Consider the following 72,089-nt stretch of genomic DNA (forward strand, 5'->3'; position numbering starts at 1 on the left):
ACTATCACAAAATCATTGTGACGATAATTTATAAGCTTTCTAGAATAGAATTTTAGTCCTTCCAGGTTTAAATTGTATTTTTGCTTATTGTCACTTTAGTCTTAGTACTATTTCTAGTTTCTTTGCATATTTAGTCCTTAATTCTGTAGTGGGAGAGGACATGTGTATTTAGGGAATTAGCTAGATTCTGGGTAATATATACCCATAATATTGAATGGAGCTCATCATGAATTAAAGAAATAGCTGCTTTCCCTCTATCTTCTTTCTCTTCTCTTCTTTCCTTTTCTCTAATTTCTCCATTGATGAGCTCACCGGATCTCTTCATATCGTTACAAATGAACAAGAGTCCTTCTCTCTTGTTACATGAACCCCCCAGCCATTACTTGGCTCGGCCCCTGATTAATGTAGTTTAATGTGTGATAGTAGGTTAATATCGCTTTACCAGGTTATTAATATTTATCATAAAAATTTAATTATAAACCAATACGTATAAATAATAAACAATTATTAGTAGCTCCAAATTCCAATACGTATAAACCAACTAGTAATATTATTTGTACCTAAAAGCCTCAATTTTCAGGAACTGAATGACAAATAAATAATTATGGAAAAATGGCACCATCAATTAAATTAATTATGGCAAGTCATTTGCTGCTAAGATTCAGAAATTGTCTCAAGTCTTTTTAAATTTCTTTTTATGAATCCTAACAAAAAAAATTCTCTTTTTTTTTTCAATCCTATTTGGAATAGTTAAAAGTTTTTTTATTTTTTTATTTTTTAAAAACATACTCCCTCAGTTCACTTTTACTTGTCCACTATTCTTAAAAGTAAAAACTGGACAAGTAAAGTGAGAGGAGAGAGTAGAAAATCACACATATAAAAACACCTAATGGATCAATTTTTCTATAGTGCGTCACAAGTGAATTCGTCTACAGATCGCGACTCCCTGTTCGAATTCTTTTGAGTCCGGCAAAAAAAATTGAGCTTTTTTCTTTGATTGTTTTTTTTTTTTTTTTTTTCATTTTGTTTATGTATTTTTAAAGTTGTAAGCCTAAAACCGTCTCATAGGAATAATTACTTAGCATAGCTACTTCTAAGAGGTAGTTATTGATAATAACTATCTTTTAATTTATTCATATTTAGCAGCTACAGTGATTTTGTAAATTATCATTTATAGCTATACCAAAATACACCAAGCTTCTGTGGCTGGAGTGGTTATTCGGTGTGGCTCTGCCTCTGCCAGCCCAGGTTTGAATCTAGCTAACCACATTATTTTTCTTATATATTTTTTCTAGCTTCTTCTCCTTGTATTTTGAGTGTATCTGAGTATATTTCGTCATATGTATTTGGCTCATATTGTATCTCATATGTATTTGGCCTGAGTGTATTTCGTCATATATATTTGCCTCATATTGTATTTGATATGTATTTGGCCTGAGTGTCTTTGTATCTGAACGTATATGAAGCCAAATACTGTGAGAACACTATCAAATACATGCGAATACACAAAAATAATACACGCGAATACACAAAAAAATGCACGCGAATACACAAAATGTAGCTATGAATGGTAAGAAGGGACAGTAAGATAGTTATTTATGTAAGTTTACCTTTCTCATATGCGCAAGACCTTCTTTTGTTCTAGCCCATTTACTAACTCAATAATAGAAGAGAGGACTTTTCACCACCAATATGGTACAAAGTGCATTTCACACGAGACAAGAATGAGTAAATAAAAAGGGACCCACAAAAATTCCTTGGCTTTGCATTATTTAGAACAAGAGAATAGTGGCAAGTAGTAATAACTCCAACAATCTTTAGGCTAGAGTCAGGGAACAAAATCATGGCGAATCACTGGTAAACTTGCCTTAACAGCAAGTTATGGTAATCGTCACGGTTTTTGGCCAAATCCTAGTGAACACTATAACTCATTAATTAAGAACCACAAGATTTAAAAGTTTTTCTCACTTTCTTAAACTTTGTGTCAAATCAAAAGCAAACAAATCATTTTGAAACGGACAGAGTACTTTTTTATATTTTCGCTTCCAATAATAAATAATTGTAGCAAAATGGCATGCAACGCCAATAAATAATCATGTCAAGTGATTTATCCCTAGGAATCCAGAAATTGGTCTATTTTAGGAATGTTTTTAGTTTTTTCCAAGTTCTTTTTAAGAATCCTGTTTGTACGAATCCTACTTGGAATAGTTAAAAGAATTTCTTCTAAACTAATTCTCTTTTTTACGAATCCTAATTGGAATAGTTAAAAGAAATTAGTTATTAGAAACATAGAAAATCACACATATAAAAACACTTCATGGACCAATTTTTCAGTAGTCACAAATGAATTCGTCTCCAGATTGCTACCTCTTGTTTGAGCCCAGTAAAAAAAATTACTTCTTACCTCCTAACCATCTACTGCTCTTGGTGTTACGTACTTATGCAGAATATAATACCTGCATAACTCACCCCCAAACAAGCTACTAAACCACCCCTGGTCTAATGGAACTCCAACTAACTAATTTATCCATGTTAGAGTTGTATAATTACCACGTTCGGTGCAAGGGGTGAAAAGAGAAGGGGTAACAACTATTAGGAAAAGAAAAGCTAAAGTTGCTCTCTAATCTCCTATGAAGACTGACTGGTCAGAAATAGATTATACATGAAGGTTCAATGAGTGAATGTCGTTTCACACCTGATAAAATTGAAACAACTAATCTAATGACATGTCATAGTGAATAGAAAATGCATTTAATACATGCGTTAAAAGTCTTCGATTGAACTCAAAAAAGTGTTTTTGTGTATCATTAGCTTAGGGTGTCCTCCTCTAATTGAACAACTTTCAAGTCAATTTTTTTTTGCTTTTAAGCGCTTTTTTCTCTACCATTATGTCAGTTAGAAATCAGTGGCGGAGCCAGAATTTTCAGTAAGGGAGTTCAAAAATATAAAAAGCTAAATATACAAGAAGCTAAGGGGGTTCAACACCTACCATATATATATAAAAAAATAATTTTAGCCTTCAATATACACTGTAATTTTTTACCGAGGGGATTCGGATGAACCCCCTCAACTACACTTGGCTCCGCCCCCGTTAGAAACCATGGAAATAATAATAATAATCATATATATACTTTATTTGATTTATTAAAGTTGTTATAATACTACTTTGCCACGATTCAATTTCTTGAAAAAGATATTGAAACTATCTTTAAAAGAATTAGACCCACAAGGGTTCGCCGAGCTAGTTGGGTGAATCACTCCCACATGAGAGACTTGGGATCGATTTCCCTCACCATCAATCTTCTCAGTCAGAGCTTGTCACACCGAGCTTGTCAAGTGCGGTTCCCATAGTGATTTGCGAGCTACTGCACAGTGAACAGATTACCCAGTATGCACTGAAGGATAGCGGCCGCATGTTTCTTATTAAGTGATATTCCTATTTTAATACTACCAAAGTAGTTAATAAAAAGATTATGGATGCCCAACTACTCGATTGTCCCATATTATCAGATTTAAATTTACCAGCCTACATAATTTGTTCACTTCCAAAAATCTTTATAAATAAATAAGGCGTGTTATTTAAATATTCATAAAAATCATAGCAATCTTCAATTTAAAAAATATATTATGTCGATACTTAAAATTGTGCTCATAACAAATATCTGGAAAAATGTTACGGGATTGACCATCCACGTGTCATTAATAGTTTTATACTCTCTACTAGTTCCTATTAGGATATCATCCAATACAGGGACAAATTTGATCATCATCTAAGATGGGGTTGAATCAAACCTTAATCAATCGAACCAATTTCATATGGTTAACAAAAAATAATTTTGATCATATCATTGAGGGTTGTGATGGAATAGATATCATATTTGCATCTTTAGTCAGATATCTCAAATTGAGTCTTGAGTATGAAAATAAATTTTTGTTAGGAGTACTTTTCCCTTAAATCAGATTTATATGGCGCTAACTTGAGTTAATTATGATCCCAATATGAATGTTGGACATCACTAGCATCCAAAGGATGTGACCTACTGATCAATAAAGTGGATTGAGTGTCATGAAGTATCAGGTTTAGTTCCCAGTAGAGATAAATATTAGATGATTTTTTTCCATTTGTTTTAGCTTTGCTGAACAGAGTTACTTGATGTACCTGTTGCCGGTAGGAGGCGACTAAGGATCCATTGAAATTAGTCGCAAAAAATATCGGACATCACTACGAAACCAAAAAAGAAAGAGAAAAGTTACACAAATGGTCATTCAGTCAAAAATATTTACAACTTCTAGTCAATAATATATATACATATGTGTATATTATAGATCTACCAGATACTCACTCTGTCCCAATTTGAGAAGGTTTTTTAAACTTGTGGTCTAAAATAAGCTATAGATATTTATGTTGCCGTATATCATTTCATTAAGGCTAAAGGAGAAATTTTAAATATAGGAATCTATCATTCTTTTTTAGACTAAAAGTAAAAGTATATCATATAAATTGAGACAGAAGGAGTATTTAAGTTAATTTCTCAAATCAAAAAAAGAAAAAGGAAAGAAGTTTGACCTTTTTGCCGGTTAAAATTGTGCATTTTCGTCCACGACAGTTAAAATTGTTAAACAGTAGGTGATCCTTCAGCTTGCACTTATCCTTTTCTTGTGTATAGAAACTTAGAGAAACTATATATATCTACCTAAAATTGATGCAAAAAAAGTCATATTCAATTATAACCTGGTTGGCCTAGCTTTGAAACAAAATAAGTGTTTTTTGACAGAATAGAAGTTGTTTTTCAAAAGCTAAAAAAAATAAATACTTAACTTATCTCCAAAAGTTTTTTTATTTTTTATAATCACTTTTGAGAAATACATTTAGAAATATCTTTTGGAAGCTTAGTCAAACAATATTTAAGTAGTTTTAAAATTAATTAGGCAAATACAAATTTTTTCTCACCAAAAATATCTTATAAAAAAATACTTTTGAAAAAAAAATATTTCAAAATAAGTTGATTTTAGAAGTTTTGGCCAAACAAGTTATAAAATAAATTTTAGAAAGAAATGAAAAAAAAGGAGAAGGAACAAAATTGAAATATGTCAATAATTAAAGGACCAATAGTGTTACACATAAAAAAACTCATACGTGACATACTTGTTTCCGAATTCTACCTTTGGAGCCACTAGACATAAGAGCGGATTTAAAAATAAAATCGGATTATTTTAAAAAAATTCCTAAAATGAGTATATATTTGAAACCTTTAATCACGGAAAGTATATTTTTGACCCAAATTTATAACGAATGATATTTTTAACCATTTTCTCAAAGTAGAGGGGCATTTTTGTCCCTTTACCTTTAAAAGATTGACTTTTTTCCCGGTTAAAGCTATTAGCAACAGTAAACTACTTCTTTTCTTCTTTACAAAGAAAAATAACATACTAAAAAAAATCGATCAAAACAAACCAAATTTTCTATTCAAATTCACAGAGAAACATACACAAATTATATATATAACTATCTAAAAATTGATGCAATAAACATATATATATATATATATATATATGTCAATTAAAAGGAATTAAATTAAGAATCTCTGTTTTTTTTTTTCAGTAAGTATTAAAAATGGCGTTGTTTAGGAAATTGTTTTATCGGAAACCACCTGAAGGAGTATTGGAAATTAGCGAGAGAATTTACGGTTCGTTTTTTTTTTTTTTTTATGTTTTGCAATTTTTTTTATATTTACTGTTTGCTTGTTGCGATCGAGCTAGATAAATGCTACTTGAATTACTAAATTTTGATTTATTTGGATATATTAATTGCTAACTTTGCTTTATTTGTTCAGATTTTTAATTGAATGTCTAATTTTACTTTTTTTTTTGTTTGCATTTTTTTGTATTAACTGTTTGCTTGTTGTGATTAGCTAGATAAATACTATTACAATTGCTAAATTTGATTTAATTTAGAGATATTAATTGCTAATTTTGCTTTATTTGTTCGGATTTTGACTTGAATGTCTAATTTTTCATTCTTTTTAATTGTTTGCATTTTTTTTTTCTGTTTACTCTTTGCTTGTTGTGATCGAGCTAGATAATTGCTAAATTTGATTTATTTGGAGATATAAATTGTTAATTTTGCTTTATTTGTTTGGATTTTGAGTTGAATGCCTAAATTTTGATATATTTGGAGATATTAATTGCTAATCTCTTGTTTACTGTTTGCTTGTAGCGATTGAGCTAGATAAATAGTTAAATACTACTTCAATTGATAAGATTAATTTATTTGGAGATGGTAATTGTTAGTTTTGCTGTATTTGTTCGGATTTTAACTTGAATGTCTAATTTTACTACTCTTTTTTTTTTCCTCTGTTTGCATTTTTTTTTTTTTTGTATTAACTATTTGCTTGTTGTGATTGAGCTAGATAATTAGTAAATACTACTCCAATTGCTAAGTTTGATTTACTTTAGAGAAGGCTCGGCTCCAAGTTGTTCAAGAATAGTGGCGTTGAGTTTCTCGTTCCTTTGACTTAGGATTAGTCAGTTCTATTTCTCGATGGGGCGGGGAAGGGATATAACTCAGCGGTAGAGTGTCACCTGGAAGTCATCAGTTATTAATTGCTAATTTTGCTGTATTTGTTCGGATTTTGCTACGTCTCCTTTTTTTTTTTTTTTTTGGTTTAATGTTAGCTTGTAGCGAGTGAGCTAGATAAATACTAATCCAATTGCTAAATTTGATTTAGTTGGGGATATAAATTGCTAATTTTGCTTTATGTGATCGGATTTTAACTTGATTTTTTTTTTTCTTTCTCTGTTTACTGTTTGATTGTTGCGATCGAGCTAGATAAATAGTTAAATGCTGCTCCAATTGCTAAATTTGATTTCTTTGGAGATATTAATTGCTAATTTTGCTGTAAATGTGATCATCTTTTAGGTCCTTTTTCTTCTATTAACTGTTTGCTTGTTGAGATCAAGCTAGATAACTGCTACTTCTCCAATTGATTAATTTGGAGATAGAAATTGCTAATTTTGCTTTATTTGTTGAGAGTTTAACTTGAATGTCTGATTTTGCTGTATTTGTTTGGTTTTTAACTTGAATGTCTAATTTTGCTGAATTTGTTCGGATTTTACTTGAATGTCTAATTTTTTTTGTCTCTGTTTGCATTTTTTTTCCTATTAACTGTTTGCTTGTTGTGTGGAGATAAATAATTACTAATTTTGCTATATCTATGGAAATGGAAACTGTAAAGGTGATCATCTGTTAGGTCTTTTTTTGGTGCGCTTAAATGGTAGGATATGAAGGAACTCATTCGGTTCAAGTTCACTTTTTTTTCCTGTTGTATAGTGGTAAATTACATGGAAGAACTTTTAGTGTATGAAAGACAATTTTTGAATTGTCCAAAGCTCCACATTTGAGAAATTGATCTTTTACCTTGAGTAGAAAGCATTCTAATTATAAGTTGCTAATGTGGCTATATATGTGCATATTTTAACTTGATTGTCTAATTCACTATGGAAATGTGGAAACTGTAAAAGTGATCATTTGTTAGGTTCTTTTTTGCGCGCTCAGATGGTAGGATATGAGGGAACTCATTCGGATATGAAATTAGATGATTATAAAATATTTGCCTGCTGCATAATAGTTTAGTTAATAATTGCTGCATCTGTTGTTATTTGCAGTATTTGATAGATGCTTCACTACTGATGTTTGGGAGGAAAAAAATTACAAAGGTTATGTAGCTGGTGTAATTAGCCAACTTAAGGATCATTACCCTGACGTGTCAATTTTGGCTTTCAATTTTCGGGAAGGTGAGTCACAAAGCCGGATTGCAAACGATCTATCTGAGCATTATGTGACCATAATGGACTACCCTCGACACTACAAAGGATGCCCGTTGGTCTCAATGGAGATGATAAACCATTTCCTTAGATCCAGTGAAAGTTGGCTTTCCCTTGGGCAGCAAAATGTGCTCTTAATGCACTGTGAATGGGGTGGTTGGCCAGTTTTGGCGTTTATGTTGGCTGCATTATTGATATATAGACGACATTTCACCGGGGAACAGAAGACCTTAGACATGATTTATAAGCAGGCTCCTCGTGAGCTTTTGTACTTGTTGCAACCACTAAATCCAATTCCTTCTCAACTAAGATATTTACAGTATGTAGCAAGGAGGAATGCGAACATGCAATGGCCTCCCATGGATAGAGCACTCACTTTGGATTGCATCATTATTAGGATGATACCTAACTTTGATGGCGAGGGTGGTTGCCGGCCTATGTTCCGTATTTATGGGAAGGGTCCATTAATAGTTGCTGATCAATCTCCGAAAAATTTGTTCTCAACACCAAAGAAAAATAATGTTGTTCGTCATTACAAGCAGGTTAGATATTTTTATTTCCTTCAGAAATCTCAATTATTCTTTGCAATCTCAGGATTTTTTCTATCCTTGTGAAAGAAGGGGTGTCTTTATAAATTCCTTTTAACCGGACATGCTTCAAATTGTCCAGAAACTTCAGCCTAACCAAAACAAAGTTTTCCCCCCAAACTTCACTTGAAAAATCATGCTTGCTCTGATGATGGGCTTGTCAAACTCTTTGGATAAAATTCATATAAAGTGAGGAGATGTGGGATGTGCTGTCTTTGATAGGATGACTATGATACGGGTGTTATGTAAGATTTAGAGTGGATCGAGATCGACTATCTAACGATTTGATTTACTGAAGCTTCTGACATCTTCCTTTGACTAGTAATTGATTTCACTCTATTCCTTGAGCGACATCTGGTTACAGATTATCATGGTATTTAATGGAATAGGGATATTTGATTTAGAGTGAATTGGACCATTTGAGTATTTAATTTACATACAATTCCTTCTATGGGCTTTTTTGAGTGGAAATTGGTTTTCTTTGGTACTGTAATATGTGAAATGCTTGAGCATGCATTTTACAGAATCCATATGGACTTTCTATCCTACTCTTTTCCATCTTTTATGGTGTATGACCTCTATAAAAAAAGGGTTTTTCAAGAAAAGAACACAAGATATCTTTAATTTTTCCATCATAAAGTAATCGAAACAAATTAAAATTTCAAAACAGAAAACATCACCAATTTGGAGTCCAGCTTAACTATTGACAAGGCATTTATCATGTTGTTGCAGGCAGAATGTGAATTGGTCAAGATTGATATCAATTGCCATATACAAGGTGATGTTGTCTTGGAATGTATCAACTTGCACGATGACCGGGAAGAAATGATGTTTCGGACCATGTTTAACACATCTTTTATTAAGTCAAACATTCTGATACTTAACCGTGATGAAATTGACACACTGTGGGATGCTAAGGATCAATTTCCAAAAGACTTCAGACTGGAGGTATCACTATTCTCCTTAGATGCACTTTTCTTATCTTTATGTTCACTAAATCAAGAAGTGTAACAGTTTACGATTATGTACCGGATGAAGGTTCTTTTTTTGGAGATGGATGCTGCTGCTTCTGTAGTCCCTGTTGATTTGTCTTCTTTTGATAAGAAGGATGGCCTTCCAGTGGAGGCATTTGCTAAAGTTCAGGAAATCCTTAACAGTGCCGATTGGCTAAATCAAAACGGTGATGCTCCTGGGAATGTGCTTCAGCTTGTTGAAACCGAAGGTGAGATGATTCCTACTTGCAAGAATCAATCGCTCTTTCAAAATCTTCTCCTATTGGCTCTAGTGGAGAATCTAGTGCTCAATTACTAATTGTTGGAAAAAACACTGAGATGAAAATATCAGAGTTGCAGCCATCAATCTCTTTTCCAATGCTTACTTCTACTGGTTTTAGTGTAGGATCTAGTGCTTCTTCTACATCATCGCCGGTGTCACCTCATGAACGTACAACAGTGGAACATCCTTCACTTCATGAAAGAGAATGTGGTAAGCAGAAAGAAGTTTCCGCTCTACCTGAAATCAAGACTGGACCGCTCAAGATGGATGTTCTCACTTCGCCTTCGTCTTCGCCTCCACCTTTACCTGCAAATGATCAAGTTATTGTCACTGTACCTTCTCCATCCCAGCCTACAGTATCTCAGCCTGACACATCTCCGCTTCCTCTTGAGATTCCTTCAACTCCATTTGAGAATGACAAAATCGCCAAAATGGAACCTGTTCTGCCAACTTGCCCTTCTGGAAGTTCTTCTCCAACAATCCCCATATCCAATATCAAACATTTAGAAGAAAAGTTAATTAATAAGAGTGGGATGTTGCCGTCATCACCACCTCTACCACATTCAGCCCCTATATCGGAGGAGAATTCTGCTTCTGTTTCCACTCCTCAAACTCCAGCCCCTCCTACACCACCTTTGAAGCAAAATTTAACTTTCAGCAGTGGGTCATCACCATCACCGCCACCGCCACCGCCACCGCCACCACCTCCAGCACCTACTTCTTCTCCATGCCTGTTACTTACAACCGCTGTGTTGAGCAAGAATTGTTCCTCAATAAGTGGACCACCTCCACCTCCACCTTTGAAGGAAAAATTAGATTCCAAAGGTGGAATTCTACCGCCTCCGCCTCCGCCTCCGCCACTTCCTGGGCAGCCCGTGAAGGAGAATTCTTCTTTAACTGGAGGACCCTGTCCACCTCCACCACCTCCTTTGCCTTCTTCACAGGCTTCTAAGCCTACAGAATTATATTCAGTACCACCAGTACCTCCGCCTCCTCCCTTGGTTTCATCTCTCAAGGATAATAACAATCTCCCAAAGAGTGTTCCTTCCGTTCCTCCTCCTCCGGTTTCTTTTCCTAAGGTGAATAATGTGCCTGCTTCTCCATCTCCACCCCCTCCTATTGCTCCTCCACCTAACAAAAATTACCGACAGCTGTTGTCTAGCACTATGACTTCAAGAAGCAATTCAACAAAGAAGCTGAAGCCATTGCATTGGTTAAAGATAAGTAGAGCAGTCCAAGGAACCTTTTGGGCTGAAATTGAAAAATGTAGCTATGCCTCCAAGTAGGTTTTTGATATTGTTAATGCAGCTATGTGTTCAACTCTTTTTTTCAAACTACAATGTCTCATTTACTTCTGTGGGTTTTTGTTTTATAGGTCATCAGTGATTGATATGCCAGAACTTGTACATCTCTTCTCAGTTCAAAATTTAGACCAAGTCGGTTCAGGAAGGAATGGGAATTCGAGGACCAAATTTGGACAGAAAACTCAGAAAGTGCAGCTGGTGACTTTTCTGTTATCTGAATTTGTTATTTAATGCACACAATGTTTTCCTGAAATTTGTTTTACAAATCGCTTTGCAACATTCCATGGTTTGATATAAACATTAAAAGCTTAAATTTTGGTTTGTTTTGATAAGCTAAAAGCTTGAAGTTCTTGACCAGTTTAATACTAATATATACTCTTCATGAACAAAATCACTTAATCTCTTCTACTTGGTTGTCTTCCTAAGGCATCTCGCTCGTTCCATCCCCGTGTGATGCACTATTTCATGTTTTCCTTAAAATGTTTTCCATTTCAGAGAGGTTTTAGCTTAAGATATTGTGATTATATATAAGGGGCTGTGGAAGTATAATTTGTAAATGAGGTTTCATCAAGTCTAACCGCTAACCAAATGTTGTCTTTTCCAAAAAGGAACAGACTGACTTATCATATTCGTATAGATTCCATAGCTATATGTTTTTAGTTCCACTTAGTATATAAGGTTTTATGTGTCGTGTACTAGTATTTAACGCAGTTTTTATCTCTAGTTGATATAAATCCCTCTTATGTTAGTATATAAGAACATTCTCATTCACTTAACGTATTGCAGGATATCACACTTATATTAACTAACAATTTGCTGATCCTTTAAGTTACTATGCTCGACCAATAAATAAAATATCTTGTTGTTTCGTATTAGAGATTTTCTTTTAATGATGTGTTGCTGTTTAGAGAAATTATATTTTATAATTTTGCTTCCTAACGTTTTTAAACAACCGATCTAAATGCAATCTTGTTACATAATTTGTAACATTTCATAAATTCCTCTTACGTGATGCTTGTATAATACGGCTGGAGGCTACTGGCAGGAATAGCTGGGAAGAGAAGACAGAACTGTGATAAAGTTTTTAAGAGTGATAATTTACCTAAATCCTTTTTTTTTTTTTTTTGGGTAGATTGATCATAGACGGGCATATAACTGTGAAATTATGCTTTCTAAGGTGAAGATACCGCTGCATGACATGCTGGTAAGCAAAATTCATCCACATATATTGGACTTATTTTTTGGCATAACTTAGTGTAGGGGTGTATTCTCTGAGTACAGCGACAGAAACAACATACCCAATGTAATCCCACAAGTGGGGTCTGGGGAGGGTGGTGTGTACGCAGCCTTACCCCTACCTTGTGAAGATAGAGAGGCTATTTCCAATACACCCTCGGCTAAAGTAAAGCATATCAAATCAGGTCTGAGTACAGCTGGATGAACCATATATTCATAATCATCTCTGCCATGTTTTCCTGAATAATCGTTATTTCCTTCTTCGTGGTTTCAATAAGTTTGGCGATGTCAGCGCAATATGAAATGTGTTAATGGTGTCAAATGAAAGAATGTAATAGGTGCTTAAAATATTGTTACTTCCCTATTGTCTCTCTTTACCAGGGAAAAAAAAAAAGGATACTTCTAACCTCCATTGACATTGACATATAATGACAAAATTCAAAATTCATGTTCCAGTACCAAGTGGTCCCAGTGTCATAAAAAATGGTAGCGGTCCACTACAATATTCATAACTATGTAACCTGTTGAAAACTGAGTGATGTCTCTGTTGTTGGAAAACTGGCTTATTCCACTTTGATATTTTCGATAGACTTCGGTGCTTGCTTTGGAAGATTCAGCATTAGATATCGATCAAGTGGAGAACCTGATTAAGTTTTGCCCAACGAAGGAGGAAGTGGAAGCGCTCAAGGTAAGAAATGCAATAAGATATATTACTCATTGCATATCGAAATGTGTGGACGAACTTATTTATCCAATGTTTCTGTTGCAGGGTTATAAAGGAGAAAAAGAGAAGTTGGGTAGATGCGAACAGGTCTCCCGTTCTGATCTAATCTTATCTTGGTGTACTACATCAGTTTCTCTTTCAGGGACTTTCCTGTATACTTGACATATTTCTGTGACTATTTTCTGTAACAGTTTATGTTGGAACTGATACAAGTCCCACGAATAGAGTCCAAGCTACGGGTTTTCTCATATGTGATTCAGTTTCAATCCCAGGTGAGAGGACAGTGCATCTGCTGCCCGCTTTTAGAAATTGGTGTTTCGTCTTGCTGAAGGTGTATTTTTCTTTTTCAAATTTTTTCAGATTTCTGACCTAAGGAACAATCTGAATATTGTGAATTCAGTAACTGATCAGGCAAATATCTTACTTCTGTTTTATTTCTTCCTTCTTCATTAATCTTTTATTACTCGCAAATGCTTTCTTGATATTTCTGTTGATTCATCTGCTTTCATGTCCTAATTCAGATCAGAGGTTCATCGAAACTGAAAGGGATCCTACAGACAATTCTGTATTTGGGAAATGCTCTCAACCAGGGAACTGCAAGAGGTCGGTTAACATTTGTTTTTGTAGAAGCTTATTTTGTTCACCGTATTTTCCTGATCACATGCTATTGCTTTCTTATTTTGGTTTGCGGAGTGGGTTGAAGTGTTTCTTTTGCAAAAACCTGGACTTGTTTGGTTTATAAGTAACAAAGTATATCACACGAGGGAAACAGCGGGACAACGGCATTGAGAGTATCTACTGTTTAATAATCCACTTTCATCCTCATTCCGGGCGTTCGTTCTTTGCGTTAGCACCATGTAGGTTGTACCAATCAGGTTTCTAGCTTACTAGAAAAGATAAGCCGGTGTTGCTCCAGCTAACTCTGTGTATACCTTAAGGTTCTTTGTTAGGAAAATTCTGAGATCTAAGAGTAAGATGACATTTGTTGACCCGGGAATATTGTATCGAGTATTTGAGAACTCGTCTCCATTAAGAGATCAACAGATTGAAAACGTCCTTGTTGGTAGAACTATATGGGGCTAAAGACTATTGATTTCTCAGCTATTCTCATCTATATTTGCATTTCCGCTCTTAAAATTTTCGTAGCGTCTTTGCTTCATGGACGTGGTACCTGGAGTTTTAATATATTTTTGATGTTCTGTTTGAGCAATTATCATTGTTTTGTAATCACATGCTTGTCTTGATGCTATTGTTATAGGGTCTGCTGCAGGTTTCAAGTTGGATAGCCTCCTTAAACTAACTGACACACGTTCATGGAACAAAAATATGACTCTCATGCATTATCTTTGCAAGGTAAAGATCTTCACTCTATAATGTAAATAGCTTGATGAGAGCAGAATGATGACATCTACAAATTCTCCATGCGTTTTCTGTGGAGTGCAAATGCACTGTTCATGCTCTAGAAGACACCTTGTGTGTTATACTGCCAGATTTTTCATCTTGTTGATATTGTTTTTCCTCTAACACTTGATCTTAGCAAGCAAATCCTTTGAGGTTTCTTTATGTGGCTATGAGTATGATAATTTAAGGTCTTAACTACCTACCATAGGAGGAAAAAAAAAAAAAAAGGAAAAAAACTTAAAAGCTTTTAAAGACTTATCCTGGCAAAATGCATTTGAATTAACTGTGCTTGTAATAATTATCTTTTACAAAATGCTTTATGATTTTTTTTGTGCTAGATCCTTGCTGACAAAATGCCTGAACTACTCGATTTTTCTAAAGATCTTTCCAGCTTGGAACCCGCAGTGAAGGTATCTTTACTTGAACTGACTACTGATATTGTTAATTATTAGAGATATGGATGGCACTTACTGACTTAATCGCAATTTTCTTCAGATTCAACTGAAATATTTGGCAGAGGAAATGCAAGCGATTAGCAAAGGAATGGAGAAAGTTGTAAAAGAGCTGTCCATGTCAGAAAATGATGGACTTATGTCTGAGAATTTCTGTAAGGTAATCCACCTGCTTAATTAATCCACAAATATACTGATTCTGTGCAAGCTGACAAACTCTTTAATATTTTCTTCTGGGCACCTGCAATACGAATAAATGCTTCTTTCTGTTGAACCACTCAACTTAAAACTGAAATTTTGCCTCATTATGGAGGCTCATTAATGAAAACTCGAGATGGAACAGATGGTTTTTTTCCCGAATGTGGGTAGAAACCGACATGCTTGACACTGACCTGCTCTCTATTCGACTTCCCTCTTTAGTCACTGCCCTCTCCCCTTTCTCACCCGCACTCAACCTCTTGCACACCCGACCCTTTATCCCCCTCTCATGAGAGACAAGTATTAGACTTTTACTATTGCAACCGAGTAGGAGACAATGTCGAGGGAGGCTACTGCCCCTGAGTACAGGTGCAATAGAAGGTCCTCATTGATTTGGGAATTTCAATATCCAAATCATGATAAGCTTGTTTTGTTTCACGCATACTGTTGCTTCCTTGTGAATATAAGATTATTGCTTGGTTCTGAGACGAAACGTTGGGACCTCTTGCAAATCACCCAAGTATATGCATAATAATTTGATAATTTTTTTCATGTTCCCTTATTAGCTGCACATATTTTGTCGGGATAACTAAAGAAAAAATATTGTAGAACACCTGTGTTCCCATAATTGGTGTATCTTCTACTTGCCAGGCTCTGAAGGAGTTTCTGAGCCCTGCCGAAGGCGAAGTCAGTTCCTTGGCTCAACTTTTTTCTGCTGTGGTATGTCTGACCTTTTATGACACTGGTTCTTTTGGTCTTATAGTATTTCGACGATATTGATTTATTGCTGGCCTGGTACCTTTTCTGCTGCATGTAACAGGGCAAAAACGTGGATTCATTGATTATTTATTTTGGAGAAGACCCAGCCCGTTGTCCATTTGAACAAGGTAATATTCAATTTAGGCAATCAGCCACTTAATGAATTTTATTCTTCAGTTAGTGAGAGCAGCTTCTTTACAATTGTACTCCTGTGTCAATTGTAGACGTTGATTGGTTCTACTACAAGATGTCTCATAGCTTGTTGGCCAAGCTTCTGGGAAACCGAAGTGCTTATTTTTTTCAGAGAGTTGAGGTGTTTGGCCAATGCTTTTATGAAAAATTTAAGTACTTTTGAGTAGTAGCAGAAATCTACTTATTTTTCAGAAGTTGAAAAAAGTAGCTTTTCCTCATAAACTCTTTCGAAACCTTAGCCAAGCATAAATTGCTGCATAATATTGGCATAAGTGTTTTTAAGATTGATTAGTTAGACACAACCTGTTACTCTTCAAAAATACTTTTCCGAAAAACACTTGTGACAAGAAACACTTTTCAAAATAAGCAGTTTTTAGAAACTTGGCCAAACAAGCTATTAGTCATAAGAAAAACTTGGTCTTCTTCCTTTCTATACTTGTTCTGCGCACTTGATTCAGATGTTTGACACATTAATACATCTATCTGATGCTTTTATTGTTTATATCAATATTCACAATTGTTAGAAAAAATTCATGCATGTCAATACAATAGCTGTTAAGAATTTCATATGGCTATATCTGGTCATACTAACATTCTCTAAGTTGTGGTTATTAAAACAATTCTTCTTCTGAATGAGATGATCTTCAGCTTACCTCGATCTTCAGCTTACTTCTATTGTACTTTTTTCCCGCTAGTTGTCTCGACATTAATGAGCTTCCAAAGAATGTTCAATCAAGCCTTAGAGGATAATCGCAAGCAGCTGGAGTTTGAGAGAAAGAAAGCAGAGAAGGAGAAGCAGAGGACAAGTGCTTCAAATAAGAAAACTTGAAACTTTGAGCGTTCAGGTAGTGCAAATCAATGTAGTTATATATCAGCCCTGGGCTTTGGTTCAACGGTAAAGCTAGTACAACACGAGATGTGTGGTAGGCATATATCACAAGTTCGAGTCCTGCTGGGGAGCCAAGTCTAGTATTTAACTTGAGAAGATTAGAGGGACAGGCCCGTCAGCCAACAAGTCCCAGAGCTGGAGATAGCGGATTTCTCAGTTATTGAAAAGAAAAATATATTCATAAATCATATCAATCAGCATATGCTCTTGGAAACCGACATCATTGATACGTTTCAATGGACTGAAGCAAGCTCCGGGAGCTTTTTCACTCATTTCAGCATAAGGAAGTTGCTCTATATCGTAGTGAAGCTTCACCATGATTGAAGATTTGGGGAGTGAGATATCAGTTCTTGATGATGAATGGGTAGATGATAGACATTTTTGTTAGTTTGTCGGCATTGGTCAGCTAACTTTTGAGGTTGAGTTAGGCCCAAAGTTTATTTCTTAACAGTTCCAAAGCGAAAGTATTGGAAATTGTTCTATATAGCATGTCGCATGTATAGCTCCCCCTTCGATCTTGGGAGTGAGAAGTCAGTTCTAAATGTGAAATGGAAAAGTGGACATTCTTTTTTATGGAAAAGTTGGCGATGTATACTGTACAGTTCTCTAACAGGTAACATTTTCTGATGGTGCTCTATTTTTTTTGTTTTGAATGGCCTTTGTCTAACACCTGTTTGTTGGAGTAATTGTTTTCAATGTTTCTGCAGAATGTCTCGGAAATTGTCAAGTGGGATAACTTCTGAGCAGTGGTGGAGGCAGTCATCTACTATATATACATAAATGAAATTTGACTTTATCTATACGATATAATTTTTCCAACGAGGGGGGTTCGGATGAGCCCATTCCTCCTATTTCTGCGCTTGCTTCAGGTGTGTCAATCGTAAGTATTCACTAGAGAAGTCATATACACTTCTCTTGGAGGAGTTTGTTTTCTGATATACTTATTTTTTTACCATTTGCATAGGTTTTCATACGATTCAATTAATTAATTTAATATTTTCTTTGCCACCAGGCATGTCTTTGTAAATATAATTTGCAGTTTAGATCATGTTCCTTTTCTAGCAATCCATATTTGTCGGAGTGGCGGAGCTACTTTTGTCCAAGGTGAGTTAATTGACACCCCTTCATGTGAAAATTACAATGTATAGATAGGGTAAAATTCTCTTATGTACATAAATATAGAGTCCGGAGCCTAAAGGGCATAAAAATACACGGTATAAACTAAAAGGGGGCTGCCTTTTAATTATATACCAAAATGGGTATAACGTGGACTCCTCCACGTTATACCCCCAAATTTTTTTTTGCATTGTCAGAGAATCCCAGCAAAAATAATATATATATATATATATATATATATTTAATGGTATAACGTGGACTGGTCCACGTTATACAACATATATCTGTAAAACATGGCACTGTCCACGACTCATAAAATTGTTGCCCTAATTTTTCTCCTTTCTCCTCCACCTCTTCCTCCATCCTTTTGAAGTTACAAAATTTCTTCTTCGTCTCCGTCTCCTTCTCCTTCTCCTCCATTTATTTTCTTTTTAAACCCTGCGTTACAGTCTAATTTTTGGAGCAACTTCTTCATCAAATTTTTTTTGTAGCTATCTAAATTAAGGTATTTTTTTTAACTCATATAATATTGTATATTTATAGTAGATGTACGATATCTGTTTGTCTTACATATCTTGATTGTTATTTTTTATTTGTGTTATTTTAATACCTATAAGATATCTGTTTGTCTTATTTGTGTTATTTTAATTTGAACTTAAGATACGATTGTTAGAAGCATTATTATATAAAAGATCCGATTTGTTTAGTAGCACTTTTGAAGAAATTTGTTGTTATGTTATTATTTTTGTGGATTGTTATATAAAAGATCTGAATAACTAATTGTTTTTCATTGTACCTTTAATGTGATATTTATATAGCCAGAAAAGTAAAACGTAATTGATGCCTCATTAGCCCAAAAAAAAGATACTTGAATATCATGATGATGCTTTATTATATGAGACCTAAGTCTAAGTGGGTGGACAATTATTTTGTCTATACCTTATAGGTATTAATGTGGTCCACTATCAGTGGTTTCTAAATAAGGCGTATGGAAGTTGGCTTTATCTAGCCAGTGCATATATGTTCTGCTAAAATTGGAATAATATTTTTTTTTAATAGTAAGTTACTCCAAATAGCTTGATCTGGACTTCAATTTTTTTTTCTAAGGTATGTAGCTTCCACAGGTATCCCTACATCCAGGGCCAGAAGTGTACGATGTGTTAATACTCCAGGAGAAGCATCGATCACAAGCTGTGTGGGATGGTGCCTTGAGAGGACCGACCGGATGCCTGTTTTCACGCCGCGCGGATACCGAATTTTGGAAGCACGAGAGGCGTCATCCTTTTCATCCTCGCATCATTGACTACTTTGGCCTGTGTGGATTTAGGGGAGTAGTAGAGGTAGGATGTGTATCATATAATTGGGCAGTCAGTACTGCACTTATAGAGAGATAGCGTCCTGAGACGCACACCTTTTATCTGCGTACGGGTGAGGCGACCATCACATTATAAGATATTGAGCTCATGTTTGGCATGGTTGTTGATGGTAATCCCTTGAATGATTAATTCTAGAAATATAAGTATTGTTGGGTGACAACAATTAATCCATGAGTTTACTGGTTGGGCACCCGGTCTGGATTGTTTTAATGGTGTTAGTAGGTTAGAAGTAAATAAATTAATTGAATATATTAGAGGCTTAGATGACATTACAGATCAGACCCCAGAAATTGATGTGCAACAGCGGGTTAGGTTGTACTTGCTATGGCTTTGTGGCGGCACGGTATTTCCGGATAAGTCTGGTGACTTACTTAATTTAGACTATTTGCTTGACATGCGTGACCTTAGAGCAATGAGTAGACAAGCTTGGGGAGCGGCTGCATTGTCATATTTGTATACTTGTTTATGTCGCGCTTCATTGAAGAAAGCCAAGAATGTGTGTGGATTCATTTCCTTATTGCAGGTACGTGACTTTTAAAATTATATAATTTTATTTGGTTGTCCTATTTGATAGTTATAAGCTTTTTATTTATTTATTTTAAATTTTTAATATAGGTTTGGGCTTGGGAGCGAATTATACCGATGCAGCCACCACCTAGGGCCCTTCAGCCACACACGGCTCTTGCACGAAAGTGGACTCATCGTAAAACTCGCGAAAATGAGGCACGTGTTGTGCTACCCATATGTAGGGATGTATTGGACAACCTAACAGATGGTCAGGTATTTTATCATAATTATGGTTGTTAATGGCGTTTTGATATAATAATTACGCTTATGTGTAAGTTATTTATTTTATTATCATGTAATTTTATATTCTTTCTGTCGTAGTTTGTGTGGCAGCCTTATTCAGAGGCCATCATTAATGGACTCCCTTAGTAGTGTCGGCGTGACCGAGCTATTTGGATGGCGCAGGGTCCCTTATTTGTGGGATCTATCGAGAGTGGCACATGGTAGACCGCGTTCTAAGACAGTTTGGTAGGAAACAACATAATCTGGGACCATGTGCTGAGATTGATCCTTTTCATTACAAGCGTGACAAGCGGTATACTATAACAGTGGAGGATCAACAAAATTTTATACAAACGGACTTTTTTTAGGAAAATCGTCGACAAAGGGTAAATCTGGCCGAGTATGAAACTCAAGACCCAGAGTCATTATCAGAGTATTTTTGTTGGTATCGACGTCACTTGCGCACTTTCATAGGAAATCCTGCGCATAATGTGGATAGAGGATACCAACACATGGCAGGCAGGCATGAGGCACTGGTACGCACATTACATTCCATTAGATGTTTGATGTCTTTATATGTGTCCTAAAGCCTAAAAAAAAGACATCAAACATCTAATGAAATGTAATGTACGTACCAGTGCTTCATGCCTGCTTGCCATGTGTTGGTATCCTCTATTCACATTATGTGCAAGATTTCCTATGAAAGTGCGCGTGTGACGTCGATACCAACAAAAATACTTTGATAATGACTCTGGGTCTTGAGTTTCATACTCGGCCAGAATTACCCTTTGTCGACGATTTTCCCAAAGAAAGTCTGTTTGTATAAAATTTTGTTGATCCTCCACTGTTATAGCATACCGCTTGTCACGCTTGTAATGAAAAGGATCAATCTCAGCACATGGTCCCGGATTATGTTGCTTCCTACCAAACTGTCTTAGAATGCGGTCTACCATGTGCCACTCTCGATAGATCCCACAAATAAGGGGACCCTGCGTCATTCAAATAGCACGGCCACGCCGACACTACTCAGGAAGTCCATTAATGATGGCCTCTGAATAAGGCTGTCACACAAATTACGATAGAAAGAATATAAAATTACATGATAATAAAATAAATAAATTACACGTAAGCGTAACTATTATATCAAAACGCCATTAACAACCATAATTATGATAAAATACCTGACCATATGTTAGGTTGTCCAATACATCCCTACATATGGGTAGCACAACACGTGCCTCATTTTTTAGAGCTTTACGATGAGTCCACTTTCGTGCAAGAGCCGTGTGTGGCTGAAGGGCCCTGGGTGGTGGCGGTATAATTCGCTCCCAACCGCAAACCTATATTAAAAATTTAAAATAAATAAATAAAAAGCTTATAACTATCAAATAGGACAACCAAATAAAATTATATAATTTTAAAGGTCACGTATCTGCAGTAAGGAAATGAATCCACACACATCCTTGGCTTTCTTCAATGAAGCGCGACATAAATAAGTATACAAATTTGACAATGCGGCCGCTCTCCAAGCTTGTCTACTCATTGCTCTAAGGTCACGCATGTCAAGCAAATAGTCTAAATTAAGTAAGTCACCGGACTTATCCGGAAATATTGTGTCACCACAAAGCCATAGCAAGTATAACCTCACCCGCTGTTGAACATCAATTTCTGGGGTCTGATCTATAATGTCATCTAAGCCTCTAATATATTCAATTAATTTATTTACTTCTAACCTACTAACACCATTAAAATAATCCAGACCGGGTGCCTAACCAATAAACTCATGGATTAATTGTTGCCACCCAACAATACTTATATTTCTAGAATTAACATCATTCAAGGAATTACCATCAACAACCATGCCAAACATGAGCTCAATATCTTGTAATGTGATGGTCGCCTCACCCGTACGCAGATGAAAGGTGTGCGTCTCAGGACGCCATCTCTCTATAAGTGCAGTGATGACTGCCCAATCATATGATACACATCCTACCTCTACTACTCCCCTAAATCCACACAGGCCAAAGTAATCAAGGATGCGAGGATGACGCCTCACGTGCTTCCAAAATTCGGTATCCGCGCGGCGTGAAAATAGGCATCCGGTCGGTCCTCTCAAGGCACCATCCCACACAGCTTGTGATCGATGCTTCTCCTGAAATGTTAACACATCGTACACTTCTGGCCCCGGATGTAGGGATACCTGTGGAAGCTACATACCTTAGAAAAAAAATTGAAGTCCAGATCAAGCTATTTGGAGTAACTTAATATTAAAAAAAATATATTATTCCAATTTTAGCAGAACAAATATGCACTGGCTAGATAAAGCCAACTTCCATACGTCTTATTTAGAAACCACTGATAGTGGGCCACATTAATACCTATAAGGTATAGACAAAATAATTGTCCACCCACTTAGACTTAGGTCCCATATAATAAAGCATTATCATGACAGTTTAAGTTTTTTTTTTTTTTTTTTGGCTAGTGAGGCATCAATTAAGTTTTACTTTTCTGGCTATATAAATATCACATTAAAGGTACAATGAAAAACAATTAGTTATTCAGATCTTTTATATAACAATTCACAAAAATAATAACATAACAACAAATTTCTTCAAAAGTGTTACTAAACAAATCGGACCTTTTATATAATAATGCTTCTAACAATCGTATTTTAAGTTCAAATTAAAATAACACAAATAAGACAAACAGATATCTTATAGGTATTAAAATAACACAAATAAAAAATAACAATCAAGATATGTAAGACAAACAGATATCCTGCATCTACTATAAATATACAATATTATATGAGTTAAAAAAATACTTTAATTTTGATAGCTACAAAAAAATTTTGATAAAGAAGTTGCTTCAAAAATTAGACTGTAACGTAGGGTTTAAAAAGAAAATAAATGGAGGAGAAGGAGACAGAGACGAAGAAGAAATTTTGTAACTTCAAAAGGATGGAGGAAGAGGCGGAGGAGAAAGGAGAAAAATTAGGGCAACAATTTTATGAGTCGTGGACAGTGCCACGTTTTACAGATATATGTTGTAAAACGTGGATTGATCCACGTAATACAACGTGGATCAGTCCATGTTTTACAACATATATTTGTAAAGCGTGGACTGATCCACGTTATACAAAATTATTTGTATAACGTGGATCAGTCCACGTTATACCATTAAATATATTTTTTATTTTTATTTTTGCTGTGATTCTCTGACAATGCAAAAAAATTTGGGGTATAACGTGAAGGAGTCCACGTTATACCCGTTTTAGTGTATAATTAAAAGGTAGCCACCTTTTGGTTTATACCGTGTATTTTTATGCTCTTTAGGCTCCGGACTCATAAATATACTATATGTTGAATTCTCTTAAAAAGTAGTATAAATTATATTTTTCACTCCCCTTTAATAAAAATCTTGCCTCCACCATTAAAATTTGTTGTACGTATCACTTGCCATGAGGCACATTCGTACATGATAGTTTGAAAACGTTAATTTACGTCCATCATTTTGGAAAATAAAAGAGAGGGGCAATAGGGGAATAAACGAATCATATTGACATAAAATTTATAGTTTCCTTATAATTATATTTATTTTAACTTTTTATCTACTTGAAAGTTGATGGTGCAACTCGATCTGTTCGAGTAACTGTTTCATATAATTTTATATTTGTAAATAGCCCCTGGTTCTTAGATAAGTAACCAGATATGTTTATGACTCGATAACAACGAGCGTAATTCTCAACCTAGTCTCTCAGAGATCGGCACGTTGTAAATTAATAATTTAAAATTCGAGTTATGTCAGAATTCAAAAATGCTTAGGGAAACTTGCTTTGGTTTCACGAGAGTTTAAGCTTTTGCAGAGCACGATGATAGAGTTAACCAGATCGGTTATTTTATTTAACTAGTTTTGGACATTGCGTTGCATGTGGGCGCCTATCAATAAGGACAAAATTTTAGAACTTACAAATAACACTAAAAATTATACTTAGAGTTATTAAATAAAAATTATCTGAAAAGTAAAAATTTCGAAAAAGAATGATTTTTATCCTCTTTAGCAAATTCAAAAAAAGGAAGAAGCCATAACAAAAAAGGATATAGAGTATTACTTTTTCCAATCTCTAAGTAGAGAGATCTATTAAAACTAAAATATACTTTGCATTTATATATGACAGACTTTTTTCCTACATCAAATTTTGAAAATATAAAATTAGTTTATTTCGCTGCAAACAGGGATGAAGATAGCCAAATATAGAGAAATTATATTGTAGAAGTTGTAGAAGTTAACGATTAAAAAAAAAAATACAAGTTTCTCTTAGTTAACAAATCCCAAACAAATTAGTTACTATATGGAATAACTAGCTAATACTATCAAAATTTTCAATTAAGATGTACAATAACTCAGTATAACCAAAAGAAAATTATGAAGGCACATAGAAAAGAATCTGGAGTTGATTTTGGAAGAAGACAGAAAGAACTCGTTCATGGTTCACTTCTCTAAATCTTCAACCATTCCTCCTTCATGAAAGCTCCAGCAAACAAATTAAGACATTATCAATGTTAATTAACTTCCAGCTACTATGTAAATATAATTACATATTACTAACCCCAAGTTTAGGGGCGGATCCACCATTACAGTACCGGGTACATATGAATTCAATTTTTTCGACGCGTAGCATAAATTTATTTGTAAAATACATTAAAATCTCAATAAATAATAGATATGAACATATAACTTTAAAGATATAATAGGTCCATATCCAGAACCTTAAAAGTTATACCCATTTAAACTCTGGATTCGCTTTTGCTCAAGTTGCTAACCACAAAGTTTCAATCATTGGAAAAAAAAAAAAAGGGGGCAAATGTTGCATCGTATAGACTTCAAAAATATATCCATGAGGTAAAAAACAAGAGTTGTCCATAGAATAGTCATATTATAGTCTTTTCCAATGCAATAAAGTTACGTAGTGTCCATTTGAGGGTTGAGGGTGAGTGTACTGAGCACAATTCCTGTATCCCTTCACGTTCTTTGCTATCTCTAAAGCCTATATATACACATCTATTCTGCATCCTTTGCTAAAGATTCATTGAATTTTTGGATGATAATAACTAAGAGATAATGTAGACAATTTTATTTACAAAAAGGTCTTTTGGCCACACTATTTTGGCCACAATGGCCCAAATGGAATAAATTCATATGACTATTTAATAATTTATGTTTACTTAATGTCATTTCTATCTTTTTTTCTCAAAGTTTATCTTAATTTAAAATTATATAATAGAGGTTATGGTGATTTTTACATAAATGTAGCTAAATTTGGATCAAATTGGTGTGGCCATTTGGCAACTCTCTTTTATTTAATTCCTAAACGTTCAATCTTTTGGTTGGAAGTAATTAAATTGCACGACCTTCCCAATTAAAGATGGATTAAGTTTGTTGTACTTGGATAGTATTACTTATATGGATTAGATATCAAGAGAGAAAGAAAGAAAGAGAGAACCATTCGCCACAGTCCTTTTCTTTCCTTCGTAGAGGTTCTATAAAATCATGAGATTTTGAAGACATCCGACTCATGTGAAACAAACCTTAGGAAAAAAAAATAAAAAATCAACTAATATACAATCAAATGAAAATTGAAAAGTCAGTACCTTCAATATAAGGCTTCACATTTTGTGGTCGTTGAGACCTTACAACAGACAGAGAAGGTGCCTCAAGGGCAAGCACCCATGTACTCTTGTTAATGTTCTCTCCCATATTTTTTTTCCTTTTCAACAAAGCCGGCTGAATTGATTGTGTTTTCAACAAGATTTGTAATTTTTATAGGGGCAGGCAATCCTGTTACTAGATTACAAATTGGAAAAGTAGTAAATGCTGTCTATTTGTTTCTCAACTTTAATTGATTTTCCTAACTAAGCACATAATTCAAATAAGCCCCAATAATTGAAAAATCCTTGATTATTTCTTTTTATAGACATAATCCTACTCACAGGCATTAATAAAATGCAATTCGATCTTTATTATTCAATGGATCGTATTTGATCAACATAGTGTACCCAAACTGGAAGGTCGACTCCCCTCGCGATCTGTCCCAACCCACAAACAAGAGAAAATAAAACAAGAAAGATGCACCTATTCAAGGACTATAGTGACATCTTCATAAGGTTTATGACTACATTGTTGAAACATCAAGAGCAGTTCTAATACACATGACATTAGCCGACAATGAGAACACAACTAAATTACCAAATACAGTCAGTTATGAATAAGTCAAAATAATGGAAATAACATGTGATACAAGAGATTACCAAAATCCAAAAATAGAACTAATATAATAAACACTCTAAATTCTGAACAAAAACACCTATGTCAATATATATAAATAAATAACCATAATAGCTCTAAGTGGGAACCGGTTATTACCTTTCAATGTTTTCCCTAATTATAGAACTTGCCTTGATTTTCATAAGTATCTCAACAACTGAACAATACCCAATATAAATGTTATTAAACAACAACAAACGATACAGTCTATTCAAACATTGTTTTCATTTATACAGTATAATACAATACAACACCATACTGTATCATCCCATACTGTACATTAATGAACCACGGGAAACAACCATCCAAACAGAGGGTAAGTATCTCAACAACTGAACAATACCCAATTATCTTTGCTTCATTCGGCCAGGGAAAGAAAAGAGAGGTCATTCAGAGAGCCTTTTAATTTACCTGAAGAACCACTAATTTCCGTCCAAAATTAAAATAAAAAAGTACTTGAGGAAGAATCAAGATTTTTTATTTATTTATTTATTTATTTCCAATGTTCTTATAAATCGAAAACAATTCTTATTACACTACATAATGAGGCGAAACGAAAAAGTAAAACTGACAAATAGGGGCTTTAAAAAGAAATAATCAAGGATTTTTCAAATAGGGGTTTATTTGATTATGTGCTTAGTTAGGAAAACCAATTAAAGTTGGGAAACAAATAGACTGTATTTACTACTTTTCCAATTTGTAACTGGTAATAGGATTGCCTGCCCCTATAAAAATTACAGATCTTGTTGAGAACACAATCAATTCAGCCGGCCTTGGTGAAAAGAAAAACAAATGGGAGAGAACATTAACAAGAGTACATGGGTGCTTGCCCTTGAGGCACCCTCTCTATTTGTTGTAAGGCCTCAAAGACCACAAAATGTGAAGCCTCATATTGAGAGCCCGTTTGGATTGACTTATAAGTTGCTTATAAGCTGTTTTCAGCTTTTCTGAGTGTTTGGCTAACCAACTTAAAGTCATTTTGTGCTTAAAATAAGCTTAAAAAAATAATTGGGCTCATTTGACTTAGTTTATTTAAAGCAGCTTATAAGCTGTTTAAAATAAGCCCATCCAAACAGGCTCTGAATCTACTGACTTTCCAATTTTCATTTGATTGTATATTAGTTGATTTTGATTTTTTTTTTTCCTGAGATTTGTTTCGCATGAGTCGGATGTCTTCAAATTTCATAATTTTATAGAACCTCTGCGAAGGAAAGAAAAGGACTATGACGAATGGTTCTTTCTTTCTGTCTCTCTCTTGATATCTTGAGATCAATCCCTTATCTTAACCAGTGAATGCTATCTCAAAAGCCTATATATATATATACACATCTATTCTGCATACTTTGCTAAAGATTCATTGAACTTTGGGATGATAATAACTAAGAGATAATGTTAGACAATTTTATTTTAATTCCTAAACGTTAAATCTTTTGGTTGGAAGTAATTAAATTGCACGACTTTCCCAACTCAAGATAGATTAAGTTTGTTGTACTTGGATGGTCTTACTTAGAATTATATAATTAATTAGCAATTTATTTATGTCTTAACCAGTATAGACATAAATGCTTATAGAAGGCGTGGGACTCTTTTGCGTAGGTGGAGGAATCTGGCTAAATCCTTTGTAATTGATACGTTCAGTGAAGAGTTTTGGGCTAAAAACATCCCTGAACTATGGGCCTGCCTCTAGGAATCCTTAATAAAACTTTGGTATCACAAAAAATATGATGGTTTAGAAGAGTTGAAGTATATGGTTTCTCTTCCCAAATTCTAGCCTATTCAGAATGAAAAAAAAGTCCAGTTTATGAAGTTATAGCTCCACTTAAGCCTGAAGAAGATCAGTGGGATTTTTTTTTTTTTTGGGGGGGGGGGGGGGGGGGGGTACTTGCAACACGTTTTGGTTGTAGCTCTGTTAGTTTCTTGACAGAAAACTAATGGAAGGATGAATATTACAACTTCTGTGATACATGAGGGATGTTTTTTGCTCATTATTATAGCACAAGGATGTAACTTAAGTTAGGTTGGGATGTTTTTAGCCCAAAACTCTTCACTGAACCCATAACTTAGGGTCAAAAATACCTCTCTATTTTGGAAAAAGGGGCTAAAAATATCCTCCTAACTTATTTGGGGATTGGGGGAATAAAGGGATCTTATGGGTTATTATTTAGTTGAGTCGGGTTTAAATAATGGAGCGGGTTTAAAAAAGGATTTTGGGTTATTTGGGGGGATAATTTCCGTCAAGACAGGGGTATATTTGAAAACTTTAAGGATGAGAGAGGTATTTTTGACCCAAAATAAGTTCGGAGGATATTTTTAGCTTTTTTTCCAAAGTAGAGGGATATTTTGACCCTTTTCCCTCTAATATTTAAAATCTAACTTATTCAAATAAATTTATTACTATTATTTAATAGGAGGTAATTTTATTTCTAGATAGAGGGTAAATATGTTGTTAAAGCTCTTATAAGGTGGGTCAAAATGGTCATTTAACTTTTAAGGGATATTTTCGTAATTCAACTTTCTCTTAATAATATATGATGATGATGATGATGATATGATGAACCAACTATATTTAATCACTAGATGGGCTATGCCCGTGCTGCGCACGGGTCTAACACTTTGGATTATAGTATATTTATATATATGTAGTTGTATTTAGATAATGATAATATATATATATATATATATATATACTATGTTCAAAACACGATTAATATAACATTATAGTTTGTGCTCCGTATCTAAAACTTTATTATATACGTGTTTGCTACGAATATAAAGTAGGCAAAAATTTATTAATACTTTTTAAAAGAGAAGACTTGTTTAAAAAGGAAACTATTTTTCTTTCTTTGAGATAAAACAATAGCAATATTTAAGCACCAGTTGATACTTTCAATTTTAATTCAATTAATTTAGAGGTGTAAAATTCTTATTATTTTTTATCAAATTTTGATTTGGATAATTCTAATTCAAATTATTAAATTAATTTTACATCTTTAAAATGAAACAAAGTAGAAATTAATTTTCTATTTAAACGAAAAAATATTATTTTTTAATTTTTGGTAAATAATCTCGGTTTAGCTCATTTTATTTGTCATGTTGTTTTTTGCATGGTTTTTAAGGAAACTTCAATTAGAATTATAATTTGACTAATTTATCTTATTCATTATTTGATCTTCATTTGATATTAATCTCTTTTCACATTTATTAGAGTAAGAATAAAAATGAAAAAGTAATTAAATTCTATCTTATTTTAAAATATAAATATTTTAAGTATATTTATTTTAGTAAACATAACAAATAAATGACATGGCAAAATAGCAAATACAACAGTTAAATATCTAGATTAGATATCAGGCTAATATAAGAAAAGAAAGGAAATTGTATGTATTTGGCTACTTAACCTTTTGAAGAAAAACAATAATATGGGGTCCATATTTTTTGCTGTGCAATAATTTTATTTGCTCCCACTAATGGGTTGATACGCATGTAACAATGAATCCACTATTATTGACTTGATGGGGATACTTTGGGAATTACATGAATATTGTTTGATTTTTTAATATACGGGGTGCACATTTTTTTTTAATATTGGGTTTACTTTTTTTTTTTAATGAGTTTGGAGAGGGTGGGGTCCATTTTTTTTAATGAGTTTGAAGAGGGCGGGGTCCACTTTTAAAAAAAAATATTGCTTGGTGTTTTTAGTATGAGATCCACCTTATTTTTTATTTTTTTAAGAGACTGAAGACGAAGCATGGGTAAACCGATGCTTCTATATAGTAGAAAAATAGAAATATAATATAGTATTTCTATCTACTTTTTAGAAGAATTGGTAATATAAAGTATAAAATGTATTTTTTGCCCTTAAATAAAAAAGTGGGTGGGACCACAAAGGATTTTTTTGCCCTTAAATAAAAAAATGGGACCAAAGGACGGACGATGATCTTACTTATAAACCGGCTCTTCTATATAGTAGTAAAATATAAGTATTTTAAGTATATTTATTTTAGTAAACATAGCAAATAAATAACATGGTGGAATAGCAAATACAACATTTCAATATCTAGATTACATCTCAGGCTAATATAAAAAAAGAAAGAAAATTGTATGGTTTAGCTACTTAAACTTTTTAAGAAAAGCAATAATATGGGGTCTATGTTTTTTGTTGTACAATAATTTCATTTGCTCCCACTATTGGGTTGATACGCATGTGACAATGAATCCATCATTATTGATTTAATGAGATAGTTTGGAAATTACATGAATATTGTTTGATTTTTTAATATGGGATGCACTTTTTTTTTTGACATTATTTGTTTTTTTAATATAAGATTCATTTTTTTTATATTGCTTGATTTTGTTAATATGGGGTTCATTTTTTTTTTCCGTGACTTTGGAAATAGTGGATTCCACTTTTTTTTTCTTCCTTTTAAAAAAAAAATTGGTTTGTGTTTAATATGAGACTTATACTTTTTTTTTAATATTGGTTTTTAATATTAGTTTGTGTTTAATATGGGATCATACTGATGAAAAAAAGTATTATGGACAATTAAAAACAAATATTATGGACATGAAATATCTTTTTGAAAGAAAAGAGGAGCTTGGTGCGTGGGGGTCCGAGAAAAAGGTTGTTTGTAAAAGAATTAAAAATAGGTGAAGGGTTGTGTTTGGTGTTACGTAAGCACGCACTTAGACATTCAAACGACCAGAAGTACTACATTAATATAAAATAGTAGTATATCTTTTGTAAGGAAAAAATTAATTAATATAGGAAAGATTAAATGTAAATATGAACTTTATCATTTTATATTCTTATTAAAAAATAAAAATAGCAAGTGTCGGTGGAAGGGAAGAAGACAACTTTTGTAGAAATCCAAGAGCACTGTGACTGATTTAGATTGCTGGATTCACATGGCAGAAAAAGTTAAAGAGATAAAAATAAAACTGTCAATTAGGAAGGACACCTCTTCATGCAGTGGCAGATTTTTTTTTTTTTTATAAGATTAAAATTATTTTTTATATATATGGAGTAGATGTTGAACTCTCTTAGACTTTTTTGTATATTTATTTTTTTATATTTTAAATCCCTCAGCAGAAATACTGATTCCGCTCCGTCTTCGTGTATACTCCACCTTAGCCGCTTAATGGCAAAATGGAAATGTATCCGTTGTCTTGGGTAACGTCAATATTCTGCCTACCAAGAAGCAAGAATAGGTCGGATAAATGTCAGAACTATGGTCCGACATAGTATTTGCTTGATGAGTTTAGTTTAAAAAAAGATTATATTTTTTTAAAATTTATTTGATATAGCTTTTGACATGATGGACAGCGCATGATATTAACCAGTGGTATCGCATCAGGACCGATGTCATGAGTTTGATTGTCAAGAATAACATGATGAGCATGGCATGTACCGGAGGAGGGGGAAATTGTTGGATAAGGTCAATTAATATCTTGCCTATATATAGAGAGGCCCAGTTGGTGATGTGTAGAGGGAGCCTCGAGTTGAAATTACAATCAATTTGTGACACCCCAGCTAGGAAATTTCCACATCAGCAAAACACGGGCGAAATGTTGGTTATATAAGGAAACATGTTTTAGATCCTAATGATGCATTTTAAAGCATTGCGGGCTTAGATTCAAAGCGGATAATATTACTAGCGGATTGTTATGTTACACGAACATGACACTTAATTAGTGTCTCGATTAAGAAATAAAATTATACCTTTATTATTAGTTATATCTTCTAACATCATAGTCAGTGCTTGATTTTAATATTTTGTAGTGCTAATTTCTTTAGATATATATATATATATTATCTACATTAATGAGATATATTTCAACTTTTCACTTTAGTTAAAGCAGCAAATATGAATGGATGTCTTTCTTTAATTTCTTTTTCCTTTTTTTTTTTTTTTTTTTTTTTTTTTTTAATCTCCACTGAAAATTCAAATACAGTCTCCGCACCCTTATCTTTGTGGAACAGAAGAATATATTGGTACATATTGTCGGCATGTATAGGAAAATAAAATAGGATTCTGTATATTGCACATTTGCACTAGAATCCTATTTGTGTAATTCATCCTTTAGCAGCAGCACCTACATTTTTTCGAATAATTTGAATCAGTGTTGAATAAGCTCTTAAAGAGGTAGCGTTTTTTATTAAGAGGTTTAAGTTGCAATAGAATGAAAGAAAAAAAAGATAATTTATTCTCTCTCTTTCATTTTTATTCACCAGAAATCAATCATGCACACCAATAAGCTCTTCAGTACTGGTACTTACTAAAGTGTGACATGAAGGCCATGATACACAAAAGAATAATAAAGCAAAATAATTTCATTTTGATGTTGATTCGAAAAAGTTGAATCGTTCGTTTCCTCAATGATTCTATCATTCTAGTTTAAGATCAAATAAAACTCAAATCAAAGTTTTCCATTTGAATACAAGTAGCTTGTGAGTTTGTGTACCACTATGTATATTGTATTATGGGGGTGGGTAATCTCTTTCAGAAGGATTTATCTTATGAATGTTCCTTCATCGAAAAATTATACTGTATATATAAATCTAATATCTTTTTATATATATTAGATGTCGAATTCTATTTAACTTATCTGCATATATCTACTTTTATTATTTTTTAAACCGTTAATGAAAATCCTACTTTCGTAATTGTTAACTGTAATGTGTATCTGTAACTGTAAGTGTATATTCATATGATTCAGAAATTTATAATAATAGAAGTAATACTGAAATAGCCTTGGTCACATCCTATGCAAATCACGTAGATCCTTTAACGTAGATCATTTCTCTCCACATTATCACCTCAATGTAGCTCTTGTCACTTTCTTGAAACCTTATTTCTTATATAATTATTCGATAGTGGGTATTTATTAACTTGATTAATTTAGATTCAAGCCATGTTGGATTCAATAAAAAGAGAGGCACTCTCTATTAGAAACTTTTTAGTTTTTTCAGTCCAAACTCTAAATTTATAAATCATTTGGTACGCGGATTAAATTATCTCGGGATTATAATCTTGGAATTATAGTCCCCGGACTTCATTTGATGGGATAAGTTGAGATATCCAAAATTGTTTGGGCTTCATTTTATATTCTGTCTAGTAGAAGATATAAATTTATTCCACGATAAAATTTATACCTTCTACCAGATAAAATATAAAATTAATCCAAAATATCCCACCCTATTCCGCATACCAAACGACTCAGTGTTAATAATGAAGTTATACTATCACATTTCTTGGTACTATCTTTGTCCCAATTTATGTGATACACTTTCATTTTTAGTTTGTTAAAAAAAGAATGATACATTTCTATATTTAGCCTTTAATGAAATGATTTATAGCCACATAAATATTCATAACTTATTTTAAATCACCAATTTCAAATGTCTTTCTTTTTAAATTTCATGTCCAATCAAACTATGCGGAGGGAGTAATATTTTTCCTTTCCTTTTGGACGGTGCAATAAGAAGGGAAAAAATAGAAAAAGAAACATAAATAACCCTTTTTTTATTTTTTATTTTATTTTAGAAGAACAACTATTTAAAACGGTGGAAAAAGAGCAAAGTACCTTCTCTCTCACTCTATGTTAGGCATTCCATTGTTTTCACAGACTTTTAATTCTCACCAAACTCCAACTTTTTTTTAGCTGAAATCTCTTTAATCCCATTATTATTATTATTTCTCTTTCAATATAAACAGTAAACCCCACAATCCAAAACTACTCATTACAATCTTTGAATCAATAGATTGAGCAAAAAAAAAAAATATGGAAGTGGGCAATAATAGAAGAAGGAGCACATCATCATCAAGAAATAATAATGGTGTTGTAGTAGCTACAGGTTCTGTTTGGGAAAATAGAATGAAACTTGATGAAGTAAAAGGTGGATTCAAAGTGTTTAGTAATAACAATAATGATGAAACCCCAAATGAAAATGATGATAAAGATTGTAACTTTATCAGTGGAAACAACACTCAAGTGGATAAAAAGTTGGATATGGGACCAAAAAAGACTAATATTGGTGTTGTGGGGGTGAGTGGAAAGAGAAAAACTTGGAAAACTGAGAGTAATCCAATTCAGATTGCTAGTAAAAGATCTGGTTTGAGCAAAAAATTGGATGAAAAGTGTAAAGATTTGAGTGTTTCTGTTGATGGGGTTGTTGGGATTACAATGAAAAATGGGAAAGCTGAGAACTTTGATGGAAACCAAATTCAGATTGCTAGTAAAAGGTCTGATTTGAGCAAAAGTTTGGATGAAAAATGTGATTTGAGCAAAAATTTGGGTGAAAAGTGTAAAGATTTGAGTGTTTCTGTTGATGGGGTTGTTGGGATTACAATGAAAAATGGGAAAGCTGAGAACTTTGATGGAAACTCAATTCAGATTGCTAGTAAAAGGTCTGATTTGAGCAAAAATTTGGGTGAAAAGTGTAAAAATTTGGATGAAAAGTGTGAAGATTTAAGTGTTTCTGATAATGGGGTTGTTGGGATTACAAAGAAAACTTGGAAAGTTGAGAGCTTTGATGGAAACCAAATTCAGATTGCTAGTAAAAGGTCTGATTTGAGCAAAAATTTGGATGAAAAATGTGATTTGAGCAAAAATTTGGATGAAAAGAGTAAAGATTTGAGTGTTTCTGATAATGGGGTTGTTGGGATTACAAGGAGAACTTGGAAAACTGAGAGTTTTGATGGAAACCAAATTCAGATTGCTAGTAAAAGGTCTGATTTGAGCAAAAATTTGGATGAAAAAAGTAAAGATTTGAGCAAAAATTTGGATGAAAAGTGTAAAAATTTGAGTGTTTCTGCTGATGGGGTTGTTGGTATTACAAGGAAAACATGGAAATCTGAATCTTTAGAAGGAAACTCAATTCAGATTGCTAGTAAAAGGTCTGTTTTGAGCAAAAATTTGGATGAAAAATATGATTTGAGCAAAAATTTGGATGAAAAGTACAAAGATTTGAGCAAATTTTTTGATGAAAAGTGTAAAGATTTGAGCAAAAATTTGGATGAAAAGTGTGAAGATTTGAGTGTTTCTGGTGATGGAGTTTGTAAAAAAGTCCCAAATCAAAGTAAGAAAAATTCTGAGCTGAGAAAACCGAAATCTGAGTCTGTTAATGGAAATGTGAAAAACTCCAATCTTGATGCAAGAATCTTAAAAAAATCCAATGTTGAAGGGTCTGTTGGTACTAAAAAGACAAAATCTGAGGAGCTTGGTATGTGTGAAGAGAAATTCATCACAAGCAATGTGGTATCTGAGGCCAAATCTGCAAATGAATTAGAAAAGGATCTTGAAAATGAAGATGATAATGAAGAATGGGATGATGTATTGGAAGAAGAAATTGATGAGGAAATTGAAAAGAAAAGTGTTGATGTTAAAGAAATTAGAGTACAAGAACAGAATAAGCCTAAAAAGATTGTGATTGAAGAGAAGAAATTTCAGTACAATAATAGAAGACAAATACCAATTTCTTCAATTAACAAGAAACAGTCCCCTCCTACTTTAGTCCATGCTAAAATTCATCCAAGCTCAACAAGTACCAAATCAGGTAAATGCATTTCCTTTTTATGGTTTGTTTCATTTGATGTTGCTTGGACTTTCCAAAAATGTTGCTGCACCCGTATCGGATCCTTCCAAAATTCTCAATCTATGTTGCTCAGACTTTCCAAAAATGTAGTTGCACCCATATTTGGATCCTTCCAAAATGCACTATTTTTGACGGATCAGACTCGAACCATCGGGCATTTTTTAAAAGTGCGAGCAACATAGTTTGACAGTTTATTTTCAAAATTTGATTTTGAATTCATCTTGTTGCTTTTTCAGTTCCAGTTTCAGATGAATTCCAGTCTAGAAAACATAGCAAATTACAAAGCTTGGGTAAGTTCAATCTCTTAATATCTTCTTTATAACTCATGCGATACATATATGTTAAAAATTTATCTGCACTCTATATCTACACCAAATCAATAAATGCAGGACATATCTGTTCTTGATTCAACACACGTCCACACACTTCCATGGTGTTGTCCAAGTAAATATTGTTACTTCCAAAATATAATGCTATTATTATTTGATTAAAATATGGAATCTATTTTTTCTCTTGAGATTTCTTCAATGTTCAGTTCTACTCTCTTTTTCATCTATAGCCATTAAGTAGCAAAGGAGTTATATCTCGTACGAAAAGTTTTAACAGTATACCACTTCGGCAACTAACATTTCTCACTTAAACATAGTTAAGGGTGATAAGTATCTCACTTTAATTCTTAACTGCTATAGTTAAATTGTTTAGTTTATTATATACATCGCGTTTGTATGAGTAAGTAATTACCCTGCAACTATTGGCTCTGATTTTCTATTAAAACATTTCCTGCAGTTGACTTAGTGATGTGGAGAAATGTATCAAAATCTGCATTAGTCTTTGGAATTGGAACCTTTGTTATCATTTCATCTTCGTATACTCAAGATCTCAATATTAGGTAATTAAGGTCATTTCATCCTTAACTCAAAAAAAATCAGATTTTTGATTCTTTTATTCTTGAATCATTTTGAAAAAAATAATTGAAGTGAATTACTCTTAATTATGGCTTTTTACAGTTTCATTTCTGTGCTCTCCTGCTTGGGTCTGGTCTATCTTGCTGCAATCTTTCTCTTTAGATCCCTCATTCACAGGTATTATATTGTAAAGTTAGTTAAATTAAATGGATTGACAGTGTAAAATTTGTTTATACTATCAATGCAATGTAACCGGTTATAACAAGTTATTATTACCCTATTTTTGGATTTGCATATCATATTTGCTATAAAGAGTTACCTATTATTATAAGCTATGTTGTTCGAACTCTGTAAAAATGTTGAGGCACTCGTGTTGGATCTTTAAAAATGCCCTGCTTTTGGAGGATCCAACGCGCACCTGTTGACTGAGCAACATAGTTTACAAGTCAGTTTAACCTGATGGTATAAAAAACTTATACATATTGGATAAAATTAAGCTCATTGTAAAATTACCAAATCTTGATATTGTCCAATATAAGCTATATCTAACATCCTATTTGATTTTTATATTATCTTTTTTTGTGTAAATAGGAGAGCAGTTGATATTGCTGAATCAAGTGAGTATGTAGTAGGGGAAGAAGAAGCAGTGTGGATACTGAAATTGATACTTCCTTTTATAAATGAGTTTCTTTTGACAATCAGAGCCCTTTTTTCTGGGGATCCTTCAACTACAATGAAGGTAAAGAAAAGTTCAAACATTTCCATTTGATTTCATCTTCTTTCGTTATATTTTTTCCATGTAAATGCTGATCCGCACCTAGTGTTTACACCAAACCGTATCCGTTTATCACGGTTAGGTGATTTAATGAGTTGAAAATATATATAAATTAATCATGGTTAGATGATGATAGAAGCTATATTGCTCGGACTCTTCAAAATGCCTCCAAGGGCATGATGGTTCCTCCAAAATTTGCCCCTTTTTTTAGGATCTAACATGATTGCAACAACATATGGCTAAGTGATAGAAGCTATGTTGCTCGGACTCGTCAAAGTGTTGCTGCGTTCGTGACGAATCCTCTAAAAGTGTTGCATTTTTGAGGATTCAACATAGGTGCAATAATATATAGTTAAGTGATATATAGACGCTATGTTGTTTGGACTCTTAAAGATGTCGTTGGGTGCGTGATGGATCCTCTAAAAGTGGTACATTTTTTGAAGATCCGACACGAGTGTAGCAACATATTTGGAGAGTCCGAGCAACATAGAATAGAAATCCATGTGCCAACACACATCATGTGTCTATTTATTGGTTTGAACATCGGGTGCGGCCAAGTTTGCTTTTCATGTGACTTCTATTATTTTCCTAATCTTGTTTAACTTGTGGGAATTTGACAAAATTTTACCTCTGGCAGATGGCAGTTTTGCTGTTTCTTTTGGCTAAGTTTGGCAGCTATATAACTATTTGGAAACTGTCTAAATTGGGTGAGTTTTTCTCTAAATGTTAGTACATCTACATATCAGTTAAAAAAAATGACTTCTGGTTTTTTCTCTTTAGCTTTTCAGTAGACAAAAAAGAAAATTATGCAATATGATATGAAACTTATTGAAGTTTTCAATTGAGTCAAACTTGCTCTTTTTTTATTTTTTTTAATTCTTTTTTCGCCTTTTTCAATTTTCACTTATAATAACCATACTTGCTCTTGTGTTTCCCCCCTATTTTGCAGGCTTTTTTGGAGTTTTCGTCATACCAAAAGTTTGCTCTTGTTATTCCACACAATTAACCTCTTACGGTAAGAAAGAAAAAGAAAATTCATCTTTTTTTAAAAAATGTCAAAATTATCATTCATTTTAGTTTAGCTTGTTAAACGTTTACCATTATAGTTATAATTATTTTTAAAATCTAGAATAATCTTAACAATAATATTCAGAAAACTACAACTCTGATTTTATAGTGAATATATGTTATTAATTTGTGAAAAGTTCATGCATGTGCGGATATAATACCGTTGTTGTGGGGCTAATTTGCTATAATTAAATTTTGGCCATGTTTGCCATAAGCATGCAGAGACAGTACACCATGTAGGGCTTTTGCCAAACCAGGACGAAAAAAAAAAACCAAAAAAAGAACACTACATTAAATGTTTTTTTCTATATATAAAGGGAATTCAACGAGTTATTTATATACATAACTAATTGTTTTACGTATATCTACGTGAAGGGGACTTAAATTTGTTTTATGCTGCCCTGTTATGTTGAACCACTGAGTACATCACTGATTTATATTTTTTATATGAAGGTACATTTTTGATAATGTATATTAGAGATGCATGGGAATCATGTAATCACAAAAAAGCAGTTGGATTTGCAATCTTCACATTAGTATGGAATTTCTCTTCAATCATTGCCAGAATATGGGCAGGTAAAAATAGTACTAATAACTTCTACATGATACTCCCTCGGTTTCAATATTTGACATTTATGTTTTCCGGACTATTTAAAAGTATTGGCGTGTGCGTGTCGGATCTTTCAAAAGTAGTATTTTTGGAGGATCCGACATGAGTGCAACAACATTTTTGGAGAGTCTAAGCAACATAGTTTGGCTTTGTACAAAGTAATTTGTGATATTAAACACGTCATAATATTTGTGTAACTATATTTTGAAACTTTTGGACTTGTAGTATTATTAAACACACTATAACATTAGTCTAGCTATAAAAGCTTCTTGTTAAGGGTAAAATATCGAAGTTTAAAGTAAATAATTGTTACCAAATATAGAAATGTGTTCTTTTTTAAATAGATCGATTAACGAAAATAGTGTCAAGCAATTTGGAACGAGGGAGTAATTGACTTATTATACTGACAAATTTACAATTTGTTTGTGCAGTGTTCATGTTATATGTGGGCTTTAGGTACTATCAACAAACCTTGATGAGAGAAGACACTACAATTAAAGCTGATGATTTTTTGCAAGGGAAAATTAGAGAACAAAGACAAGTTGGGAGAAAGCCCAATTCAATGGACACAAGAAAGCAAAAGAAAGCATTTTAATTTAATCCATAGCTAATATTATAAATAATTTTAAAAAATATATATATTACTAGGTGATAGATAACATGTATTCTACATTTTCATTCCCATTTCCCCAACCATTATCTTTTGATAATTTTTTTATTCTTTCTGTACATAGTTGTCTCATGTCTGACAAAGTAAACTGATTGGAGCTTAGCCTCCATTGGCTTATAAATCTTTTGATTTTCAAATGAATTATTATTTTGATCTGTTTACTTGCTTTCTAGTATGTTCGTCGCCTAAGTTCTAATACAAACTAGTGGTATGCAATTTGCTCATCATACGCTAACAATAATTTATTGGTGAAGTGGTAATCGGTAAGTACTCCTTCATCATTTATCAGAGCTCTGGAATTCGGTTTTGAGTATGAAATTATCTTTGTTAAGGAGTGTTTTATATCTTAATGTGGGAGTTTTCGACTCGAATCCTAATTTAATCGGGCTCAGTGCAGATACTGAACACCGAGTGGGAAACTAAAATTTTGGTTCATCATATGTCTTCATGTTTTCTTTCTTCATTTCACAACAATCCCTCTATGGCCCAATCGTTATAGCAATAAGAGTCTTTTTGAGCTCTGATTTATGTGCCCAAGTCCAAGTGCAAGTGCCTAAAATAACAAGAGCTCTAGTACAATACAATCTTCTTAGGACAAAACTTACTCGTACCATGTGTTTGCATCAAATTGTACTTATTATAGTTAAGTAATTTAATAAGACGATAATATATATTACGTGTTTTAACTTTAGTTGAGTGAGAAAAGTCTAAATATAAATACATGTTATGCATTTATAAATGTAAATACATGTTTTGCTTTATAAAGAGTCATCATTTTAGCAGGCTAGTAAAGTAGTTGATAGGCCTCGCAACTCTGAACAAGTACGGTGTAGAGAATACTAGTAGAATGTCTGGCACGGGTGTGTCCTATGTGGATCAGTGGCAGAAACACCCTTTAATAAGTTGTGACGTCCAACATCATTTGACAGAAATTTGCTTTATATGTGCATAAATTATATCGTGAAAAAAAACTCTATGCAGGAGTTTGGACATGCGATCTCATCTCAAATGATGAAATCCCAAATCATTCAAAAGGGCATGATTTGGGATTTCAAATTTTTTAAATGTAAAAGTTGACCCATAAGTTTATATTTTGTAAAAAAAGATCCATAAGTTGGTGGATATATTTACCAATCGTGTATACCAACCATTTATATCAAAAATTAAAAGATTCATAAGTTGATGTTGTATTTTTTAGAAAGGCATTCTAGTAGCGTATTAATTTTGTTGTGAAGTAAGTCTTACTCATTTGGTAAGATTGTATAAGAATTGAAAAAGTTTTGATGATTTTCACAATTTGTGGGATTTTTATGTCCATAAGAAAAAATACAACTTCAGAAATCCAAATTGCATGTCCAAACATGATTTTATCTCATGAATTCATCTCGTGATTTCATCTCATGTCCAAACGGCTCCTCTATGTATATACAATAGGTTGATATCGTTAGAAAATAATTTAAAGTAATATCAATTTGGAACACAATAAAGCCTAAAATCACCACAATTTTTATCTAAGCTCATTTAAGAATTGATATATAATTTTGAAAATAGGCGATACTAATTTTGTGCAAATTCTTCTTCTGCATAGATGCCACCATAGCTATTTGTCAACAAGTAATTGCACGGTTTGTCCTTCAAATGGACTGGTCTATAATTTTTACCCTTCAAATGGGTTGGTCATTAATTTGTGCCCTTTAAAATCGAACTTATGCCTAAGTTCTTTAAGGGTGTGGGCATAACTTGTTGATATTACCCTTAGCTAAACCACGAAAAAGAATCCAAGCATACTGTGCTGGAGTTTATACAAAATGGTAGAGTTCAGAAAAAAAAAAAAAAATGTTAGAGTTCATGGAAAAAAATGCTCGAGTTCAAACTTCTAACAAGCTGAAGAAGTTAGTCTCCGCTTTTTTGGTGAGGTAATTTTGTCTTCATCAAAATGGTTAGTTTTCAACAACATTTTAATAAGCGGCTATTTTTCGATTACCGGCTCTGAGAATCAGGTCGATACTTCCACATATTATGGGTAAGGTAGGAGCCATCTCTATTTTCCCCCGGGGAATCTTTAGAATTCCCACTGCTTAGCTTTCAATTCGTGAACTTTTCCCTGGAATGGAAAGACAGATGGCAGAAAGAAATCCTTCCAACTGTGGAATAAAAACAAGACTGATTTCGGCCGGGTTCTTTTATCATCTCCAGGCCCTGGTTTAACTTGAACGAATGTAATTTCATGCATTAATCTCCACCACAAATCAGCTCAATAATAGTGGTTTGTATTTCGCACACAGTTAGTGCTTTCCTTCTGTAGGTTTTCTTTCATGTTGTTGTCATTTGTCAATTGTCAAATTCTTGTGTCGGATATTAAATTCCCAAGTGTAATGTTTTCATTTTTTGTTTTAATTCAGTCCAAGAGTATTGTGATCATCAATAATTGTCATCCATTTTTTCACGACAATAACTATATGGTCCATGTATGTACCAGAACTACTTAACACGTACGACCTTAAATATAACGACTAGTTATACTTATACACATACCACTAAATCTTAGATTGACATGGCCTCGAAAGATAAGCTCTATTTTGCTTCTCGTGTTTGGATTTTCATACTTGAGAATCCTTATGTATTCTACATTTTCTTTCCCATTTCCCCAACCATTATCTTTTGATAATTTTTTTATTCTTTCTGTACATAGTTGTCTGCCAAAGTAAACTGATTGGAGCTTAGCCTCCATTGGCTTATAAATCTTTTGGTTTTCAAATGAATTATTATTTTGATCTGTTTACTTGCTTTCTAGTATGTTCGTCGCCTAAGTTCTAATACAAACCAGTGGTATGCAATTTGCTCATTGTCTTTGTGAGGGAGTGTTTTATATCTTAATGTGGGACTTTTCGACTCGAATCCGAATTTAATCGGGCTCAGTGCAGATACTGAACACCAAGTGGGAAACTAAAAAATTTGTAATTTTGTTCAGCATATGTCTTCATGTTTTCTTTCTTCATTTCACAACAATCCCTCTATGGCCCAATCGTTATAGCAATAAGAGTCTTTTTGAGCTCTGATTTATGTGCCCAAGCCCAAGTGCCTAAAATAACAAGAGCTCTAGTACAATACAATCTTCTTAGGACAAAACTTACTCGTACCATGTGTTTGCATCAAATTGTACTTATTATAGTTAAGTAATTTAATAAGACGATAATATATATTACGTATTTTAACTTTAGTTGAGTGAGAAAAGTCTAAATATAAATACATGTTATGCATTTATAAATGTAAATACATGTTATGCTTTATAAAGAGTCATCATTTTAGCAGTCTAGTAAAGTAGTTGAGCTCGTGCGCACAGTAAATAGGCCTCGCAACTCTGAATAGGGCTGTACAATGAAAACCGACAAATCGCACCAAACCGATAAACCGAACCAAAACGGAAAAAAAAAACCCGAGTAGTGGTTTGTTTGGTTTGGTTTGGTGTTGGATAAAAAAAACCCGATCATAATAGGTTTGGTTTGGTTTTAACTAAAAAATGTCAAACCGAGACCAAACCGATCCGATTATATATATACAATTTATAAATATTTTTATACATACATAATTTATAAATACGTGTATAACTTTATCACTTTTAAGCATCGATTAGTCAGCTTCGTTCGTGATGCAATCCGTTTAAGAATTGGTACCACATCCGATTGTATAATTAATTCTTTTTTGGCAATTAAAAGAGACTTTTTCATTACAAATAGCTACCGTTGACCAATGTCAAAACACTAATATGGCATAGCAGTGATCAAAACTAGCCTTTATCACATCAAAACAACTCAAACAATAAACAAAACTAGTAGACTAAGGGTAGAAAATCAGCTCATTCATTTTTTTTGTGAGTGTTGTCCACTGGGAACCTCTAACAAACACCTCTTGTATGATCCTCCTTGTAAGTATTTGTGGTGTATAATTAATTCTTAATGCTAAGTTTGAGTTATAATCCTTTTGTTCATTTAGCGATAGGCTTTTTAAGTAAATGTTTAAAAGCTAACTAAAACTCATTTTACGGAACAATATAGAAGTTGTTTGTTACTCCATTCTGTTTGATTGTTATAGTTATACATCACATCACATGCATGTTCTATACTTATTTGATTCAATTGTTATGAATTTTTTATTTAATGAGTCAATGAATTCACCACACATTTTTCATTTTACATATTTAGAAATAGAAGGGTAAGATGCTTATTTTTGGTCAAGCAAATGCTATTATATGATGCTTCGTATTGAATCAAAAAAAAAAAACCCGACTAAACGGAAAAATCCGAGAAAAACCAAGAGTGAAAAACCCGACTTTTATTGGTTTGGTTTGGTTTATCGATTTAAAAACCCGATACAATTGGTTTGGTTTGGTATTTGAAAAATCCGAACCAACCCGGTCCATGTACACCCCTAACTCTGAACAAGTACGGTGTAGAGAATACGAGTAGAATGTCTGGCACGGGTGCGTCCTGTTGACACCCAATTTTGTCCCGCCTTCCTCCAAAATATTTATTCACGCTTCTAATATTTTTGACAGCTTAAAAAATAATTATTTATACGTGTACTACAATTATTAGTTTTTATTAATACCAACGTTTCATTATCCTATTGTAGTCACTAGCTATTATTATTTTTATTTAATTACCGTTACTACTATGGTTTGGGCATGTGAAGAGGATAGACACAGATGCCCCAGTGCGGAGGTGTGAGAGGTTGGCCATGGATGGTTTCAGACGAGGTAGGGGTAGACCGAACAAGTATTGGGGAGAGGTAATTAGACACGACATGGCGCAACTACAGTTTACCGAGGACATGACCTTAGATAGGAGGGTTTGGAGGACCCAAATTAGGGTAGAAGGCTAGTAGATAGTCTCGTTTTCCGTTCTTATTAGTAGTCGCATTATCGCAATATAATTTCTTCTGCTCAGATTTCTGCTATTATCTGTTATTTCCTGTGCTTTGATTATCCTGTGTTATCTGTGTCGCTTGCATTATTTCATTTCATATCGCTTTGATTCTCTTAACCTTATCTGACTTCTTTTTATGCTTTTATTGAGCCGAGGGTCTTTTGGAAACAGCCGTCCTACCTTGGTAGGAGTAAGGTCTGCGTACACTCTACCCTCCCCAGACCCCACGATGTGGGATTTCACTGGGTTGTTGTTGTTGTTGTTGTTGTTGTATTACTACCACTATTATTATTATTATTATTATTATTATTATTATTATTATTATTATTATTATTATTATTATTATTATTTATTATTTTTTTTGTTATTATTATTATTACCAGTATTATTATAATTTGCATTATAATCATTTCAGCATTTTTTACCATCTTATGCACACGCATCGCATTTATTTTTGCGCAATTAAATAATAGTATTATCGCACGACTATTACGATATCATATAATTTTATCGGAGTACTAATAAATATATACCTTTATATTAGGTAATATTTTAGCACGCGTTAATATGTAGTTAATTAAAATAGGTCTTTTATTTCAATTTAGAAGCCCAAATTGTTTCTTTCATCAAATAAATTTTGAGCCCAAATCCGAACCCAATCGACCCACAAACGTTTTTCGGACCAGCCCATTGGCACCCAAAATAATAAGCAGCCCAAAATATTATCCGGGCTAAGGCCTAACTGGTTGAAATCAGCCCACCATTCGAACCGACCCGGCCCACACGCTCTTTAACCCGACCAGGCCCCATTTCGTTCAACATTTCACTAGGGTTACAATGGAATCCAAACGAACAAGCGGCGCCTCCCTCTTTCTTTCTCTCTTTTCTCCTTCCTCTCCATTTCCAGTTAAACTCCACCTTCTCTTTAACCATGGACAGAGTTGACCATCCCTATTTCCGTGCAATGTCTTGTTTGTTTTCGAACCCTAACAGACGCGCTCTTTTCTCCTTCCTCTCTCTCTTCGACGAACTTAGCAAAATCATAGAAGCCTTTCGCGATTACAGGCCATTTGAGGGAAAGAAATTAATAATCTCGTCAGAATTTCAACCGTTGAGAGCTGCCTTTCCCCTCTGCTTCGATCTGAAACCATTTTAATGGGTTTCTTCCCTTGTGAAGGCAAATCTTTTCTTTTATCAGTCTTTTTTTATTTTTCGGGTACAAGTTTTAATGGTTTTTTGTCCATTCCTCTTTTCTGATCGGGTGGGTGAAATACCCACAAAAATCCGAATATTTGAACCTTAAAAATCCCGCGTCCCAGCAGAACCCTAGATGTTTTTCCTATAAATCATCGCTAATTAATTCATTTGGATAAGTTCTTTAGCCGCCCGAATCCCCCTGAAAATATTAATCTTTCATCGGTTTCATTTTTCTTGATATAGATCCAAAATACTAAACATTTTTTTTATTTTTCTTTTGCTCTGTTACTGTTTCGAATCCGAGTGCGTGCAAACTCGGAGATCGTATCGGAGACCTCGCACCCATTTCGCTGCACCCAAAGAAGGTCCGTTAATTCCCCTTTTCTCTTCTATTTTTTTTTTTGCATTTTCAGTTTCCTGGTTGTTATGTGCTAGCCTAGTCTATCATTTGTGTGATTTAGCATGTGGTTGCGTTAGTTCAGTTTGTGGTTTTTTTTTTGTGATTAAAGCATGTTTATGTGCTGGTATGATTAGATAAAATGCTTCCGTCTTATTCTTGTTTTAGTATGTTAGGTTAGTTTAGTATGGTATATCTTATGTGTTATAGCCTATTATATTAAGCATGACTGGTTGTTATTCTGGCCTATTTTAATTTAAGCATGTCTTTAAGCATTGTTTGAGTATGATTTGTCTAGGTTAAACATGTGTCCGGTGTTAATATACTGCCATAGTAAGACTAGTTAGTTGATTATTACGTAGTAAAGTTTAGACATGACTTGATTCTACTTGGTTTAAGCATGATAGTGCAATCAGCCAGCCTTTATCTTGTTGCTTATCTGAGAAAAATGGATTAAAGGACATGAGAAATAAATCTGAGTTTAGAAGAATATTGTTGAAGTTTAAGCTTCAGAACTTATTATGATTATTGAGAATAGATTTGAACAATTTGTCACTGTAAAAAATGGAATTGGTGAAGTATAATGATATTTGTTTCTTGTCCAGCTTCACTATGAGTACCTGTTTGGCCATTAGATAGCTAAACTGATCGATTCATTAGTCATGATTAGAAATTGGGTGGATTTTGGTAAACTAAAGAGTCCATCCGTATGCTTCACCTTGTTTTCAATGGAAATAACAACCTATAGTTATACTGTTTGAATCTATCTAAACATAAACTTACATTTAGCATGGTTTAGGTGGTTAATAACTTTAAATGATGAAGGATGTCCAATCTGGCCTAATATGGTGTTGTTAGCGTTTCTATGCTAATTCACAAACTGTTCCTGAATTTTTTTTTTTTTTTTTTGGTATTGGTATGAGTCTACCTGCTTCAGTTAGTTTCCAGCATGAATAAAGTGAGGGTCAAATGGTGTTAATGAGTCTAAATAGGATCAACAGGAATCTAAATTCAACCCAAGTTAATCTTTTAGAGTGAGTCATATAATTTGTGTGACTATCTGTCAAATGGATCTAAAATCTTGGCTTGTCTATCTGTCCGTATGTAGTTCATGTGAGTATACTGAATGCTCATGCCTTTGTATAATTGAACATTTATAGAGTATTGCATTTCTGTTCTTCTTTAATCTTGTTGAGTATCTGAAAACCATGGGATCTTGTTGTAACCATTGCATGATGTTTGGAAGAGGTTTGAATGAGTTTCATTTAATGAATCTGATAACGCTGGAAGTTTAGCTCAATTAGCCTATTTTTTAAATAACTGATTTTTTCCAGTATTCTGAATTGTCATGTTTGTCTATGATCACCTCATTCTTTCTTTGAAATACCTCATATTGTCACTGAAATAATGAAAGAATAAAAAAGGTAAGATAGAATGCATCTTTTCTAAATTAACACCTATTTCGCATATGCTGTCAAAAATGGAAGTTTTCACTGTGATAGTTGAGTTTCTCTCAAATCCGAAATGAACAGGGTGAGATCTGATTTGTAATGAGGTGTATCACCTTTAGTAAATATTGGTCCGAATTGGAATTTTAATCTTTTCTGCTTGATTAAGATGTTATACACATAGGGATATATGAGGGTATGCAAAGTATACTGTCTTCACATGCTTTTGGTATGTTATAGGCTTGTATATAAAGTATACACTTGATATATCATCCATCCTTAAGCATGCATGGTCTGTTAAGAGGATAAGAATATCATTTGTGACATTGCTTCTTTCTTCCATATCAAAACCTTGCCTGCAATCTGAGCCCCTGAGTTCGAACTTGCTTTTGCCCTTATATGGATCTCTCCATGTCATTTGATTATTGCATTTTGCCTAACCTACTGGACCGGGATTTGTTTCTGTTTTTATTTGATACCATGACTACTATTTCTGTGCTTTCTGTTTGTCTGAACTCTATACACGCCGAAGTACAATAAATATTACACTGTTTGATTCTGCCTATGTCTAAAGGTTGCCTTGCTTGTATGTTGCAAGTGTGCATTATGTATATGTGTGTATATTGCTGGTATACTTTCATTTAAGCACGTTAATGAGGAGATTAGATTGGTCATTATGGATTAAGCTTGAATCCTCCCCGTTGTTAGCCATGCCTGGGATTCTTGAAATCCCTTGAAACTTGTGCAACATCGGGAGAACGGGGGCAAAAGCTTTCCAATATTAACCTTCTAAGTATCCTTATGAACGTGTATACATGAGGTATACTTAAATATACACAATGTATACATAAATCACTTGTTTGTTTTGAATATTGAAATTATTCTATTAAGTTAGCATGTCAAGGTTTGGTTCTTGTTTGTTATTTACGTGATACTTTATATTTGTTTCGGCTATTTGCTTTCTATTTTATTTGAAGAATAAGTCTTGTAAATCTTCACTCTACTAATCATTTTCTTTTGTTTTTATGCATGACCCTCGCGTACGAGTCCAAGGAACTCGTCTTCTTCCGCATTCGGTGTTGGGCTAAAAGCCCAACGAGATTTCTCTCTCGTGTCAGCCCTGTCCGCAGCATAGAAAAAAAAAAGATTTTGGGCCAAAGCCCATATGGCAGAACAGATCGCAACAACATTAAAATCGGCCAAGCCCATTTAAACATATTTATTTTCGTCGCCCTATTTTTTTTGTATATTTGATTGCTTGACTAACATTGACCTTCTCTTTGTTTTCTTAGTTTAGAGAATTCTAGTAAAATTAGTGGGGATAGTTTAGTGATAATGGGTAGATAGAGTTTGAATTTGCTTTCGAAATAACGTATTTAAAAGTTTAATAATCTAGCCTATTTCGTCAGTTCAAAACTTCTGTTAATTACTCTTTTACAAGTCTAAAATGGATTGAGTAATCTGATTAAGAATTAAATCCGACTTCAAACTATCCACCTACTTCAAACTATAACTTAACGTTATTTTTTTAAGCCTTTTTTAGTTTTATGGTTAATTCTATTTAAAGGAAATAAATGACCATTTCTAGTAGTGATTGGAGATGAATCTTTTCCCAAATTTAATTTATATCTTTATTTTTTAAACAAGGCCCAATTTTCATAAAAGAGGATGGTTATATTTTAAACTACTTTTCACATAATAGTAGGGAGCTAATTTGTTTATGGCCTTCTTGATCTTATTTTATCACTTAATAAACTAAGCAGCTAAAATCAATTGATAATCAATCATTGAATTGCTTCAAATGCCTATTAGTGTATTGACCAATCCAACATATTTTTAGTATAATATGGCTAAAATCCTTTTCTATAAACTACTACCTTATTTTAATTTAAATAGCAACCTTATATTCTCCATTTTTGAAATCCTGATATTATTTACAAACCATTTTCCTAAACATTTAAATGTTATATTTTTATATTTTTAGTCTTAATTAAATAACCTAAGTTTGGTCGGTAACCGTAATTAACGGATTCTAAAGGATGCCTAACCCCTTCCCTTTAGGATAATCAAGAACCCTTACCTAGAATCACACTAATTAAGTAGACCACTAACGGAGGTTTAGTTTAGTTTTACCTTAGTTAATAACTAGGTGTCCTAATTCACCATTAAATAATTATGTGGCGACTCCTTAAAATAAATAAATAGGAATCACCAATATGTTGTACTCCGATTTGACCCGATTAAAATGGGGTATAACACTTCCTATGTGGATCAGTGGCAAAAACACCCTTTAATAAGTTGTGATGTCCGACATCATTTGACAGAAATTTGCTTTATATGTGCGTAAATTATATCGTGAAAAAAACTCTATGTAGGAGTTTGGACATGCGATCTCATCTCAAATGATGAAATCTCAAATCATCCAAAAGGACATGATTTGGGATTTCAAATCATGATTTCAAATTTTCTAAATGTAAAAGTTGACCCATAAGTTTATATTTTGTAAAAAAACATCCATAAGTTGGTGGATATATTTAACAATCGTGTATACCAACCATTTATATCAAAAATTAAAAGATCCATAAGTTGATGTTTTATTTTTTAGAAAGGCATTCTAGTAGCATATTAATTTTGTTATGAAGTATGACTTACTCATTTGGTAAGATTGTATAAGAATTGAAAAAGTTTTGACGATTTTCACAATTTGTGAAATTTTTATGTCCATAAGAAAAAATACAAATTCAGAAATCCAAATTGCATGTCCAAACATGATTTCATCTCATGAATTCATCTCGTGATTTAATCTCATGATTTCATCTCATGTCCAAACGGCTCCTATATGTATATACAATAGGTTGATATCGTTAGAAAATAATTTAAAGTAATATCAATTTGGAACACAATAAAGCCTAAAATCACCACAATTTTTATCTAAGCTCATTTAAGAATTGATATATAATTTTGAAAATAGGCGATACTAATTTTGTGCAAATTCTTCTTCTGCATAGATGCCACCATAGCTATTTGTCAACAAGTAATTGCACGGTTTGTCCTTCAAATGGACTGGTCTATAATTTTTACCCTTCAAATGGGTTGGTCATTAATTTGTGCCCTTTAAAATCGAACTTATGCCTAAGTTCTTTAAGGGCGTGGACATAACTTGTTGATATTATAATGCGTAACTTGAAGGACAAAAATTAAAGACCAGCACAAAGTAGGGACAAAACTGCAAATGACCCTTTCATTATCACGGTGTTCTCTACCATAGAATTTGTAAAAATGGCTTAGGCTAGCCATCCTTCGGGCATATAACTAAAACAATAGCCAGAGTTTGTAAAGTAATGTAAAGATAGCCATATTTTAATGCAGAGACAGAATCTGGACAAAATTACCCTTAGCTAAACCACGAAAAAAAATCCAAGCATACTGTGCTGGAGTTTATACAAAATGGTGGAGTTCAGAAAAAAAAAAAAAATTGTTAGAGTTCATGAAAAAATGCTTGAGTTCAAACTTCTAACAAGCTGAAGAAGTTGGTCTCCGCTTTTTTGGTGAGGTAATTTTGTCCTCATCAAAATGGTTAGTTTTCAACAACATTTTAATAAGCAGCTATTTTTCGATTACCGGCTCTGAGAACCAGGTTGATACTTCCACATATTATGGGTAAGGTAGGAGACATTTCTATTTTTCCCCCGGAGAATCTTTAGAATTCCCACTGCTTAGCTTTCAATTCGTGAACTTTTTCCTGAAATGGAAAGACAGATGGCAGAAAGAAATCCTTCCAACTGTGGAATAAAAACAAGACTGATTTCGGCCGGGTTCTTTTATCATCTCCAGGCCCTGGTTTAACTTGAACGAATGTAATTTCATGCATTAATCTCCACCACAAATCAGCTCAATAATAGTGGTTTGTATTTCGCACACAGTTAGTGTTTTCCTTCTGTAGGTTTTCTTTCATGTTGTTGTCATTTGTCAATTGTCAAATTCTTGTGTCGGATATTAAATTCCCAAGTGTAATGTTTTCATTTTTTGTTTTAATTCAGTCCAAGAGTATTGTGATCATCAATAATTGTCATCCATTTTATCACGACAATAACTATATGGTCCATGTATGTACCAGAACTACTTAACACGTACGACCTTAAATATAACGACTAGTTATACTTATACACATACCACTAAATCTTAGATTGACATGGCCTCGAAAGATAAGCTCTATTTTGCCTCTCGTGTTTGGATTTTCATACTTGAGAATCCTTATGTATTAAGTGGTTAAAAATCAAAGCAAAAAAATTGATGAACTAATGGCTAATGATGCATATGTACTAGAGATTTTATTCAATTCAACTATATATCCAAGTGGCCTTTTTTTTTTTTTTTTTTTTTTGCTTATACGATAGTCGTGCTTAGAACTATTTCACATCGCACAAATTAAATAGACGAACACATGCCCACACACACATGCATGCGTGTCTACTTTTGCTTTCTCTTCTCATGAGACATTGAAAACTGACCACTTCACCAAATGAATATAAATTTTAGAATCAATAAATTCGAGAATAGAAAATTTTTAGTATTAGAACGTGCTTCTCCTTTTGGTGGGCATGTACACATAGCAAATTCAGATTAGTTAAAATAGTGAGTTACGAATAATAAAAGTAAAACACAAAATTTCAACAACCTTACTAAACACGATATTCAGGGCAGAACTAACATGGGAAGTACGGATTCGACAGAATTCAATAACTTTAATCCGAATCTTACAAGTATTTATTAAGAATCCATTGAATCTTGAATAGATCTATTTCTACTCGTTAAGGCTAGCTAACAATAAGTTGATAACTATTGCCCATTATAGGAAACAATAGCGTGCAAGTAAATCAAGTTATCCGTTTATCAGTACACTTTCATAGTCACGTTACATCACGACATACTATACAGGTGGAGGATAGAGTTATTAGAATTTAGAAAACTGACAATTGTAATTGTTACGTCTCTACATGTGTTATATTTTTCAGACAGTTACTTCGATAGAGAAATTTAATTTGGTATTTGGACTATTTGTTATATGATTAAGAAACTATAAATTGTATTAAATTATGTGTATTTTGGTGTGTGGCATTAATATAAGGCGAAGCAGATTTAAAGTTTATGAGTATGTATTTGTTATCGATCCTATAGCTCATTTTAGTTATTGGGTTCGCAATTATATATTAATAAATATTTATCACTAAACAAAATAGAAATTAGCGATGTTGGACCACATAAGATCCGCCAAAAAATAAATATCCATCACTAATCCTACTTAACAACGGATTAGCGATAAATAAACAAAAGCTACTCACTATTCAATGACAAATTAGCGATGAATTTTGTATCTGATTTCCTTTTTTGCTAGTGAATGGATTTCCTAATACAAATCTAGATTTAAGTAAAAGCTATTGGTTCTTCCGAATAACTAATACTGTAAAATTAACTACAATCAATCTCTTTGAATAGTTGTTTGATTAACAAATGACATAATTAGGTAAATGTTGTGACCTATCGCAAAATGTTACGACCATTAACTACCTATAATTAAATTGATGTTTCAGACATTCCATTTTGTATGTCAACTGTCAAGTGTGATAAAATGTTTAGGTCTAAGCCTAAGTCACTTGTGGCTATTTTTACGAGTTTTAACGAAAATTGTCAAAATTGTTGTTCTCATATTTTTAATCAAGACTTTGCTGAATTTTCCAAGCAATTTGCAAGTAAACCATTAAATACTCCTAACAATATATTTATCATGTTAATTTTACTTTTCGAAGATTTTCAGTCGCTATTATCTCTTAAGAACCATAGTTATATATCCAAATGCGAAAAAAAAATAAAAAAATCTCCGTCACATGTATAGTGGATCGTTAATTAAAATGCATGCGGATATAAATAGCGCGAGTCAAACTCAAACTATAGCAGGTACAATTTATTTTAGGTTATCACTTAAAATTATTAAGTAAAGTTACTTGCAACTACTTTTTAAGTGACCTCATAATGTAAAAATATTTTATATTATCAGTGCATAAAACTGTAGTTCATTTTTATTGTGAACTACTGCATAAATTGTGAGAAGAATAGGAATTTTAATTATTGTGAAATTGCATTATAATTAAGCATTATCAAATTGATGAGTTATAATATGTTGTAGTTTTGATGGTATAACAAACACATAAAGGACCAGGTTCCTGATCAGGTCCCCTGAGCACTATACGAAACATGACAGCTGGTAAAGTTGGTGCATAGTTCTAGCAGAACTGCAGCAGCACAGCTGTACGTATGCTAGGAGCTACTAGCCCTTGGAAAGCCACCATCCATGACCACATGTTTCTCACATGCTCTCTCTATTGGTCTCATATATATACAATATGTTGGGATTAGTTTTACCTAATACTTGCAAATCTGAAAATTATATTTCTCTCAAGTGCAGCCGCCACCCCCTCTCAAGGTGCTCTAAAAAACAAAGCTCCAACAATCAGGAGGACTAGTTTCCCTACTGAAGATGCTTTAGGTCCTTAGTTTGTTGAGAGTCTTTGTCCTGTGTTCTATAAAATTGTAATCCTACACTTCTCTTTTAAGAAGCTATTTGTAGGTGGTTGAATTCTCAAAGGCTGCTTGTAGGAAGTTTATCTTCACAAGCTTTTGAGTGGTACACTAGGCTAGAGTTAGTCTAGGTGTATTAATTTGAATTCTTAGAAGTTGTTTGTAGGTTGTTTACCTACTTAAACTTTTGAGTGGTACACTTGTCTAGAGGTAGGCAAGGTGTATTAGGCTACTTGACTAGAGGTAGTCAAGACTCCAGAGTTGTTTACAATAGGGTTATTATAAGGGTGAGGGATTAAGAGTTATAATTCCTAGGTTGCAATAGGTTATAATCTAAACATTGCTCAATTTAGTGAAGTTGGAAATCCTACTAGGGTAGATCGTGGTTTTTAATCCCTTGAGTAAGGAGTTTTCCACGTAAATATCTTACCTTATTTACTTTCTATTACTATCTGTGAAAACAGCTTAGGGACCAAGTCCCTTAGACTGTTCTGGTAAACTCTCAGGTGGTGACCTCTAAAAGGGTGAGCTCATAGGTTTTATCACAAATGATACGGAGTTTGAATTGAGTGAACATTCATTACTTATCTAATCTTATCCTAAAACATAGATAAGACATACAAATTAAATTGTGACATAAGAGGAAGTCTTCATTTCGACTTTCCAATTTTCTTTTGAGGTTACATTCGATCATCAATGTCACGTCGAAATACTTGCTATTATACTTAGAAATTACAATAATGTGAAGCATTTCTTTTTCCTTTTCCTTCTTTTGGGAAAGTAGAGACATATCTAAGGGTTTTACATGTTCATCAACTGAACTCATTCCATTTGATTCGAACTATATTTATATATACTTAAAAAAAAATTAACTTATATACACTGATATCAGCTTATCGTTCAAAAATCTTTATAGATAATCCTTCATAAAAAGTAGGATTTGTAACTTTAAAAATAAGATAAGTTACCTAATATAACAACTAAATGTGTGTGATTTGATTGTGCAAAAATCAGGTACACTATCTAATACTATAATTTAAATTTCTTAAAAGGGATTTGCCTCTATGGAGAAAATTGCCCTTTTCAACTTGATGTCACCTCCAAGATTCAATGATAGAAGCAAGAATATTTCTCCATTATTTTTATTACCCTGTAGAAACAGAAAAAATAGGTGGAATGTTTCTGTTTATTTGGTTCAACAAAAAGACAGGATCTCAATAATGCTAATAGGTACACTATCTAATACTATAATTTAAATTTCTTAAAAGGGATTTGCCTCTAAAGAGAAAATTGCCCTTTTCAACTTGATGTCACCTCCAAGATTCAATGATAGAAGCAAGAATATTTCTCCATTATTTTTATTAGCCTGTAGAAACAGAAAAAATAGGTGGTATGTTTCTGTTTGTTTGGTTCAACAAAAAGACAGGATCTCAATAATGCTAATAATATATTCTTTTCGTTTAAGGCTGTGTGACTCTATTTTTTTCTTTTTAATATGTTAAAAAGGAATGACTCTTTTTAAATTTTAAATAATTTAATCTAAATTTGTCAAAATTAATGACAAGTTCTTAAAGCTACGCGAATATTATGACATGTTTAAGATTATAGATTTCAAAAACATATCTTCTTAATTCTGTATTAATCAAACATATTCACATAAAATGGAAAAGAAGAAATTATATATTATATATTGTCGAATAATTGAAATTCATAGCATGGGCAGAGAAGAAATTTGGGAAGGAAAAAAGGAACAAAAAGTTGATTTGTTAGTTATAATGTCTCAGCTCACATGGCTGATTGATTTCGCTTTAAAAAGAATATCTCTAAAATGATTCCACAATAATTCAAGAGAGGAAAATAGCTACCCAAGATAAGGTTTGGTCATGTATTTTTAGAGTGTAACTAATTATATAAATTAAATTGATAGCATAAAAGAGTATAATCTTATATTTGTACTAAGAAACCTATTAAATATTTCATTGAACCCAGCGACTAAGAGGTGTGATTTTAGTGACAAGTTCAGAACCCATAAATATCAGATCTTTGCTTTGCCGTCGTCTTATATTATCAGGTCGTATTTACCTTAATTATGTAACATATACCTTGTTTTAAAGACTAAAGATTCACTTTGTATAGATAACTACCGTCTACCTATAAACATTTTTTTTAGGTGACGTTATAATATTTAAAAAGTTATGCTCTCTATGCTCTTTTTAACACTACTCATTTTTTAATCGAAAATTTCTTTCAAATATTTTTTTTTAAAATTACAAACTACTTCAAAGGTGGAAAATGCCAGTGTTAATTAATTACGGTGTAGACACTAGTGCAGAGCACATGGTATTCTTGTGGTTGCAAAAGAATACAAACAAATTAAATAATTCCTTTTAATTCCGTCCACAGTTTTATAGTGACCTTTTAGAGATTCCAGTGGTATCTCTTATTGCTTTTGCTTTGCTAATTGCTCCTCTATCTCAATTTATGTATCACTATATATTTCTTTTTATCTATTTAAAAACTAGTTACAAAACCCCATGCTATGCACGCGCCCAAATAAAGTAAAAATATTAAAATTGATGGTTAATTTTTTAGTGAATATTGGATTCATAATATAAAATAGCCTTTATTTAGTAATAGAAGTGTAAATTTCGAGTGTGCGATTTTTAAGTATTTTTACTAATGTTTCAAGTTTAATTTAATCCCCATCTTCACATAGGTATTCAAGTAAAATTGATATTTCAAAAACATAAATGAATCCTTAATCTCCCTTTTCTGGAGATCTATTTAGAGTCCGTTTGGATTGGCTTATAAGCTGTTTTCAGCTTTTTTGAGTATTTGGTTGGTCAGCTTAAAGTCATTTTGTGCTTCAAATAAGCTCAAAAAAATAATTGGATCTGTTTGACCTAACTTATCTAAAACAGCTTATAAGCTGCTTAAAACAAGCCCATTCAAACAGGTTCTTAATTAACTACACATACTACTACTGTTATATATGCAGCACAATTTGCAAAGATGAACAAAAAGCTATGGAGAAAGAGCAGAGGGGGGGATTCTCACATACAGCAAATGAAAAATCCAGCACAGCCCACATTTTTCACAAAAGTGACTACTTTTCAAAAAGCTTGCTACAATTGTGTGGGACCAACACTTTGATAAAGCTATCAAGTAAGCAGATAACTATTGAAATACCGAAAATACCCCTCCTGACCCTAAGCTCCTCACCTTAGCCGCTTATATAATAGTAGTAAAAAATGTCTATCTTTTTATATTTAACAATAATTTAATTTTATGAGATGATTAACTCTACACATTTATATAAAGCTTGTTTTGGATCACACATTTCAGAAATCTTTTTTTTTTTTTTAAATTCCGTGTCAAGTCAAATGATGTCACATAAATTGAGACGGAGGAAGTAATAGAACTATAATTATAGCACGTTGATGGTCCAGCCCATAAGGGTCATGCGGACTAAACGTAATGTCATCTCCACGCGTTCATGAACGTGGTACAAACTTTTTTATTTGTTTCGGAAATGTCTATATGTCCCTTGCTAATCCCCGCTCAAGAATAAATCATTCTTAAAGTAAGCTTGAAGATTCATTACGCCCGGAAGCAAGAATACCCTAAAAAGTCTTCTTGCTTTGTTTTTAATGGACTCTTTTGTAGTAGCTTGATGAGCTACACCAACAAGAGATATTATGTTTTATATTTGTTTTGTAACGGGTGGAGAGCTTTATTTTGAATAAACTCTTCCTTTATAGAAATAGAACTATCATTGTAACACATTCATGGTCCAGCCCATAAGGTTCATGCGGAACTTGACGTCATTTCCACACGTTCATGAACGTGGTACACACTTTTTTATTTGTTTAAAAAATGTATATATGTCCCTTGCTTATCCCTGCTCTAGAATAAATCAGGACTGGCGTAAGCTCGAAGATCTATTACAGGCTGTAAGTAAGAATACCGTAAAAAGGCTTCTTGCTTTGTTGTTAATGGACTCTTTTGTAGTAGCTTGATGAGCTACACCAATAGGAGATATTATGTTTTGTAACGGGTCGAGAGCTTTATTTTGAATAAACTCTTCCTTTCTAGAAATAGAACTATCATTATAACACATTCATCGTCCATCAAATAAGGATCATGCGGAACTTGACGTCATTTCCACGCGTTCATGAACGTGGTACACACTTTTTTGTTTGTTTCAAAAATGTCTATATGTCCCTTGCTTATCCTTGCTCTAGAATAAATCAGGACTGGAGTAAGCTCGAAGATCTATTACGGGCTGGAAGCAAGAATACCGTAAAAAGTCTTCTTGCTTTGTTTTCAACAGACTCTTTTGTAGTAGCTTGATGAGCCTACCAACAAGAGATATTACGTTTTATCTTTTGCTTTGTAACGGTGTGAGAGCTTTATCTTGAATAATCTTTTCCTTTCTAGAAATAGAACTCTATAACTATAAAACTTGTTTCGTCTCAATTCAAAAAAGTTAGAATTGAATATATGAATTTTCACGGCTTCACCGATTAAATCAATATCGTTTCATTTAAATCGATCTCAAACCTATATTAATATATATATATAAATAAAAAGTATTAAAAATCATTATAATTCTACTGACATATTATAAATCATTACTCTTAAAGATGCATTGAATGAAAGAAGAAAAAAAGATGCATTTTATTTCAGCTGAAGATTCTTGGAAAACCCCCATGTGGAGGTGTTAATTAACTACTATTTTTATCCTCTTTATTTCAAATAATTGAAACCTTGAGCTATTTGAATATTCCAATTCAAGAGAGACCTACGGGAACTCATAGTACTCTATATAGAAAACGAAATAACATAGAAATACAAATTCAAGAGAGACAGATCATTTGTATTTACTCAAGAAAAGAAAAAGAAAAAAAGACAAAAGCCTATAAATATATAGGGGTCCAAACTAGTGAAGGTTGGATCCAGGGGTGACTCTCTAGTCTCTACTATGACCTTTTTGTTCTTTTGGTTTAATCATTTACTATTCAAAATTCACCGATTCAATCAGATAATGTCTGTCAGGTATTCTCATTTTTAGTAGTGTGATATCATCAATTTCACGGGTAAATATCTCAAAAGGTCATTGAACTTTGAGAAATTATGTAGTAAAGTCATTGAACTTTGTTACATATCAATAAAATCACTCAATTTTGGCCTATTATCTCATAAAATCACTCAACTACATATGTCATTAAAAAAATTGACATGACAATATTAATTAATTATTTTGTGCCATGTAGACGTAGGCCCCACAATAAAATAAAATAAATCTATATCTTTATACCCACACCCACTCACTAACCCTTCTTCCAAATCCACAATAAAATAAAATAAATTCATATCTTTAGATGGGAGAATTCATAATTTAAACATCGTAAATTATAAAATGAGAAAGTGAATTTTGAAATATATAAATCTGTATTTATTAAACTTGTTTTTTCACAAACATATAAATCAACGTTCAAAGCATTGGATTTTATCGAACCTGCAAGTCCTTGATTAAATCCGACTGTGTCTATGAGTCAACATTTGTTATAATCAGTGGCGCTAATAACTCTTTGTTTTAGATGAAAAAAAATAACTTATTTTGATTAAATACATTGCATGTATTCCCAATACTTCAAAGCCATATCGTCACTATTTTGCATCCTCTCCTCTTAGTTTTTGGCGGACTAGCTATGTGCAATTTTAAGCTGTTTTTTTTTTTTTTTTTTTTTTTTTGCTCTCTTTTCATGTTTATCGGTTTCACTATTAACAAATTTTATTGGTGTTAAAATTAATGTAGATTAATTATGAAGCTCTCACCATCAAGACCTATATACATATTTGTTCAATTTTGTACTGACATTATGTCTTAGTTACACAGATGATTTGTTGTACCATAAGATAGATTATTGTCGTGCCCTTACAAACGTCATGCACTAAAATAGTTTAAAATTGTTTTAATTTCAATGAATCAGTGCACTTCTTTTTTGTTTCAAAATTGTTATGTGTTGCTTAAATAATTTAGCATTTGAGTCGATGCTTTCACATGGAACTTTTGAAACCCACAAGAAGTTCTCCTTTTTCATAATTTTTTTTTACACCATGTTGCACTTAATTAGACAATTGTCAAAACAAATAAAGTATCTTTTCAAATAAAGTATCTTTTATTTGTGTGTGTGAGAGAGAGATATCAAAGTTATATTTTTCACTTATACTTCTCACAATATAAACTAAGTGAACTTTTTAACATTCTTAATTATCTTATGTGAAAAATTTACAGTTTATAGTACTTTTCTTTACAGTTTTTCGTATATCTAAATCTTAATTTCAATATTTTATAATATTCATTGTCTATTATTGTGGGAAAATGGGTTTTGGATGAAGGGTTGGTGAGTGGGTGTGAATATAAAGATATTGATTTATTTTATTTTGTTGTGGGGCCCACATCTACATGACACAAAATAATTAATTAATATTGTCATGTCAATTTTTTTTAATGATATATGTAGTTGAGTGATTTTATAAGATAATAGGCCAAAGTTGAGTGATTTTATTGATATATAGTAAAGTTCAATGACTTTACTATATAATTTCTCAAAGTTGAATGACCATTTGAGATATTTACCCTCCATTTCACCACACTTAGTAGGGGTTGCTGTCTACTATCCTTAAAAAGTTCAGTGGATACCAAAGAAGTTGCTATACTTGGTTTTTTTTTTTTTTTTGGTCAGGTACTTTACTTGGTTAAGAGGTCACTAACACAACTAACTCTACAGTTACTGCAATTTAAGAACATAAATAATGATAGAAAATAGAGAACATATATAATAATAGAAAATTGAGAAAAACAAATAACACGACTATTTAATGAGATTCGGTGGATTCTACCTTCTCGAGGCAGAAGTAGAGAGAGTTTTTTTCCAATAAAAGAGAAGAAACGCAAGAAGTATTCAACATTTAAACTTTATGGGTTCAATCTTAAGATTTTTAGCATTGAACTCATTATATTTTTAAAGTTATGGATTCATAACCATTATTTATTACAATTTTATTAATTTTTTACACAAACTTATGTTCCGCATCGAAAGTTATGAGTTCAATTAAACCCCTGCCTATAATGCTAGATACGCCTCTGAGAAATAATACATCAAATCTCATAATTCAAGACAGTAATCAATAACATTTTCTTGGACACTTACGAATACACGTTGTGGCTTCTATATGATGACATTATATGAATTTACACACTTGTTATAATTGAATTCCATTAAAGCCCACCAGCTAGATCTGATCTTATAAAAAAATTCAGAGATCTTATAATCTAATTAGTAAGCAAAAGAATAATTCTGATTGGTAGCTAGGACTGTTAGTTGAAATTATATATATTGAACAATTCTATGTGCTAATGGTGGCAAAATTTGTCCTCTTTTGCATATTTTTTTTGTGTGACTAAAATCAAGTGTAGAATAATTCAGTTGACGTTTATCTTCAATAGCAGTAAGTGAAATTTCTAAGGACTTTCTTAATTATTTATACCACATGAAAAATATGATTATTTCAGATTTTCTTTCTATTAATGATGATTAAGACAATTATTGAGCCAACAATATTGGATGGATTAGAAAAACTTATCGCCTAAATAGGTTACTTGTGGTGGGGTACATTTTTCACGTTCACTAAATCAACTTGGCTATTAATTACAACCTCTTTGAAAAGATAAAATATTTATTATTTGCTATGTCTAATAAATGCAATATAAATAAATTAACCTATTTAGGAAGATATTTATTAATTTACGTAAATATACTGTGAAATAAAAGTACATTCACAAGTAATATATACAAAAATATCCTTATAGCATGGTAATAACTTACCGGGGTAAAAATTACCTAACCGAGTGATTACACCAAGCTTATAAAATATAAATATAAGGTATATATTTTGCATATAGGCTTTTTAACATTATAATTAAGTAATTAAGTGATATATATTTTATCTTTAATTTGTTAAACCTTAAAGTCAATTGACATAAACACCCGATACAAATGAGTTTTTACCTTCATATAGTATTTATATCATCGGAAATAACCTTTCTACCTCTCAAGATAGAAATAAGGTTTACAAACACTCTATCCTCGTCAGATCTCACTGTGAAAATATACTGGGTAAGTTATTGTTGTATGGCATTATCCGTCATAATAACAATATCTACATTGCTATATAACAATTCTTGTATTGTTATTCACCACATACCATATTTTGCATTTATATTTATATACATTACACGACTAGTATGTGCATCAAAGACCTCCAAATAAAGACCGCAAAAACCGCCACTTAAGGATGAGGCTGCTTTTTTACTTAATTCGAGGTCTCAGTTTTGAGTTTGGGTGTAAAAAAAATAAAAATTGATAGGGAGCGCTTTTCTCGAATGAATTATACGCGGCGCGAATTGAATTAATCGAACTCCAATATAAATATCGAATGCCGAATGAGAAATAAATAAAAAAAAAAAACAAAAACCTATTCGTATATGTTGTTTACATCAAACTATCTAGTCATATGTTAAGTATATAATAAGCATCAAGTGTGAATAAATATTTTTCGACACGAAAAAATTACAAGGACAAAATAGTCATTAAAATTCCAAAGAGGCGGTTACAGACTCATTCACTTCAATAATAGAAGATCCAACCAACCTGATTTCAAGTTGCTCCATACACGTGTCACCTTTTTATTGCCAAACAGATCAAGCAGATTTCCATGCAACCTCTAACAACACGCCACGTGTCAACAAACCAAACACCTCATGCTATCTCTTAAAAAGACAATATTACCCTTAACCCTACTATAAATTCATGTTACAATGCCACCATTTTACAGAAACCAAAACAAATCCATCTTTCAAGCTTCACAACAAACCTTTAAGAGAACCAAAAAGAAATCACCAAATTTTCTTTCTATTTTAGGAATGCAGAGAGATGAGAAGCAAATCCATTCTTACTAATTTTATCCTAGGTGGCATTAAGCCCCAAATTAACCTCACTGGCAGTCGTAATTGTCACCGGAAACACGTCGAAGACGGGTAGTTCTTTACCCTTTTTGATCGTTTTTTCGATATTCGAACACCCTTTTGGATCTTTTTTTACAAAATTGGACACCCTTTTCAATCTTGTTTAAGAAAATTTGCTCAAAAAAGAATCTTTGTTATCCCAAATTCACCTGAATTGTCACCGGAAAGACGTCGAAAACATCGTTTTTGACCCTTTTTGATCTTTTTTTCAAAATTTGAACACCCTTTTGGATCTTTTTTTCAAATTCAGATACCCTTTTCAATCTTGATTCAGAAAAATTGATCAAAAAAGAGTTTTTGATTGTCCAAAATTCACCGGAAGAGTAGTTTCTTACCCTTTTCGATCCTTTTTTCGATAATCCAACACCCTTTTGGATCTTGTTTCAGAAAATTTGCTTAAAAAAAGAATTTTTGATAGTCCCAAATTCACTATTTTCTAATGGGGCCAGAAGAAAAATGTGCTGTTTTGTATGGAAAATATGAGCTTGGAAGAATGTTAGGTCAAGGTACATTTGCTAAAGTTTACCAAGCTCATAATATGGTAACAAGTGAAAATATAGCAATGAAAGTTGTTGGAAAAGAGAAGGTGATCAAAGTAGGTATGATGGAGCAAATCAAACGAGAAATATCAGTCATGAAAATGGTAAAACACCCGAATATTGTTGAGCTACACGAAGTTATGGCAAGTAAAACCAAGATTTACTTTGCAATGGAGTTTGTTAAAGGTGGTGAATTGTTTGAAAAAGTAACTAAAGGGAAGCTAAGAGAACAAAATGCAAGAGGTTATTTCCAGCAACTGATATCTGCAATTGATTTTTGTCATAGTCGTGGAGTTTATCATAGGGATTTAAAGCCTGAGAATTTATTGTTAGATGAAGAGGGTAATCTTAAGGTAACTGATTTTGGGCTTAGCGCGTTTTCGGATCATTTAAGGCAAGATGGTTTGTTACATACAACTTGTGGGACACCTGCATATGTTGCACCTGAAGTTATTGGTAAACATGGATATAATGGTGCAACAGCTGATATTTGGTCATGTGGTGTGATTCTTTATGTGTTATTAGCTGGTTTTTTACCATTTCAAGATGAAAATCTAATGGCTATGTATAAGAAAATTCATAAGGGTGATTTTAAGTGTCCACCTTGGTTTTCATCAGATGCAAGAAAGTTGATAACAAAGATGTTGGATCCAAATCCGAGTACTCGGATTACTGCTTCGAAGATTATGGAGTCTAATTGGTTCAAAAAGACTGTTCCAAAGACTTTGAGGACTAAAGAGGAAGAAGAATTTGTTGTAGGGGATGAAAAGGTGAAAAAGATCGAATCTTTAAACGCGTTTCATATCATTTCGTTATCAGAGGGGTTCGATTTGTCTCCATTGTTCGAGGAAAAGAAGAAGATGGAGAAGGAACAGTTGAGATTTGCAACAACAAAGTCTGCTAGCAGTGTGATTTCGAAGCTTGAGGAGGTGGCGAAAACGTCGAAATTCAGTTTAAAGAGGAGTGATTCGAGTGTTAGATTGCAAGGGCAAGAGTGTGGGAGAAAGGGTAAATTAGGAATTGCTGCTGATATATTTGCTGTGACAGATTCATTTCTGGTTGTGGAGGTGAAGAAAGCTAGTGGTGATACATTGGAATACAATCAGTTTTGCAGCAAAGAGCTAAGGCCAGCACTCAAGGATATTGTTTGGAAATCAGCCCCTGACACACTTGTTTGAGTTGCAATAAAAGCTACTAGTTTCATATATTTGAATCTAGATTGAACGTGTTTAGTTTACTTCTTGTTCTTGTTGTTAGGATGTATTCAAATTGAGACTGAATCTGAAGTGTTGTTTCTTGAATTCATGTGTTAGAGGATTGAATTTGTTTAGTTTTGTTCTTGTTATTGTTATTAGATGTGTTCTTGAAAATTGAGACTGAATCTGAAATAGGTCTCTTGAATTCATGTGTTAAGAGGATTGAATTTGTTTAGTTTTGTTCATGTTCTTGTTGTTAATTAGATGTATTCTTGAAATTGAGACTGAATCTGAAGTATGTCTCTTGAAATCACGTGTTAAAGAGGATTGAAGTTGTTTTGTTTCGGTTCTTGTTCTTGTTGTAGAAGGCTGACCATTAGTGCCAAAACACTTTTTCACCCTTGCACCGCCTATGTCATTATCCTTGGACTATGGGCCTCCTTCCCTTATGCTTTTATACACAAGGAAGTACCTTTTCTTATCAATTCGCCTACCATGGTGGGGTCTTCAACTGAAGTCGTTACGAGGCAGTTGTAGAGGAACCTGTGGCTAGATTGAATCCTTCGCGATAAACATACACTGTTCCCCAACTTTACATGTATTCTTGAAATTGAGAGTGAATCTGAAGTATTGTCTCTAGAAATAATGTGTTAAGAGGATTGAATTTGTTTTGGTTTTGTTTATGTTCTTGTGGTTGGATGTATTCTTGGAATTGTGACTGAATCTGAAAGTATGTCTCTTGAATTCATGTGTTACAGAGATTGGATGTGTTTAGTGTTTTACTCTTCTTCTTGTTATTGAGAGTGGCTATGAAGCTATGTTACTCGGACTCTTCACTTTTGGTGTCGCACCCGTGTCAACGCGACATGGGTGTGGGTGTGGGTGTGGGAGTGGAATCCGTATCCGATCTGGTCAACTGATTTTGGATATTTTGACCAAAATTGACGTAGAAATTCTGGACTGATTCAATGATTTCTTTAATCGAAACTAAAGCTAAGGTGAAATTGAGAAAATGGAATACCTTATATATAAAAATTTCTATGTCGCTTTGTTTCCTTTTATCTCTTTCAGGGATTCTCCTCTTGATCAATATTTGTTTCCTCAAGTTTTCCACATAATATTCCATAATTTAGGCTTTATAACTCTATTTTTAGATATTTGATTTTTTTTTAGCCGAATCTCCATTCCCGTATCCATATCCCCGAATCTTAAAATTTAGATCATGAAGGATCTGACATCTAGATCCGCACCCGTATCGGACAGTCGCACCCGAGTCCGAGTAACTTAGCTGTGAAGTATGTCTCTTGAATTGAACTAGTCTTGTAGTTTTTATTCTTTTGTAGTTCCTCTTTTCTAGTTGTGTTTTCTTGAAGATGTCCATGTTTTTGTTTTGTTGTTTGCTGGTGAGTGGTCGTTAATTGAGATTTGATTGTTTGATCAAGGCTGTAACTATGTCTAACAGCTTGAATAAAGTGTATTGGATTTTGAATAAAGTGTATTGGATTTTTGAGAATTGGTTGAACATGTTTCTCTTTTTATTTCTGGTGTTTGGTATCTGTATTGAGCTCTCGATTGATCTTGAAATCGTGCCCAAAAAAAAAAAAGAGTGCTGCTTTTTTGTTTTCTATCTATTGTGTGGTACCCGCTTTGAGCTCTGATATATCTAAATATAATGCTATTGTTAGTGTGATGACAAGTGAGATGACAATTGCTTTTCTTCTCCAGTAGGTGATGGCCTGATAATTGAATAGCATTTTGTCCCCTTGTCACTTCTTATCCATTTTTGACTTGGGTGATTTTGAAGAATGACTATTTTCAATTTGATCTTTAAGATAAAAGGATCTCCATTGTGATTGGTACAAAAAGATCCATATTGACTTCTTTATACTTTGTTGATATATCTATTGGTACATTTTTCGATCCGATGAGCAATTTTGTTGTCCTTTTCAACATGATTATATGTTTATTGCATGTTGTATACTACCCCACCATGCTCTTTTTGGGGGTTGATTAGGTGTCTCTACTTTTCTATAGTTTAACTCAAGCTACTTACCTTTTGTCATGTAATGGAAAGAATGTGAGAAATAACAAAAATTATCCCCTAGGTTGAGGTAAAATAATTCTTAAAATATTTTGTTGAGCTGTAGTGCGTTAAGTTTGTCAAATACAGCGACATAAATTGGACAGAAAGAGTATTATACATAACAGATTAACACGAAATACCATATATAGTTTCATTTAACGGGGTAATTTTTCAAGCTTAACATGAAATGAAACTGGAAACAAGAAAAACACCTCAAATGAACTTATATGACAAGGTACACTTGAATAACAACACAAAAGTATCAAGAACTCTTGAACATATACAAATGTAGAAGAGGAGAAAGTTGACACACAACAATCTTCTGCACAGTGAGAACTTAACATGTTCCTTTTGGATCAATCACTAAGCTCAAAGTCTCCACTTACGACCAAAGGCGGATTTAAGATTTGAGATCTCTGAATGATTTGATTGTATGTACATATTTAGTAGATTTCTCAATAGTATACAGGGTCGGACCAAAGTTACTGGATTCTTGCCGACCCTGTACTTCTATGCTAGCTGCCCCTGCTTACCATTGCTTATATTCAAACCCGGTCAATGTATAAGACCTATTCCTGGTAAGAGAAGCACACTCATTAACAATTGGATCAGCACACTCATAAACAATTGGATCAGCACACAGAAATCATCAACAGCTTTATTAGTGCCAAAAGAGGTACAAGGAAAGCAGTCACCATATTCAGAACGGCCAGAAAAACACGACGATAGCAAAGTTTAATTCCAAATATGTACAATTTTCGTACTATATTAGTTAACCATAAAGTTTCTTCCAGAATGAGGTAAATGACATTACTTCAACCAAAACAATGCAGAGTAGTTTTACGAAATGGATAAGTCGCAGTTAGCTCATATTATATACAATATCAACTCGCTATTTATCACCGTCAACGCTCAACTATAGGTGAAAACCACCAACAATTACCACAAGAGAAGCCTAGATCTAGCTTCATTTTTTCCTCTCTTAGCAGTCAAAAGAGTTGGTTGGCAGTACACACCTCCGAGAGAGTTGAATAGAGGCCGTTCAGTTCGTTCAAAGGCACTAGGCACCAACCATTACAGACAGTTTGTTGCTTCTGGAGTTGCTCATATCGAATTGTCCAAAAGCTCATAAACCTGTCTGAGGGATGATGAAGGTGAAGCCTAGCACAGTGGTCGCACGCTGCTTCACAAACCTCATGGCATCCAAAGTTGTAGATATTTGAGTAGCCTATTTGTTCTTCACGTTAATATTATTTTTAGAGAACGCCAGAGTGATCCTAAGCATTTGGAGGAGGTTAGAATATGATCGGAGGCATCCCAAGAATCTTATGCTGAACCGTTGACTCCTAAGCGAATCATTTGGCATTTTTTATGCACAACGATAACTCTTATTTCTTTGGGTTATGGCATGTGATCCACTTGAACTGAGTGTATCTACCTATGAACCTAATTAAAAGAGGGGAGACACAAAGCTCATTACTCCACAGTGAATCATACAAAAGAGTCGAAGTAAGATTTTTCATCTAGAACTTTTCAACATATAGTGTCATTAAAACAAATGCATCCCTAAACTAAAATGCGGAAGACAAAAGCCAACACCCGCCACGATTGAACTAGAAATACCTTTAACAGTTCACCAGTTCAGTTTTTTATTGTAACAATTTCGACATGAAAGCTAATAGAATCGCATTGGTAAATCAGAATTAGTTCACATGCTTTGATCAAGAGGAAATATAATTCAAACATTCTCTCCGAAGTATATTCATCACTACAGTGTCAATTCCCTAATGTGCAGTCTTAGAGTACCAGACATTGACAACATCTACAAGGGGCGGCAACTCACCCAGATACTCTGGTCATTACCCCTAGGATTGGGCATATGTGCCCTCTTTTAGTGACTGGAAACCTGCATCAGGCACTTTTAAGCCGTTGCGGATCCAGAGTGTATCCTGGGGGTCACGGAATCCAATAGATTTTCTCGGACCCAATATATATATTAAAAATCCACTAAGAATCTACAAATATTTGACTCCGAACCCAATTATTATTGTCTATTAACTTGAGGTTGTTATAGAAACCCATAAACTTCAAATCCTTCATCCACCTCGGCTATCCGTCCGAGGTAATTCACAACTATTAGAACTACATCTAACAAACTCTGACAACTCTACTCTTGTCACAACGTCTACTTCAAGGCCTAAACTAACTAGACTGAAATATTAGACAATGTTGGCGAAGACTTCGCATACGTGCAGATTTATCAATAGGTTCACAATACCATGGCAACATACTTCATGAAATTGCAAACCTTTTAAATCTGTCAAACAAGAAGTTTCAAAATACTAGCTAAAAAGTATAGACAACGTGATAAATCACAACCTTAGAATTGGTTGACGGTGAGAATGAAACCGTGAGAAAAGTAAGAGAAAGATGGGGATCACTTACCTAAAATCATACGGAAGAAATGTGGGCTGACTTGCAACCCTCGACCTGAGCTCTTCTTGCCAATTTCTAGAAGTGCTAATGTCAAACCCCCAATCACCTCAGTCCAGCATCGTGTGGATGAATCGCTTCAATTTTCTTTTACAAAAAAAGAGTTAAAGAGGACATTAGACCATATTACAATACCTCTTTCTTTTTTGTCGTCTTCTTTTTTGTGCAGAGGGGGAGGTTGTTGCTAATGGACAAGACTAGTAAACTATTCAGTTCTTTTCAGAATGTAGCCACCAAACAACTCTACATTATACCACCAAGTGAAGAAAATCATCAATCTCTTGCTCTTTAATCTCCTTCAGAAGCAAACATAACTTATCCCATTTTATCTAACTTAGGTCATCCAATAGATAAAATGGTCCTGTTAATTCTCCATTGTTTACTCTTGTTCCCTTGAAGTAGGAAAAAAAGAAAAAAAAAACTGCTGAATAATATGATAAAACCAGTTGAGCAAGTCTCCCAATGAACAGGTTGGCAACTCCCACCTGTCCAACAGGTTAGAAAAACGCAAGCAGCGTTTGGTTTCCCAATTCAAACAGATCACACATTTAGTAGCCACTGGAGGACAAACCAAAATGAGCTAATCCAAATTACTGAGTACTTTTTCTTTCAAGCTGACTGGTAGGTCCATTTATAAGTGGTTACAAGTTCTTAAGTTGATCACGTAAACCTTGAACATATACCTCAACTTCACACTTAGACAAGATTTCCTAAAGGGAAGTGAGGTTAAAAAAATGGAGTGTGGTGCCTAAATTCACAAATCCAAATATTTAGCTAAGCTCATAGATCCAAGAGGAAAATATAATAGATGAAAGGCAATATATAGAATTGAAATAGGTTGGCTGAAACGGATCATTATGCAAATAGGAAGATATCAGTTTAACTAAAACGCAAATTTCACCAAATGCTTGCGAAACTACTAATTATATGCGGAAGTGTTGAGCCTCTAAGCCCCAATATATCCATGAGTTGGTCATCATCAAAATGCGGACGTTTCAGATGGATATAAGGTCATGTCAGATCAGTTAAAACTATAAATGAAAATGGATCAACTAGCACATATACAACAACAACATACCCAGTGAAATCCCACAATGTGGGGTCTGGGGAGGATAAAGTGTATGCAGACCTTACTCCTATCTCGGAAGATAGGGAGGCTGTTTCCGAAAGACCCTCGGCTCAAGAGAAAACACAACGAGAAAGGTTAGACAAGCACAAGCAGTTCAAAGCAAAATGCAAATGAAACTAAAGAAAGCGAATAAGTCAAGATAGAGCAGTCTGAAGAAAGGAAGCAGTAGCTACCACATATAAATAGGATAATCGATGTACAAGAAACAACATATAGTAACAAGAATCAAAGGACTATAGACTATAGATCGAAACAGCGACTACCTACTAGCCTTCTACCCTAATCTGAGTCCTCCATAACCTCCTATCTAAGGTCATGTCCTCGGTAAGCTGAAACTGCACCATGTCCTGTCTCAGCACCTCTCCCCAATATTTTTTCGGCCTACCCCTACCTCTTCTGAAACCATCCATGGCTAACCTCTCACACCTCCGCACTGGGGCATTTGTGTCTCTCCTCCTCACATGCCCAAACCATCTCAGCCTCGCGTCCCTCATCTTGTCCTCCACTGATGCTACTCCAACGTTATCCCGGATATCTTCATTCCTAATCCTTTCTCGCCTGCTGTGCCCACACATCCATCGCAACATTTTCATTTCCGCAACTTTCATCTTTTAGACGTGAGCTCCTGACTGCCCAGCATTCTGCCCCGTACAACAAAGTCGGTCTCACAACCACTATATAGAGCCTGCCTTTAAGTTTTGGTGACACCTTCTTATCACACAGCAGTCCTGAAGCAAGCCTCCATTTCATCTACCCTGCACCAATACGATGTGAGACATCATCGTCCATATCCCCATTTTCTTGTATAATAGATCCAAGATATTTGAAACTTCCTTTCTTTGGGATGGCTTGGGTACCAAGCCTCACTTCCATGCCAGGCTCATGTGTCACGTCACTGAACTTGCACTCCATGTACTCTGTCTTGATCCTAGCACATTTATAT

At 33.4% G+C, this 72,089-nt stretch overlaps 3 protein-coding genes and 2 long non-coding RNA genes across 28 annotated transcripts in view; 4 read left to right on the plus strand and 1 right to left on the minus strand.

Moving 5' to 3' along the window:
* The window catches only part of LOC132638830 (uncharacterized), a 3,717-nt gene extending 2,289 nt beyond the window's left edge, over positions 1 to 1,428 (plus strand). The window contains exon 3 of the long non-coding RNA XR_009581908.1: positions 1,178 to 1,428. This is a non-coding gene — a long non-coding RNA (uncharacterized LOC132638830). The remainder of the gene's footprint in view (positions 1 to 1,177) is intronic.
* Positions 1,429 to 5,403: 3,975 nt separating this feature from the next.
* LOC132637010 (formin-like protein 13) lies at positions 5,404 to 32,182 on the plus strand. 11 transcript variants are annotated; one of them, XM_060354144.1, is made up of 22 exons: positions 5,406 to 5,687; positions 7,666 to 8,366; positions 9,144 to 9,359; positions 9,450 to 9,633; positions 9,810 to 10,765; positions 10,838 to 10,968; positions 11,062 to 11,188; positions 12,123 to 12,194; positions 12,816 to 12,914; positions 12,996 to 13,037; positions 13,142 to 13,222; positions 13,311 to 13,361; positions 13,472 to 13,553; positions 14,209 to 14,303; positions 14,690 to 14,761; positions 14,847 to 14,963; positions 15,653 to 15,721; positions 15,822 to 15,888; positions 16,648 to 17,454; positions 17,549 to 17,721; positions 17,854 to 17,945; positions 19,082 to 19,525. In XM_060354144.1, the coding sequence occupies exons 1-19, from the start codon at positions 5,615 to 5,617 to the stop codon at positions 16,779 to 16,781; spliced, it is 3,369 nt and encodes a 1,122-aa protein (XP_060210127.1). In that variant the 5' UTR covers positions 5,406 to 5,614; the 3' UTR covers positions 16,782 to 17,454; positions 17,549 to 17,721; positions 17,854 to 17,945; positions 19,082 to 19,525. The 11 variants fall into 11 exon arrangements, with proteins under 11 accessions (XP_060210129.1, XP_060210127.1, XP_060210120.1 ...); XM_060354137.1 differs by lacking the exon at positions 19,082 to 19,525 and adding an exon at positions 31,770 to 32,182 and having other exon boundaries at positions 9,810 to 10,968; XM_060354140.1 differs by lacking the exon at positions 19,082 to 19,525 and adding an exon at positions 31,801 to 32,182 and having other exon boundaries at positions 9,810 to 10,968.
* Positions 32,183 to 34,000: 1,818 nt separating this feature from the next.
* On the plus strand, positions 34,001 to 40,210 carry LOC132637011 (protein NETWORKED 2D-like). Of its 2 annotated transcripts, XM_060354148.1 has the most exons (10): positions 34,001 to 34,573; positions 34,709 to 36,002; positions 36,278 to 36,331; positions 36,828 to 36,930; positions 37,049 to 37,123; positions 37,538 to 37,685; positions 38,359 to 38,428; positions 38,671 to 38,736; positions 39,243 to 39,365; positions 39,831 to 40,210. In XM_060354148.1, exons 1-10 carry the CDS (start codon positions 34,229 to 34,231, stop codon positions 39,992 to 39,994), a joined length of 2,442 nt encoding a protein of 813 aa, XP_060210131.1. In that variant the 5' UTR covers positions 34,001 to 34,228; the 3' UTR covers positions 39,995 to 40,210. The 2 variants fall into 2 exon arrangements, with proteins under 2 accessions (XP_060210131.1, XP_060210130.1); XM_060354147.1 differs by having other exon boundaries at positions 34,002 to 36,002.
* A 23,290-nt stretch (positions 40,211 to 63,500) lies between these two features.
* LOC132637013 (CBL-interacting serine/threonine-protein kinase 6-like) lies at positions 63,501 to 65,546 on the plus strand. Its single transcript, XM_060354149.1, has one exon. The coding sequence runs from the start codon at positions 64,146 to 64,148 to the stop codon at positions 65,421 to 65,423; it is 1,278 nt and encodes a 425-aa protein (XP_060210132.1). The 5' UTR covers positions 63,501 to 64,145; the 3' UTR covers positions 65,424 to 65,546.
* Positions 65,547 to 67,650: 2,104 nt separating this feature from the next.
* Positions 67,651 to 72,089, minus strand: part of LOC132637014 (uncharacterized) — a 15,177-nt gene continuing 10,738 nt past the window's right edge. For 9 of the 13 annotated variants that reach the window (XR_009581507.1, XR_009581510.1, XR_009581506.1 and 6 more), the window contains 3 exons: positions 70,153 to 70,409; positions 69,970 to 70,104; positions 67,651 to 68,099 (listed from right to left, as the gene is read on the minus strand). This is a non-coding gene — a long non-coding RNA (uncharacterized LOC132637014). Of the gene's footprint in view, positions 68,100 to 68,540; positions 68,971 to 69,969; positions 70,105 to 70,152; positions 70,410 to 71,095 lie in introns of all 13 variants that reach the window. The other 4 variants (XR_009581514.1, XR_009581512.1, XR_009581511.1 and 1 more) reach the window with 4 other exon arrangements.

Source organism: Lycium barbarum, chromosome 4 (assembly GCF_019175385.1).
Source record: "Lycium barbarum isolate Lr01 chromosome 4, ASM1917538v2, whole genome shotgun sequence".
Taxonomy (NCBI): Eukaryota; Viridiplantae; Streptophyta; class Magnoliopsida; order Solanales; family Solanaceae; genus Lycium; species Lycium barbarum.

What these genes read in the sequence shown, in the direction of transcription:
- LOC132637010 (XM_060354137.1), top strand. Translation starts at nt 5,615, where the DNA reads ATGGCGTTGTTTAGGAAATTGTTTTATCGGAAACCACCTGAAGGAGTA. An exon ending in TACCGCTGCATGACATGCTG is followed by an intron (nt 12,195 to 12,815) that starts GTAAGCAAAATT and finishes TATTTTCGATAG; the next exon opens with ACTTCGGTGCTTGCTTTGGA. An exon ending in TCATGCATTATCTTTGCAAG is followed by an intron (nt 14,304 to 14,689) that starts GTAAAGATCTTC and finishes TTTTTGTGCTAG; the next exon opens with ATCCTTGCTGACAAAATGCC.
- LOC132637013 (XM_060354149.1), top strand. Translation starts at nt 64,146, where the DNA reads ATGGGGCCAGAAGAAAAATGTGCTGTTTTGTATGGAAAATATGAGCTT.
- LOC132637011 (XM_060354147.1), top strand. Translation starts at nt 34,229, where the DNA reads ATGGAAGTGGGCAATAATAGAAGAAGGAGCACATCATCATCAAGAAAT. An exon ending in ATCCTTCAACTACAATGAAG is followed by an intron (nt 37,686 to 38,358) that starts GTAAAGAAAAGT and finishes TACCTCTGGCAG; the next exon opens with ATGGCAGTTTTGCTGTTTCT. An exon ending in TTGGAAACTGTCTAAATTGG is followed by an intron (nt 38,429 to 38,670) that starts GTGAGTTTTTCT and finishes CCTATTTTGCAG; the next exon opens with GCTTTTTTGGAGTTTTCGTC.